General features: G+C 35.8%; 5 protein-coding genes across 7 annotated transcripts; 1 reads left to right on the top strand and 4 right to left on the bottom strand.

Annotated features, from left to right (window-relative positions):
- Positions 1-18,783: 18,783 nt before the first annotated feature.
- LOC104113254 (uncharacterized) lies at positions 18,784-29,841 on the bottom strand. Its single transcript, XM_009623367.4, has 8 exons — positions 29,688-29,841; positions 29,455-29,581; positions 29,284-29,359; positions 27,662-27,734; positions 21,548-21,643; positions 21,167-21,217; positions 19,402-19,788; positions 18,784-19,238 (listed from the first exon to the last, which is right to left on the bottom strand). The coding sequence occupies exons 1-8, from the start codon at positions 29,748-29,750 to the stop codon at positions 18,894-18,896; spliced, it is 1,218 nt and encodes a 405-aa protein (XP_009621662.1). The 5' UTR covers positions 29,751-29,841; the 3' UTR covers positions 18,784-18,893.
- Positions 29,842-38,726: 8,885 nt separating this feature from the next.
- LOC104113255 (dolichol-phosphate mannose synthase subunit 3) lies at positions 38,727-43,318 on the top strand. Of its 3 annotated transcripts, XM_070188211.1 has the most exons (5): positions 38,728-39,059; positions 41,218-41,311; positions 42,352-42,458; positions 42,562-42,669; positions 42,874-43,318. In XM_070188211.1, the coding sequence occupies exons 3-5, from the start codon at positions 42,357-42,359 to the stop codon at positions 42,931-42,933; spliced, it is 270 nt and encodes an 89-aa protein (XP_070044312.1). In that variant the 5' UTR covers positions 38,728-39,059; positions 41,218-41,311; positions 42,352-42,356; the 3' UTR covers positions 42,934-43,318. The 3 variants fall into 3 exon arrangements, with proteins under 3 accessions (XP_009621665.1, XP_070044312.1, XP_009621664.1); XM_009623370.4 differs by lacking the exon at positions 41,218-41,311 and having other exon boundaries at positions 38,727-39,059; positions 42,322-42,458; XM_009623369.4 differs by lacking the exon at positions 41,218-41,311 and having other exon boundaries at positions 38,746-39,059.
- A 2,664-nt stretch (positions 43,319-45,982) lies between these two features.
- LOC104113257 (probable xyloglucan endotransglucosylase/hydrolase protein 28) lies at positions 45,983-48,901 on the bottom strand. Its single transcript, XM_009623371.4, has 4 exons — positions 48,467-48,901; positions 48,282-48,382; positions 47,656-47,864; positions 45,983-46,799 (listed from the first exon to the last, which is right to left on the bottom strand). Exons 1-4 carry the CDS (start codon positions 48,645-48,647, stop codon positions 46,295-46,297), a joined length of 996 nt encoding a protein of 331 aa, XP_009621666.1. The 5' UTR covers positions 48,648-48,901; the 3' UTR covers positions 45,983-46,294.
- A 13,216-nt stretch (positions 48,902-62,117) lies between these two features.
- Positions 62,118-62,840, bottom strand: LOC138901750 (uncharacterized). Its single transcript, XM_070189538.1, has 2 exons — positions 62,508-62,840; positions 62,118-62,189 (listed from the first exon to the last, which is right to left on the bottom strand). The coding sequence occupies exons 1-2, from the start codon at positions 62,838-62,840 to the stop codon at positions 62,118-62,120; spliced, it is 405 nt and encodes a 134-aa protein (XP_070045639.1).
- A 5,853-nt stretch (positions 62,841-68,693) lies between these two features.
- Positions 68,694-71,561, bottom strand: LOC138901749 (uncharacterized; the record flags this gene model as incomplete). Its single annotated transcript, XM_070189537.1, has 5 exons — positions 71,153-71,561; positions 70,588-71,011; positions 70,159-70,527; positions 69,644-69,747; positions 68,694-68,998 (listed from the first exon to the last, which is right to left on the bottom strand). Coding segments are annotated over exons 1-5 (1,611 nt in total), but the record flags the coding sequence as incomplete, so codon positions are not given.
- Between the last annotated feature and the right edge of the window lie 528 nt (positions 71,562-72,089).

Genomic DNA, 72,089 nt, shown 5'->3' with positions numbered 1-72,089 from the left:
CCCTTACATATCGACAACGAATCTGGCAATCAAGATGATAATAACAACGTCACGCACGGGGATGAAAGGCCACCCGCTGACCCAGTTAGGACTCGAGCCGTAGATCCGGTTGACGTTAATTCACATGTGGCCAGCGAAGCGAACCAACATTCTGGTTCCGAACACAGCATCCATGGTGGAACCCGATCTACAGTTAGAAATACCCAAAATATTGGAGACGATGGGATCAGCCTGCGTATGATTTTTGAAATATTTGAAGCTCAACAGGTGACGATAGCTCAGTTGCAGAGCCAAACCCAGGCACCGAGCAGGGCTGAGCCCGGTCCACCCCAAGAAGTCACCCACAGAACCGGGCCAGTTATGGTAAGGTCAAATGAACAAGAATCGGGGACTAATCCCGAAATTATAAAAATGCTCGAGGAACTGACAAAGCGGATAGAGTCAGGGAAAAAGAGGATCGAAGAAAATGACAAGAAATTGGAAACTTATAACTCCAGGGTTGATCAGATCCCGGGGGCACCACCAATATTGAAGGGTTTGGATTCTAAAATGTTTGTACAAAAGCCATTCCCCCCGAGCGCGGCTCCCAAACTGGTCCCCAAGAAGTTTCGCATACCTGATATTCCTAAGTATAATGAAACGACCGACCCTAATGAGCATGTCACCTCTTACACGTATTCCATTAAAGGGAATGATCTAAAGGACGACGAGATCGAATCTATGTTACTAAAGAAATTCGGAGAAACCATGTTAAAGGGAGCAATGATATGGTATCATAATTTACCACCTAACTCTATCAATTCTTTTTCCATGCTTGCAGATTCTTTTGTTAAAGCACACGCCGGAGCCATAAAGGTCAAGACTAGGAAGTCGGAACTTTTCAAGGTAAAGTAGAAAGATAACGAGATGCTCAGAGAGTTTGTATCTCGTTTCCAAATGGAACGAATGGATCTACCACCGGTCACTAACGATTGGGTCGTTCAAGCTTTCACCCAAGGAATAAATGAACAAAGTTTAGTGGCTTCACAATAGTTGAAGCAGAACTTGATTGAGTACCCGGCTGTTACCTGGGCCGATATACGTAATCGATATCAATCAAAGATTAGAGTCAAAGACTACCAGTTGGGGGCTCCTTCTATATCTGTTACCAACAGGGACGTCGATCGAGAACCAAGGTTGAACAGGGATCGATACCAGCCGTATAATAAAGATCGTAGGGGCAAGAGACCTGGGAACAATTCTGTACAATGTGAAAGGATAAATGATCGAGGCTAAGGCTCTCGAGGGATGATGAGCAAGAATGGTTTCGACGGGCATATCGGACCTAAGGAAGCACCACAATTGTCAGAGTATAACTTCAATATTGATGCATCTGCCATCGTATCAGCTATCGGATGCATCAAATATACTAAATGGCCTCGACCTCTGCAGACCAATCCAGCCCAGAGAAATCCCAATCAAGTATGCAAGTATCATGGCGCCCATGGCCACAAAATGGAAGATTACAGGCAGTTGAGAGAAGAAGTAACCCGGTTATTCAATGAAGGGCACCTTCAGGAGTTTTTAAGTGATCGGGACAAGAATCACTTCAAAAATAGAGAGTTCAATAGACAAAACGAGCAGGAAGAACCGCAACACATTATTCACATGATTATCGGAGGGATCGGTGTTCCCCAAGGGCCAGTATTAAAATGCACTAAGGTGTCAATCATAAGGGAGAAGTGATCCCGTGCTCAGGATTACATACCGAAAGGCACCTTATCCTTCAACGACGAAGACACATAAGGTATCATGCAGCCCCATAACGATACACTGGTAATATATGTACTCATGAATAACACTCAAGTTAAGCGTCTGTTAATTGATCTAGGTAGTTCGGCCAACATCATTCGATCAAGGGTCATAGAGCAACTCGGTCTACAGGACCAGGTTGTGCCCGCGGCCCTAGTGCTAAACGGATTCAACATGGCATGTGATACTACTAAGGGCAAAATAACTTTTCCAGTAAACGTGGTCGGGACCATCCAAGAGACGAAGTTCCATGTGATCAAGGGCGGCATGAGGTATAACGCCCTATTCGAGAGACCATGGATCCACAACATGAGAGCACTACCCTCGACCCTTCACCAAGTTCTAAGATTCCCAACACCAAAGGGAATCAAAACAATCTACGGGGAGCAACCCGTCGCGAAGGAAATGTTTGCTGATGACGAAGTGATTCCGATGTCATCACTCTCATCGAGAAAGGGGTCAAATTCGAAGGGAAAATGAGAGACAAAATATCAATCACAAACACCAGCCTCGACCCAACTAGAGAAGAAGGGGACTGACAAAGATGATGATTATGGGGACCATTGATCCTTCATAGTCCCCGATGATTCCGACGCTACCAAATCAACGGTCGAAGAGCTAGAGAAAATCATACTAATCGAACATTTGCCTGAACGAAAGGTATAACCGGGGACGAGGTTAAATCCCGAGCTTAGGAAAAAGCTTATTCAATTTCTCATAGCTAACATGGATTGTTTCGCTTGGTCCCATCCTGACATGACAGGGATCCCACCGGAAATCACCACCCATAAACTAAGCTTGGACCCGAAGTTCCATCCGGTGAAGCAAAAAAGGAGATCCAGTTTGAGATTGAACATGCTTTCGTCAAAGACGAGGTAACCAAGCTTCTTAAAATAGGGTCCATCCGTGAAGTAAAATACCCCGAATGGTTAGCAAATGTAGTAGTAGTCCCTAAAAAAGGAAACAAACTTAGAATGTGTGTAGATTACAAGGATCTAAATAAAGCATGCCCCAAGGATTCTTTTCCTTTGCCTAATATCGATCGCATGATCGATGCCACGGCCGGCCACGAGATCCTCAGTTTTCTCTATGTATATTCCGGGTACAACCAAATATAGATGAACCCGAATGATCAGGAAAAGACCTCGTTCATCACTAAATATGGTACTTACTACTACAATGTAATGCCATTTGGATTTAAAAATGCTGGTGCCACTTATCAACGCCTAGTAAATCGGATGTTCGAAGAACAAATAGGGAAATCTATGGAAGTTTACATTGATGACATACTAGTTAAGTCCCTGCGAGCAGAGGACCATTTAAAGCAATTGCAGGAAACTCTCAGTATATTAAATAAATACAACATGAATCTGAACCCGAAAAAATGCGCATTCGGGGTTGGATCAGGCAAATTTCTCGGGTTCATGGTATCCAATCGAGGAATCGAGATTAATCCCGACAAGATTGAAGCTATAGATGGCATCATGGTGGTAGACAGTGTAAAGTCCGTGCAGAGGTTAACTGGGCGTATGGCCGCCCTAGGGCGATTCATCTCGAGGTCCTCCGATAAAGACCACCGATTTTTCTCATTGCTAAAGAAGAAAAATAATTTCACATGGAACTCAGAATGCCAGCAGGACTTGGAAGAGCTTTAACGGTACTTATCGAGCCTGTCGCTGCTTCACACGCTAAGGGTAGACGAATAGCTTTACTTATATTTGGTAGTATTTGAGGTAGCGGTAAGTGGAGTCCTATTCCGAGAAGAACGAGGTACATAATTTCCCATTTATTATGTCAGTCGGACCTTCGGTGAGGCCAAAACTAGATATCCCCACCTAGAAATTGGGACAGTTGGCCAAATGGGCCATAGAAATCAGCGAGTATGATATCGAATATCGACCCCGAACAGTAATTAAGTCTTAAATTTTGGCAGACTTTGTAATTGACTTCACGTCGGCCCTAGTATCCAAGGTAGAAAGAGAACTACTGATAAATTTGGGTATGTCCTCAAGAATCTGGACCCTCTTCACGGATGGTGCTTCGAACGCGAAAGGGTCCGGGCTCGGCATCGTACTAAAACCACCCACAGGCAACGTGGTTAGACAATCTATTAGAACTGTGAAATTAACTAATAATGAGGCTGAATACGAAGCCATGATTACATGTCTCGAATTAGCCAAAGGCTTGGGAGCGGAGGTGATCGAAGCCAAATGTGACTCCCTTCTCGTGGTGAATCAGGTTAACGGAACCTTCGAAGTTAGGGAAGAACAAATGCAAAGACACCTAGATAAGTTACAAGCAACTTTGCACTGATTTAAGGAGTGGACTTTGCAGCATGTGCCTCGAGATCAGAATAGTGAGGTCGATGCCCTCGCAAACTTAGGGTCATCGATCGAGGACAACGAGCTCGATTCGGGGGTCGTTGTGCAACTCATGAGGTCAGTAGTCGAAGAAGTCCACGCCGATGGTTGCAGTATACGGTCAAAACCGAGCTTGCCCTTCCTATGATTAATCGAGACTGGAACATGATAGATCAAGGTTCCACCTCGTATAATATCAAGCTATGATGTGAAGTTAGAGCTCGTGACCCAGAGACCGACCAAGATCAAGGTCGGCCAAGATCGAGATCGAGCGAAATAGAGATTGGTCGAGATCTATCTTGGTCGAGACCGAGCATAATAGAGACCGGTCGAGATCGGCCAAGATCGAGATCGAGAAAAATAGAGACCGATCAAGATCATGATCAGCCAAGATCGAAATCGAGCCAAGAAACAAAAAAGCCAGTATATCCGCAATTAAAGCGAGAATCTCGGCGGAAATCCCGGCGCATATCAAGGAGAGGCCAATTAATTAATCTATCATGGGATTTCTTCTATATTTAGTATTATATTCAACGTAGGACTTCCCTACTATATAAAAGGGATTTGATCATTTATAGAGGACACATTCAGATGCAATAAAAACAACACATTACCTTCTTTAAAGCTTCATTATTTTGTTACTATGTTCAAACATTAGCAGAATCCTTACTTGTTTTGAGGGTGACCGAACTTGAGGGTCAAGGCTAATTTATTCATTTGGTTTGCATTTATCTCTTTTATAGTTAATTTCAGTACCGATATATATATATATATATATATATATATATATATATATATATATATATATATATATATATATTCTCGGTTTGTACCAAGTTATATCACGTATCCTTAAAGCCGCGTATAAATTCAATTATTATACGTTTTTCGGGTAAAAAAAATTCTACTAGTTTGAATATCACAACTCAGACACCATCTACAAGATCAAAAATTTCTTCACAAAATCAGTACAAGCACACGAATTTTACTGGTCAATGTTTGTGTGCGAGGACACAGAATTCGCTCTGAATGTAGACGAATGTGGCCTTAGAAAAAGTAAATAAGAAAATACACAACTATTGATCATATCTCTTTTAAATAAGGGGTGAAAATCATTTTTCCCTTTCAACTTTACATTAAAATTTAAATACCCTTCAATTTAGAACAATAGACACTATTTTCCCTTTATCTCAATTAAAATTTATAAATACATATTTTGTCTTTTAAATTCGTAATTGTTTTCTCTGTTCACCTTTTTAATATTATGATATTTTTTCTTTTTTTAATCTATATTATGGACTTAACTATATAGTAACGACCCAACCGGTCGTTTTGAGCTCTAGCACGTCGTTCGGCGTTTTGAGGCCATGAGTAGCTTCACTTACGGTATTATGACGTGTGCGCATGGTCGGAATTGAATTTCGGGAAGTTAGGGGTTGATTTGGAAAGAAACCTTTCATTTCAAAAGCTTTCAGTTGGAGGAATTTACTAAAGTGTGATTTTTGAGTAAACGACCTCAGAATCGGGATTTGAAAGTTCCAACAGGTTTGTATGATGATTTTGGACTTGGGCGTATGTTCGGATTGGATTTTGGATGACCCGGGAGCGTTTCGGCGCCTATTATGGAAGTTGGAATTTTGGAAGAATTTCATAAATTTGAGTTGAAGTGCATTTCAATGTTATCAATGTCCGTTTGGGATTCCGAGCCTGGGAATAGCTCCGTATGGTGATTCTGGTATTCGAAGCGCGTCCGGATGTGGATTTGGCGATAGTTGGAATTTGAAGGTTTTTAAGAAGTTTGACCGGGAGTGGACTTTTTGATATCGGGGTCGGATTTCGATTTCGGAAGTTAGAGTAGGTCTGTAATATCGAATGTGACATGTGTGCACGAACCATAGATACATCTATCTGCTATCGAGTCATTCGGCCCGCTCCACAAAAGAGAAAAATACATTTTAAACAACGAATTCAAGATTTATTAAAGAGCAATTATTCAAAGAAATGTCAATTCTCATTAACGATCAAGTAAATAAATTTTAAACAATTAAATTAACAAGTAGTTTGCAAACATCGCAAGTATAACATGATTTGGGTCCTAGACTACCCGGACATTAAGCATTATAGTAGCTACATACAGACTCTCGTTACCTCGTACGTACGTAGCCCCCACAAATAGAAGCACCTTTTAATTCAATTCACCTATGGGGTTAATTCCCTCTTACAAGGTTAGAAAAGAGACTTACCACTCCCCAAAGCCTACTTTCCGGTCCAAGATTATGCTCAACCCTCAATTTGGTGTCGAACAATCCAAAACTAATCAAATAGTATATAAACTAATCAATACATGTTCAAAGGTTCATATTCCAACTATTGAAGTGATTACCCAACCCTAAATGTAAGATTCCTAAAATTCACCCTCGGGCCCACATACCCGGATTCCGAAAATATTTGAAGAAAGTTGTTACCCATAACCTCACGAACTCAAATATATAATTTTTACTACATTTCATAACCAATTTCGTGGTCAAATCCCAAAAATACCAATTTCTAGATTTTTCTTCAGAATCCCAAATTTTTACAACTTTTCATGTCTAAATCCATATAGAAACCTTGTATTTAACTCACAACTAGTAGAAATCACTTACCTCTTGATGATGATGGAATCCCTCTCAAAATGCTCTCAAAAATCACCTAAGTCCAAGTTGGAAATGAGGGAAATGAGCTAAGTCGTGCAAATGTGATGGTCGCATTTGCGACAAACGCATTGCAAATGCAAAGCAAATCCATCCCTGCCAAGGTTTCATCCGCAACCAAGTTCTTCGCAAATGCGAAGGGGACAGTATCGCAAAAGCGACCAATTGTTCGCAAATGCGAACCACTCAGAAAATCCCCACCCTCACAAATGCGAACCCTTTCCTCGCAAATGCGAGTTTGCAAATGCGACCCAAAACATCGCACACAAACAATGGAGCATTCCTAGCGGGTCGAACACCGCGGTAGCAGATAGATGCCTCTATGGTTCGTGTCGTTCGACCCTCGGCAGTGTACAGTTTAAATATTTATGTTGGATCGGATCGTACAACCTCAGCATGATTTGCGCATGATTGAATTGGTTGCTTTGGAATTTATAATAATTGATATTGCTTCATTGGCCTGAGATACAAAATGATAAATGATGAAAAAATAAATTTGGAAATTTCTTATTAACAAAAGAATTATTTACTTATTTCATGATATTGAGCTTACAGTTGTTCTATGTAATCCATGCTTAATTATATCATCGGTATTTTATTTATTGCCCATAGTAAGTGTCGGAGTCGACCCCTCGTCACTGCTTCTTTGAGGTTAGACTGGATACTTACTGTGTACGCGTTGATTTACGTACTCATACTACATTTTGTGCAGGCACATATATGTTTAGTGGCCTTGTGGGCGCAGAGGCGTGGTTAATGCGGGGAATTAGGTGAGTTGCATTCTATGTTACGATCCGCAGCGAGCAGAGTCTCCTTCAGAGTTACTTATATCTTTTCTATCTAATTTGTATTCCAGACAGATGTTGTATTTTATTTTATTTTCCTAGTTGATGCTCATGTACTTGTGACACCGGGTTCTGGGGGTACTTATGAGTGTTCATTAGTGTATTTGGGGAAACTATTATCATTTACTCTGTAATTTTATTTCTTATTATTTAATTGAAGGAAAAATTTTGATTTTAAAATACTAAAATAAGTAATCAAGTTAATCAATTATTGTTGGCTTGCCCGACAACGGTGTTAGGCGCCATCACGACCTTTAATAGATTTTGCATCATGATAACATGGTATCAGAGTACTAGGTTCACTTAGGTCTCACGATTCATGAGCAAGTCTAGTAGAGTCTTGTCTTCGAGAGGCTACAGGGCTGTTAGGAGCACTTCCTTTTCTTGAATCCTCATATTGCAAATTGATTCCTTTGAGGCTTACGCCTTTTTTTTCCTATTCAAGCTTACGCGACGTGAAGCGCTTGTTATAAATTGGGAATCGAGGAATTTAAATGGCATTACAGATGTAGTGCGGGATGTTTCTTCCTGCATATTTGATTGGGCTAATGTCGTCGCCTTGCGGAAGGATGTTCTTTTGTTTCGGCTCAGTATCGGTATTTTTTATGGTTTCGAGACTGTACACGGGTTTCTACGATGTCTATGAGTTGTTATAGCACAGTATTGATGTAATGGTAGGATACTAGTCTACGTGCCGGTGCAGTGAATGATTCGAAATGAGGTTTTTCTCAATGCATGATTCAGAAGTTCAGTGTTTTATTTCCAGCGGGAGGAAAGGCAATCGGACTAAGAATGGTTAGGTTTGGGTTGATGGAGTAACGAGACTTGGTATTTTCGTGCGTGGTGTAATCTTCATCCTTGATGTGGTGTCATCGTCCTTGATTGAATGTGTTAAGCTTGCTGGTGTTATGGCCTTCTTCAAAATCGCCTTTGGGGAAGAGTATTGTGAATGGTGTCGGGGAAGCGGCTGTTAGAGGTCGCAGTGTGTTGTGGTTCAGAATCGAATCGGAGATCCTAATGTTGATGGCTCAAGGAAGTTGATCTTCAAGGAGGTTTAGAGTTGGCGGCGATCTGTTGGTTCAGGTGCTACGTAGATGAATTTTTATTTAAGACAACAACTGGGAAGCGAAGGATGAGGAAGGACATGTGGGAGGTGTCTTACAGTGGTTAAACTTCTAGAAATCCAAGTGTAAGAAAATAGAAGTCGAGTAGTTGCTTAAAGGAGAGGGTCTGGCCCAAAGTGGGAGAGTAGCAGAGTAGCATATGGGTTCTATGGTAGGATAGTTGCACTCCTTGAGGAAAGTTTTGAGTGATTTGGGATTTACGGTGGTCAGTGACTAGGTCTACGGGCTTAATTTGGAATATTGGCTGCTATACGGAGGAAGGTTGGATACGACGGAAAGGAGTTTGTTTGATATGAAGAGGAATGCAACATGACTTCGGGTTGAAATGTATTGTCACCCTTTTAATGATGTCAATGGGGAGTGAACGGACTTGTACAGCTGGTGAATGAGAACGGGCTCAGTATGGTTTACTGATTTCGTAGTAATTTTACCCACTGCAGCGTCGTTGGGTGATGTCGGTATGGAATTTCCACAGGTGGGTTATCTCATGTGAGAAGGTTAGCAGTCGCGTGGTGTTGACGAAGCTTCTATGAAGAATTCTACTGGCTATCCGGTAAGAGGTCGAATATGTAAAGGTGGCTAGTGATTCAGAGTGTTCATGAAATGTTAACAAAAGGATTTCGAGGAATTTGGCGGGTTGATTGTGCAAGATCATGTCAATGGGGGATAAGGAATATTGGTGGGTACTAGAGTTATGGAATGGTAGCTTCAAGCTAAGTGGGCGAGCCCCACCATCTACGAATTGATTGTGTGGTTGTCTACTTCTGAGGTTCCTAGTTATCGGTGTATTGGTGGGGTATTACAACTAAGGAAAGAAAACATCAGTGGTAATTTGAGCAAAGGATTTGAGGAATGTGTGCTATAATTGGCCTTATCGATTCATGTTCAGGCTTTGGGAAGACTCGGAGTTTATGCTTTGTGTAGATGTGAAGTACAAGAAAAATTATCTAGCCGGGTGCTTCTTTGAGAGAGTGTTCATGTGCTAGCAAGGCCTTGGAGTTGGTTATATTCGGGACCAAGCCAGAGTGGGTGACTCTCAACAACAGTCCTAGTGGATATAAAAGTTAAAGTACGGTGCCTCAGGATTTCGAGTCCGTAGTATGGTTAAGTATCGAGCTTTTGCAGTGGATTATAAAAGGGGCTGGGAGTGTTCTACGTTATCTTCGGTCTGCAGTGTAGCATTGAAGGAATGGGGGAAAGTACCTTCGGATTCATAGAGGAATTATAAGAATGGGTGTACCAGTTGAAGATGCGAATACGTGTACAAAGAGGGTATGAGATGGTTCGTGGGTTTTGAGACAACGTGGTCTCGTGAAATAAGGTCACTCAGGATGAGTGCGGATTTGGGTTCGTTATGTTTTGAATGGAGCTATTATTATTCCTAAGGCAAGTCCAGGGTAAATCAGAAGAAGCCGGATCAGTTAGCAACGGTTGAATTGGCATGATGGTGGCAATGATCAGTTCCTTCAGCATGTTAAGTTATACATGTGATTTGTGGCGGTACGTGCGAGGCTTGAAGGCCACCGTAATTGATTTTATTTGGAGGCATTTGAGTATTATGGCATGTTATGTGTAGATAGATCCCGAAAGAGTTATGGTGGTTTAGACCACTACTTGAGGTTTGTATTTTCTACGGTTATGGGAATTCAGTCATGTGTTGCAATAGTTCTCCAGAAATGAGTTAAGTGAGAGGTTCCTATATGATGAAGTGTGTATTCTATTAGTGGTTCAGGAATTATGATGAAATTCTTATACTCTTGTACATTAGCATGATTAGGTGCAGTGAGTAGCATGGGAATTGGAAGTTGAGGATCAAGGTTGCGGTTCGGTGTTGACAAGAATGTCACAAGCTCGGATGAGCAAGAAAAGGGATTCAGATGGTTAGAGTAAGTTGGTATTGACTTTAGCGTCACTTGAGATTGGTGTCCTATGTAAGAGGCTTTGCATACTGATTGCGGATTCTTGATTTGCTTTACAACATTAGTATGGTCGTGGTATGGATGTGTAGACTTGTTATCTAGTGCGGAAGGTCATGGTAGCGTGTCCCACAGAAAGATTATATAAGTGTGACATGCAGTCACTTGCTTGATTGAAGATTGAAACCAAGTATGGAGATTGTGGTACTATCGCTAATTTGAGAATTTATGCATGAAGGGCACTAGGTTCATTTGGTTGTGGACTGTGGAAGTTTGTTTCGGATTTGACGATTGTTCTTGTGTGTCATGGGAAAAGGGGGTTATTGTGGATCCTCTAAAGTTTATTAGCCTAGTGCGGTACGATCAGAATCGGCTTGAGGTCCGTGGATGGATCTAAATGTGAATGTGGGCTCTATATCAGGTCGGATGTGTTCATTTCAGTATAGCGTTGTTTACGGAGGAGTCTTCGGGCCTTGGATGTTATTTCTGTCGTCATCCATTCCGTGTAATCTCTATTATGCCATGTGGGTTGTGAGACGGCTTGATCATTCGCACAGGTGTTGTGGTCCCGTGTAGCTTGTGATGTTATATGAGCAGGATGGCTCTCGAGATGCAGGTCATTTATTGCACCTTAGTCGTGCTTGAGTTTCGTAGCGTATGGCGCTATTTGTCTCCCCAGGGATAGTATTATGCACTTGGTGTGCTCGTGGTTGACATTCGGGTATTTCGCCAGAATAAGCATTCTAGCTCGGTAAGTATCTCCTTATAGATTTTATGTATGGATCGGGTGGCACGCCGTAACGGGTATGTTGTTCGGATCGGGTGGCACGCCGCTACAGATATCATGATTTGGATCTGGTTGCACGCTGCAACAGTATTGTGTGTGGATCGGGTTGCATGCCGCAACAGTGTGATGTTGAGTACAGTTCCCCATATCTATCCTTGTGTGTTTTGTTTCTCATTTTCTGGGGAAGGTTTATAACACCTTTTCGGTCATTTAATTAGTTACGTGGGTTGAGTAGTTCGTTCCAGGGTTCGTTTTTCTTATATATCGCATTCGAGTTTGTAGCTTGTTAGCACATTGTGGCATCATATGAGGCTTTTGCAGTGTCTGAGGTGGCTTATTGCCTGAGAAGGTTGTGCTGGGGTGAGACGAGATTATTGGACCTGGGATCAGTACGATCAGACTATAAAGCATATTAAAGAGTAAATATTATTATTTAGTCCAGAATGAGGTAATGGTTCTTGTCGGGGGGAGAGACTCCATGAATTATGATTCGGCAGGTGGTTATGAGTTTCTACACATCCTTTTTGTTGTGGCAGTCTTGCGAGAGTTGAAACGAGACTTATATGCTTTGTGAGGTATGTTGTTGGCATCAGATTTATGGAATTTTGGCTATCGTTGTCAGAGGATGTTATTATGGTCATGTGAGTTACACGGTGCATGGTATGAATTCAGTAAGGGTATACAATCATGTTTTGGTACAGTGTGTAGTGACTAATACAGTGTTCGTATGTTGGGACAGGCTTGGTAGAGAATTTTAGATGTTGGAATTTGGTTTTAAGACTTTTGACAAAATAAAAGGGGAGAATCTTCAGATTGGATCGAGCTAATGTGCTCGACCAGGTTGTGGTAGCACAGGTAGGTGCCCAAGGGTTTAAACAGTGAGCAGTTCTTAGCACGTTCGAGGACGAACGTATGTTTAAGTGGGAGAGAATGTAATGACCCGACCCGACGTTTTGATCTCTAGCACGTCGTTCGGCGGTTTGAGGCCATGAGTAGCTTCACTTCAGGTATTATGACTTATGCGCTTGGTCGGAATTGAATTTCGGGAAGTTCGGGGTTGATTTGGAAAGAAAACTCTCGTTTTGAAAACTTTAAGTTGGAGGAATTTACTAAGGTGTATTTTTTAGTAAATGACCTCAGAATTGGGATTTGAAGGTTCCAACAGGTTCGTATGATGATTTTGGACTTGGGCGTATGTACGGATTGAGTTTTGGATAATCCGGGAGCGTTTCGGTGCCTATTATGGAAGTTGGCTTGGAAGAACTTCATAAATTTAAATTGAAGTGCATTTCAATTTTATCAATGTCTGTTTGGGATTCCAAGCTTAGGAATAGCTCCATATGGTGATTCTGGTATTGGGAGCGCGTCCGAATATGGATTTGGAGGTCCGTAGGTCATTTTGAGGTCATTTGGCGATAGTTGGAATTTGAAGGTTTTTGACAAGTTTAACCGGGAGTGAACCTTTTGATATCGGGGCCGGATTCTGATTTCGGAAGTTGGAGTAGGTCCATAATGTTAAATGTGACTTGTGTGCAAAATTTGAGGTCAATCGGACGTGATTTGATAGGTTTTGGCATCGAATATAGAAGTTTAAAGTTCTAAAGTTTAGTAAGCTTGAATTGGGGTGCGATTCATGAATTCGACGCTGTTTGATGTTATTTGAGACCTCGAACAAGTTTGTGTTATGTTATGGGACTGGTTTGTGTGTTTGGACGGGGTCTCGGGGGCCTCGGGTGTGTTTTGGGATGGTTTCGGATCAATTTTTGGATGAAAAGTTGTGCTGGTTCTGCTGGTTTTTGGGTATGGGATGCAGGTCTCGCAAATGCGAGGTTTTGGATCGCATTTGCGAACTCGCATTTGTGAGGAAAGGGTTCGCATTTGCGAGGGTGGGGATATTCTGAGTGGTTCGCATTTGCGAACAATTGGTCATTTTAGCGATACTGTCCCATTCGCATTTGCGAAGAACTTGGTCGCAAATGCGACCTTGGCAGGGATGGCTTTACTTCGCATTTGCGATGCGTTTGTCGCAAATGCGACCATCGCATTTGCGAGCCAGATGTCGCAAATGCGACGTCTGCGTCTGGAGCAAGGGCTTTTTATTCCGAGACTTAGCTCATTTCCCACTTGGACTTAGGCGATTTTTGAGAGAATTTTGAGAGGGGTTCCATCATCATCAAGAGGTAAGTGATTTCTACTAGTTGTGAGTTAAATACAAGGTTTATATATGGATTTAGACATAAAAATTTGTAGAAATTTGGAATTTTGAAGAAAAATCTAGAAATTGATATTTTTAGGATTTGACCACGAAATTGATTATGGAATATAGTAAAAATTATATATTTGAGTTCGTGAGGTTATGAGTAACAACTTTCTTCAAAAAAAATTCGGAATCCGTGCACGTGGGCCCGGGGGTGAATTTTAAGAATCTTACATTTAGGGTTGGGTAATCACTTCAATAGTTGGAATATGAACCTTTGAACATGTATTGATTGGTTTATATACTATTTGATTAGTTTTGGACTGTTCTGCACCAAATTGAGGGTTGAGCATAATCTTGGACCGGAAAGTAGGCTTTGAGGCGAGGTAAGTCTCTTTTCTAACCTTGTACGAGGGAATTAACCCCATAGGTGAATTTAATTAAAAGGTGTTTCTATTTGCGGGGGTTACATACGCACGAAGTGACGAGAGTCCGTGCGTAGCTACTATAATGCTTAATGTCCGGGTAGTCTAGGACCCAAATCATGTTATACTTACGATGTTTGCAACCTACTTGTTAATTTAATTATTTAAAACATATTGAAACATGGTAAAGGAATTGAAAAGGGTTAAACTTTATTTACTTGATCGTTAATGAGAATTGGAATTTCTTTGAATAATTGCTCCTTAATAAATCTTGAATTGGTTGTTTAAAATATATTTTTCTCTTTTGTGGAGCGGGTCGAATGCCTCGGTAGTAAATAGATGCATTTATGGTTCGTGTCGTTCGACCATCGGCAGTGCACAGTTTAAATATTTATATTGGATCGGGTCGTACGACCTCAGCATGATTTGCGCATGATTGAATTGGTTGCTTTAAAATTTATAATAATTGATATTGCTTCATTGGCCTGAGATACAAAATGATAAATGATGAAAAAATAACTTTGGAAATTTCTTATTAACAAAAGAATTGTTTACTTATTTCACGATATTGAGCTTACAGCCGTTCTATGTAATCCATGCTTAATTATATCATCGGTATTTTATTTATAGCCCATAGTAAGTGTCGGAGTCGACCCCTCGTCACTACTTCTTCGAGGTTAGACTGGATACTTACTGGGTACGCGTTGATTTACGTATTCATACTACACTTGCTGCACATTTTGTGCAGGCACATATATGTTTAATGGCCTTATGGGCGCAGAGGCATGGTTAATGCGGGGACTTAGGTGAGCTGCATTCTATGTTACAATCCGCAGCGAGCAGAGTCTCCTTCAGAGTTACTTATATTTTTCCTGTCTAATTTGTATTCCGGACAAATACTGTATTTTATTTTATTTTCCTAGTTGATACTCATGCACTTGTGACACCGGGTTCTAGGGGTACTTATGAGTGTTCATTAGTGTATTTGGAGAAAATATTATCATTTACTCTGTAATTTTATTTCTTATTAATTAATTGAAGGAAAATTTTTGATTTCAAAATACTAAAATGAGTAATCAAGTTAATCAATTATTGTTGGCTTGCCCGATAGTGGTTTTAGGCACCATCACGATCTTTAATGGATTTTGGGTCGTGACATATATAACAATTAATAAAACAAAAGAAAATCAACACTTTTCTTTAAAAAGTTCCATCTAATTATTCTTGCAAGATATCTGTTAGGAAACGTATGAACAATCTGACTTACAACCTGTTTGGCCAAGCTTTTCCAAAGGTCAAAACTATTTTTTTCCCAAAAGCACTTTTTCTTAACTTAAGGTGTTTGGCCAAGCTTTTTTAGGGAAAAAAAGTATTTTTGGGAAGAAGCAGAAGCAGTTTCTCAGAAGCAGAAAAATGTAGTTTTTTTCCCAAAAGCAGAAGCAGTTTTAACTTTTCTTCTTACCAAAAATACCCTTAACAAAATATAGTATATATCCAAAATAACCGGTAAATCTAATACTTAGGATATTAATGTATAAGTATTTCTTCTTATTTTTAGGATAGTTTTATAATATATAGTGACTTTAGGGGTGAATACTTTTATATTTGTTGAATAATTTTTAATATATTTGAATAATATTAAAAGATTTAAAGTACTTTTTAATTTTATTTTCATATTTTACTTAAATAAAATAAAAAGATTTAATTATTGCTTGTAATAATAAATTTTTGAGATTATTTATTTACTTATAATATTAATTATTAAGTAAATCTAATCATGTCCTTATTCGTAATTTGATACTTAAAAGCACTTTTTGAAAAGTTTGGTCAAATACAAATTATTGCTCAAAAGTATTTTTCAGAGTGATTAACCAAACACAAATTATTTCTCTCCAAAATTACTTTTTTCAAAAGCACATTAGAAAGCTTGGCCATACAGGCTATAGTCTAATGGGAATCTCTCCTATACGAAAAAGAAAAAAGAAAAAAAGTGAAAAAAAGTATGAACAAACAAAATAATCTTTGAAATAGGTAGGATTTTAAACTGTGAATCTTATGGTCCTTCAGAAGACATTATTAAATTATGAGAAGTTACAATTAATTACGCATTACTTATTAGCTAAGGTAAGTCAAGCTAAAAAAAAAAGAGTTGAGCTCCAATAGGCGTGGGATGCATGGTTAGGTTAAGTGTTAACCAGCTAAATCCAAGAGTTAAAAAAAAAAATGGAACTCTATATATACCAAATATATATGTATAACTGCCTCCCATCTCTTCCCATTTTTCTTATTGGTTATGATTTTACCATTTATTACCCTCATAACAAGCTTTCTTTTTATCGTTCATTCGTTTGTATCTGGAAAAGACCCGTTAAGTATGACTATTACATTAGTAGTTTACTTGATTGACAAACTTTCTTTCTAATACATTTTTGTGCGACACATTTTTTCCTTTTTGAAATATATATTATTAAATTATGTTAAAATTAATATCAATATCAATTAATTTAAACGTAATTGTATATTACCTCAAAAAATTTATCCTAATTGATGATTATTATTATACTAGAAAAGTATAAGTCAGTACATAAATGGAAAAAGGAATAGCAGCTGTCCTCATTTTAATTACCCAAATCGTACAACGATTTCAACTCAATTTTGCTTTGGTTTTATAACATATTGCCTAGAAATTTAATTAAAGGAATAAAGACATAAATGGGGAGGTGCTCTTGAAGGATTTTACCTATTTTTTATCTAACAAATATTAATATTTCTTGGATCCAAAATTTAGAAATAATCTAACTTTGTCAAAATATTAGGGAATAAATGTTTACATGCCTTAACTCTTGTATGCCGGGAACATAATATGACATATATATAGCCTAAAACTTTAATTTCTAAATATGAAGAAAGATTAAATAAATAAAAAGAGGGGGAAGCTGTCCAAAATCTTTGGTGTTAAATTTGTATCATAGAGGATATATATAATTGGAATAAGTGTGTCCATGACTTTGGAATAGTATCTAACCAAACGTCAAGGATTATAAAATTCACAAAATGGCTATTTTTTTATGTAAAATCTACGTGTAGATTACTATAGTGTAAGGTAGATTTAGACTAGTGTACATGGAAGTATATATCTTTTTCAATTATTTGTATTTATTAATAAATCGTTTCATGTATATTAACATTATATTTTCCATAACACATGCACCCTCCATTATTATCTGCATAATTTTGCAACTTGCTTTGGATTTGACGGCAAGCAGGAATATCAACCACATGAACCAGATCGCTAATCTAATTTTTTTTTTATTGATAATGACCCCAAATATATAATTGTGTTTTTTTTTTTTTTTGGGGGGGTGGGGGGGTGGGGGTTTCCAAGTCGCAAAGTTCAAGTTTTGTTTGTTTTTGAGATAATTATTCCCCCTTTCTGCCAAAGAGAAGGGTGAGGATTTCTTTGAGTAAATTAAATCTGTTACATATTCTTAATTGCATTCATATCTTTGTTATTTTGTGTGAAACACTGGTTAAATCGAGACAATATAGTAGATAAACAAATTACATCAGAAAGTCCCCTTAGAAAGGGTTAGTTTCTCATCTTATAATGCCTATTCTCTTCTAGTATAGAAACAAGAAAAAAACAGCTGAATTGTTACTTGACAATTAGCCAGTTACGAGTGATCGCCAATTTTACAATGTGCAACACAAGATGTAGTTATATTGTTGCTTACTTCACCTTTATTTATCTAAATTTTTATTTATAAACTTTAATTTTTTTTAAAAAAAATAGTATGTGAGTCGCTGCGCTATAGTCTATCTCAAGCCCAAATAATGAAAAGGAATTGTGCTAACATCCTGCGTAAAAATAATAGTTACTATTTTAACATGATTTTTATTACTCTATATATTTGAAATATTCCTGTGTATGGTCAACTTTAGTACTTTTTTTGTTCTTATTTCCTAATTAATATCTTTTTTGTATTTCTTGATTAGGTTGTCTTCCTAATAACAGAATGAAAGTGATATGTGGATGTAAAATAATAAAATAATTACAACTTGGAAAGGTTTTGACAATTGCTATTGGTTCTCCGTGCATAATTACTTTTCGAATAATTGGTTTGGCGAGACAGAAGGTCACATCCATAATTAATAATTATCACTATATGAATCAAAATAAATTAGTATTATCCTGACGCTTTATATTTTCATTATGTAATATTTGCGTATGTATTTGAATGTTATATTTGCAATTTTAAGAATCATTTAAATGATGATTATGTTGTTGAAGTAAGTTGAACTGAAAGTTGGAAGAATGAGTATGATTCAAATTCAAAAGCGTATAACACTCAATCAATGATGATTTTTTTGTCATGTCTTGGGGAGGAAAATTATAATCCTTTAAACTAGGTTTCCAACAATATAATTCAAATAATTCATCATTTGATCTTTTCTTGTGGAGCTATAGAGAACAGCACGTTATAGATGACTTTTGTGAAATAATAGTAAGTCATTTTATAGTAAGTCATTTTATAGTACATGATTAACAGCCGGCCAATAGACCTTTCTAAAGGAAAAGTCATTTTAATTTAATTTTATATGCAAAATCCATGACAGTGGTCTAACACATAAAATCCCCAGATGATTGGATGGACGGAATTGCCTTTTAAAGTAAGCCAAGATGTCCATGTCTAAATCAGAGTATCTCTATGAATCTGTAAATGAAGTTATACCAAACAATATGTACAATCAGATTCATTCCTCTAATGGAACACAAAAGATGGACTGATTAGTTCTCCAATGAGGTAAATGCAGAAGCAGTTCCTTCTGTAACTTAAAAACATAACATTCCCATTCAGGAACTGCAGCTGAAAAAGTAAGCCACTCAAATTCATAATCCATTTCTGTTTTTCCAAAGAAACCTTCCGCCAGTTGAAGATCCTTCACAAACACAGATTTAAGATGACCTATTTCTGTTTTTTGATTCGGGGAAATTGGAATTACATTTGGAGTTGGAGTTGGAGTTGGAGTTGGAGTTGGACTTGTTCCTTCGACTTTTGTCTTTAAACTGGACAACTTCCAATGATAGAACTGCACCAACTATCGCACAAAGAAGTTGAATATAAAATAGACCCACCAATTAATCAAATACTACTAGTATATACGCTTTTTGATAAGGAATACTAAGTCTATATGCTTCAAAGATTGACGACTCATTTTCTTCTGTTATAGTATGTGAATCAGTTAGATTAAAGGGAGGTACCTGAAGTGCATGCATTATATTAAGAAATTGGGTCTCCAACAACTCGCTTTCTCGTACTAAAAGTAGTGGCCCTGACAGTAACTCCAGTAAGTTGCAAGATGAATCTGATGCTGATAAATGCCTAGTCTCTTGAAATGGATGGATATCAAATCCAAGAATATGCAATCTGCCGCAGCGAATATCAAATCCGGACAAGAAACTCGAAGCTTCGTCAGGTGGAAACCAGTACATATTGATGGATCCTGGCACGGGCAAATATGAAAGCAACTTTCTATCCACAACACCCAATAAAGCTTGTGAGAGAGATGAGAGGAGTTTAGAATCTTCATCATGAGATGCATCACGGCTGAACCACAGAGTAAGTGTAATTCGCTCCCCTTCAGTAATCTGTATGGAAGAATCAGTGAATTAGAGAAAAGAGCTAATAAGAATAAAACAGGGAAACCTAATCCTACTAACATTTTAGGCTGAAGATAAACATCTCGTATGTTTTTTAGATATCGACAAGAGAGCTAATACGGGACAGGGCATAAGAGGACGGATGTTCTTAAAATTAATGAAAGATTCATTCAGACGATTCAATCTGAGAGAACGTTGATCTAGTTACAATAAATATGGAAAATGAAATGTCCAATTTATCTAAAGAAATGATCAGTGCACACTCTGGAGTTGTTTCCCGACCCAGCTAACTTATTGACCATGTATGACATGATCTCAGATTCTGCAGAGCAAGAGCATCATCTATCTTGGCTCAGTGACATCACAGACTAACCAGGATTTCTTTAAGTTAAATAATTTGTCTATGTAATTTGTTACACACTCCTACAAATACCATGCAGCCACAAGTTAAACCAGTTGCTTCTCTTCTCTGAAGTTGGTTGATACATTGATCCATGTGGAAGTGGTTAAAGAATAAGAATATATCTTTTTCCAGTGCCAAGCTATAAATTTCCCAAGGTAGTAAGGCTTTTCATTAAAAGAAGATGACAAGATACTGCTTGTATCTGGATCTAACTTGCATGTGTAGCATGCCAGTTAAACGTACCATGTATCTTTACAAAATCAGGAAACAATGTATCTTTATCCAGGAAGAGAAAATAACAAACAAATGGACACAGTGAAAGGAAGTGCAAATGCCCATTGAATCTCCTTTCTTGTTTCTAACCCTTGCTTCTTACAAGTCAGTTACAAAATCAGTTAATGCTCAGGACTTCTATAACATTAGAGATTTAAGTTTGTGTTCCTTACAGAGGAAATTGTGGCCTGTGTCAACTATATAACAGACTAGTCTTCCAAATGAATGGAATTTCCGTACTGACTTTAAGCTCCTCCTTCAAAAACAATATTAACTAAATGCCTAAATGGGATGATTGTGACCTCAAACTGGTCAGACAAGGCAAAAGATTAGGCGGCTCATCTACATTGAGATCAAGAGTATGCTAAACTGATGCAGCACATAGCTGGCAGAGTATTCGACTCTTTAGTTTGTGATCAGCCATAATGGCAGGGCAGTAACAAATTGATACAAAGTAATGCTAACTTAAGGTAACAAGACCACGATCCACCCCAGCAAAATAAGGCAGGTGCAACCATTTAGTTAAAGTGGAAGACAGATTTAAGCAGGCCATCCAGATTTGGAGGGTTAAGCAACAGAGCATACAAGATAACAAGCTGAAATCAAGTCCCTGACAAAAATAAAAGGGATTGGAGTAAAGTGAAAGACACACAAAGAGGTTCTTTTTCCATAAAAGAAGAGAGAAGATACCTCATCAACAGAATGTATATTTTGATCATCAGCCGTGTACATGATAACATCCTAATGAGATAGAATTATCATCAGTAAGGAAGAGCAGCCAAAAGGGGAAAAACTAAAATGGACATTACACAATAGAACAGAATCCAGATAATATATAATTCAAATTTGACATATTAATCTTCACTAAAGAGCAAACGCTAGAGGCAGTTAGCAAACTATAACTTGCATGAGAAGCTGACAGAGCAAAAAAAAAAACTTCCTCTTTGAAGATTTACATTAGATTGATACAAAAAACGGATTGACATTGCGAGCAACCACACAAAATTTCGGAAAATATTATTTACGTAACTTAAGTCGTCAAATGCACCACCAAATCCATAGATCACTTACCCCAGCCATAGGCACAATGTCTGCAGGTTCTCCATCCTTGAAGTGAAAGATACCACCCTTGAAATCCACATCATAACTATTTAAATAACACACTGCCTTCAACAAAATAATTAAGAATTGTCAACTGGAGTAAACAAATAAGGACCTCAGGATTTATGACTTAGCCAAGATATAACAGTGTGATGCAACATTGCACTATCATTACTTTAATGTTTTCCAAAGATCAAATATCCAAACACTCACTCATATACCAATATCCACGACAAACTCATTTGATTAATAGTCTCTGTTACCACAATTTGACCTTATCTATGAACCACAAAGAACAAATTATTTTCATCCAGCGCACTAGACCATAAGAAGCTACTATATGGTGCATATTAATTCAATAACTATTGCCATATGTAACTTGATATCATGCACAAATGCATGTCTGATTTCCTGGGTGTTGGATAGGATATGAAAAGGTCAACCTTTTTAACAGGAATTTATGCCGCCACAGGAGCCTATATAAATTCATTTAGAGTATTCTTTTATAATCCCACTCCAAAACTAAGCCACTCCTGATGTCTACAATTTACCTTTTGTAGTTCCGCCACCTCACCTCCTATGTTTCTAGCTCAGTTTTAACATTGAAAATAAGATACATCCATCCAAATTGCACTAATTTTTCAAAGACAAAAGAACTCATGCAAATAGCCATTAAGTTCAGTATTATGAACGTTTGGCAAAAGCAAATACTCAGAGAAAACAATTTCAATTGTCATGGTATATTAAGGAGAATAAAAGATCGAAAGTATATTTTAGTTTATGTAACAAGAAGACACCCATTTCATTTGTCTGAATTGGTAAAGAGTGTTTTCACTTAAAGATTGACAATAGAGAGGTTAAGAGCCCATTTGTCAAGCTGCCAAATCTACTTATTTTGGAAAGTGCTTTTGTTCAAAAGTGCTTTTCAAAAGAGTACTTCTGGAGAGTAGCAGTTTGCGTTTGACCAATTCATTTGAGAAGTGCTTTTTGCAATTTTTGATAAGCAAATTGTGTTTAGCCAGTCTTTTCAAAAGTGTTTTTAAGTGTCAACTTATGAAAAAAGACAATCAAAGTTCAGTTTATACTTAGTATTAATTTAAAGAGAGAAATAAAATTAAATGTTTTTAAAAAAGAATTCAATTAATATTTTTATTTTTATTTAATTATATATATAATATATATTAAAAAATTTAATCAATATAAAATGTTATTATCCAAAAGAATAATATCGGATATCTGGTATTCCTTATTGTTTACATGATAATTTAAATATAACAAAATTAAATCATTCAATATAAATTAAAAAGCTAATCCTTAAATATATAAAAGAAGAGATCAATTTATAGTAGAGAGACTTCAACAACAACAACATACCCAGTATAATCCCACAGGTAGGGTATGGGAAGGGTAGTGTGTACGCAGACCTTACCCATACCTGAAGAGGTAGAGAGGTTGTTTCCAATAGACCCTCGGCTCAAGAAAAGGTGGAAAGGAAGAAAAGGGAAAGGAAGAAGAAGAAAGAGGGAGAAAAAGTAGCATCAAATAGTAACATCAGGGAGCAACAATTTCCCGTAGCAATTTTCAAAAACAGTGGACGTGGTTGCTAAGTACCGGATATAATAGCAAACTAGAAGAAAGTATCTTTCAACCAACAACAAGAATATTACTAGTACTACTGGTAAACCTAGGAGAAACTCACAACTATCTGTCAACCCACCACCTTAATCCTCGACCTCCACACCTTCCTTTCGCAAGTCATGTCCTCGGTTCCGTGAAGCACCGACATGTCCTGCCTAATCACCTCTCCCCAATACTTCTTTGGCCTACCCCTGCCCTTCCTCAAGCCCGCCATGGTCAACCTCTCACACCCCCTAACTGGGGCCTACTCACATTCCAAAATCATTGCGGCCTCGATTCCCGCAACTTGTCTTCCACGGATGCTACTCGCACCTTGTCTCTAATAACTTCATTCCTAGTCTTTTCTTTCCTGGTATTTTCACACATCCATCTCAACATCCTCATTTCAGCTACGCTCATCTTCTGGACGTGGGACTTCTTGACGGGCCAACACCCAACTCCATACAACATAGCCAGTTTAACCACGACCCTGTAGAATTTGCCCTTAAGTCTAGGCGGCACATTCTTATTGCATAAAACCCCAGAAGCTAGCTTCCATCCAACCCGCTCCAATGCGGTGGGTAACATCCTCGTCAATCTCCCCGTTGCCTTGGATTATAGACCCAAAATACTTGAAACTATCCCTTTTGGGGATGACTTGAGTATCAATCTTTACTTCCACTACTTCGCCATGCCTCTCATCACTGAACTTGCACTCCAAGTATTCAGTTTTCGACCTACTCAACTTGAAACCTTTGGACTCCAGCGTCTGTCTCCAAACTTCCAACCTAGCGTTAACACCCCCCTCGCGTCTCGTCAATCAGTACTATGTCATCAGCAAATAACATACACTATGGCACCCTCCCTTGTATGTGTCATGTCAGCACATCAAACGCTAGAGCAAACAAAAATGGGCTAAGGGTTGATCCCTGATGCAACCCCATCTCCACAGGGAAATGTTCTGAGTCTCCTCCCGCAGTCCTCACCTGAGTCTTATCACCTTCGTACATGTCCTTAATCACCCTAATGTACGCTACTGGGATTCCGCTAACCTCCAAACATCTCCATACTCCATAGCACCTCCCTCGGGACTTTGTCATAAGCCTTCTCAAGGTCAATGAACACCATGTGCAAGTCCTTTTTCCTCTCCCTATACTTCTCCACCAATCGTTTCACAAGGTGAATGGCTTCTATAGTTGACCGTCTCAGCATAAATCCGAACTGGTTCTCAGAGGTAGATACACTTGTCCTTACTCTCTTCTCCACCACCCTCTCCCAAACCTTCATAGTGTGACTCGGCAGCTTGATATCCTTGTAGTTGTTGTAGTTCTGGATATCACATTTGTTTTTATATATCTCCCATTTTCTTTTTTTCTTTCCCTCAGGATTTCTTTCGTATTTAAAAAAAATGTATTTATAATGAACCTTTATTTTAAAGGGCAACCCGGTGCACTAAGCTCTCGCTATGCGCGGGGTCCGTGGAAGGGCCCTTTATTTTAAAAAATGAAAATAAAGGTTCATTATAATACATATATATATATATATATAATCCATAAATATAACGGTTCATTATAAATACATATATATATAATCCATAAATATATAAAAGAAAAGATAATGGACAATAAATAAAAAGACCATCCTTCATTAGAGATATATAAATACATTTTTATAAGCCAAAGAATATAAATAATAATTGTACCAATACGGTGCTAGAAAAGCTTTACAACATACATAAATTACATTAGCATCCAAAAAAAGTCTATCCAACTATCTTCACACAGATATTTAACTTATTTTTATGCCATGAATACAACAACATACCCAGTAATATCCCACCCGTGGGGTCTGGGGAGGGTAGTGTTGTAACCACCCGACCGATCGTTTTGAGCATTTGCACTTCGCTCGGTAGTTTACGGGCATGAGTAGCTCTGTATGATGCATTATGACTTATGTGAATCATCGGTTTTGATTTTTCAGGTTATTCGGAATCGAATTGGAAGAATGGATTTCATTGTCGAAGCTTTAAATTGGGAGAGTTGACCAAGTTTGACTTTTTGTGAATTTGAACCCGGAACGGAGTTTTGATGGTTCTGTTAGCTCCGTTGGGTGATTTTGGACTTAGGAGCGAGTCCGGATTGTGATTCAGAGGTCCGTAGTGGAATTTGGCTTGAAATGACGAAAGTTGAAATTTTGGAAAATTTGACCGGGAGTGGACTTTTTGATATCGGGGTCGGAATCCAATTCTGGAAATTGGAATAGGTCCGTAATGTGAAATGTGACGTGTGTGCAAAATTTGAACTCAATTGGACGTAATTCGATAGGTTTCGGCATCGGTTGTGGAAGTTGACGTTTCAAAGTTCATAGATTTCGATTTGAGGTGCGATTCGTCGTTTCGATGTGGTTATGCGTGATTTGAGGCCTCGAGTAGGTCCGTGTTATGTTCTTGGACTTGTTAGTATATTCGGACGGGGTCCCGAGTGGCCCGGATGAGTTTTGGACGAAGTTCGGATCATTTATGAACACTCTAGACTACCTACTCTACTACCCTAATCCTCGACCTCCATACCTTCCTATCAAGGGTCATGAGTGCCATGAGTGCAATAGAAATAAACTGAAATTCGTTACTTCCAAGATGATTGTTTAATGCCTTGACATGCTCGTCTATTTCTTCTCTCCAAATCAGCCCCAAAAGGGCAAAGTAGAAGACAACCTTCCTTAGCCTCTGCCTCCTCTACCTTGCCCAAGTATCAATCACTATTTATTTTACTAACCATACACTGTCAAACAAGGGGAAAATGAAAGCTCACAAGTCTAATGAAAAGTTGCAACAAAGAAGTAAGTGACACATCCAAACAATTGTTTTACCCATAACATAAACTTACAACAATTCATTATCTACTCAGTGAGATTATTGCTGTTAGGATAGCATTCTAGGCTGCACGTCAAGTAAAGAAAGTTAATATATTTCGTGCACACATTTTCAAATGGGCTTCCATGAGTGCTTCGTATCACATCCATTGAAAAGAATGAATGAGAAACACTTCATGTTTGACCTTTTCCAAAGCATCCAATCCTCCCTAGTAACAAAGTAAGAGCAGATGGAAATTGTATGGAAATACTTTATCAGTTCATCCCATTGCTAATCTTGAAGATGCTTTCTAAAACATATATTCTAGGAAATCTTGGAATTGTTCATCATAAATAGATAAGCCACCATGGCATTTCAGTGATTGCAGACATCAGGCGTTACACATCTCTAACTGCTGAATTCTCATAACAGACATCAAAACATATTCAAATAATGGTTATTCCCGACAAGCCAACTAAAGTTGGGAATTCTCTTTCCTTTCAGAATCCCCTTCCACAAGCTCATACTAGTGGGTCTATCACTTTCTTCAAGAACCATCTGCAATCAAGGATCCACTTTGCAACTATAACTTATTTACATCAAGCATCATCCGTGAAGCACTTTTGAGAGCTGAACCTCCACAGAGGAACCACCTTTTTCCGCTCAACAAAATGATATTTTTTTGTCTCCATTTGTTCAATCCCATCGAAATCCCACTATTTGCTCTCACTTATAGACAATTGATGACGGGATGCAAAACAAGGAAGATAGTCCATGGATATACTTGAAAAGGCAGACTGGCTGACCATATTCCCTCCAAGTGAGTATTTGTTTATTTCTACCTGTCAATCTCTTTCAAATTTCAAGATCACAGCTTCCATAATTCAATCTCTCCAAAATTTCCTCAAAGGCATCCTGAAATATTTATTAGGTATTGAACCTACCATGCACCTGAGCTTCTGAACCAAACTACAAACATCATGAACTAGCCCAACTAGAACGAACTCCGACTTTTTCATGTCGATATGCAGTCCATATACTGCTTCAAACCACTCAAACTCTGAGGAGGAAGTGAAACTGTCTGAAACGTAGTACAAGAAAATGAGCGTACATCAGCAATTTTATGAATACGACATCGACACACGGTTTGCGAACCTACAAAAGGTTTCCCGACCTGTTAGCCAACCTATCGACGCAGCTACTCTTTTCTTTTCACTAGTTTACTGAAAGATTCCCATGATGAAATGAGACAGTAACGTGGAGATGATCCTAATCCCCTGCCCAAAAAGGCAGCTGGTGTTCCATTAATCATGAAAATAGAGGTAAACCTAAGTAGAGAATTAACTATATAATTATAACTCTTGTGTATACTGCAGGGCCATTTGATCTCTAGGAAGATACGACACATCTTGACAATGTTACTGTGTTATTATGTCATACCGGATGAACATGGGAAGCAAGCCATACTATGTTATCAACACATTCAACTTTGAGAAACATGAGAAAATTAATAAATGCATGCTGCAAGAAGAAGCAATACATTGTTCATGAAATAAAACTAAAAATATGCAGCAAATAACAACGTGGGAGGATACAACAGCAAGTCAAGAACGCACCGCGAAATCCCGTTGTTTAAGGTAAGGTCTATTATCATCACTGTGCCAACCAATGCTTGCTCCTCTACACCAGCTGTAATTCATATAGAACATTAGCAAATTGCTAGACATATTGCTCCATAGAAGTGAAATATTTCTTGCAGGATGAAAAGAATCACATGAAACAGCAAAGTGCACATGACCATATCATTGTAATCCATAATTTGTGCATAGAGTGTAGATGTGATTGATAAAAAGGCAAAAAAAAGACGCCCTACACTGAATTACACTGACACTGAATACGTAGTGTACTTGAACGCATATCAACAAAAATATAAAGAATAAAATTCAACAGAACAGCTATTTTCAGAAGTATTTGAAATAGATGCAGCTTTAACTAATAAATAGCTCCAAGTCAAGCCAAGGTATGCCCTAAGCGGTCACCCAAGAGTCTAGCCTACTAGTCAATGAAGTGGGTCGAGAACCATGACGTCTCAGGTTCAAACCCCAGCGGGAAAAAAAAACTAGGTTATTTCTTCCCATATGTCCAAGCCTTGGTGGACAGAGTTACCTGCTACCTGTTGCTGGTGGGAGGTGGCAGGTATCCCGTGGAATTAGTCGAGGTGCGTGCAAGCTGGCCCGGATACCACGATTAAAAAAAAAAACCTAAGCAATCTTTAAGTTATAATAGCTCTAATTCACCAAATCTTTGTTGTATTTCACCAAATCTAAAAATCAGTCTCTCCCCTTAACAAAATCCAGTTACTTAATGCCATGTCAACTTGTGAAATACGTCATGTTCACGCATCATTTGTTTTGGCAACATCCGGTTCTAAAAGCCGAAACATTTGAACTATTTGTTTGTGACAATGAAGGCTAAAAACAGTAAGAAGAAAAATTAATAATAGAGTGAGATTGAACTTGCTAAAACCACAAGCTTCTGATCAATTTTATCCAACTTGCATTTGGAAAAATCTATCATCTACTGCTACAAGAGATGTCCTAAGTTCCAGGAAACTTCACTCCATATGTAACTGAAAGCAAAGTCTTGTCCTAGTTGGATGGACTTTAATGGTTTCTATCAACTATTATTAATTCTAGAACTTGAAAAGCATATACAACAATAACAATCCTCTGTATTCATCCCACTCTATCAAAATAGTTGCACTAGACTGTATATGAATCCTCTGTATTCATTCCACTCTATCCAAGTCCATTCACTATTTAGAGGTTGACTATTTTTACAACCTACACTTAGTGGCGGAGCCAAGAATTTATCTAAGGGGATTCAAGAATGTCACACTTGGGATTTGAATTTATGACCTAAAGCAGTTTTTTAACCGCTTCTACTACTTTACTAATATTTCCCCTTATGGCGAGGGGATTCAATAGCTAATATAATAACCAAAAAATAGTTTTTGCCCGATTTCCAGTGTAAATTTTCAGCAAAAGGGATTCAATTGAACCCCTCTCCCACCCTCCACCCCCTCAAGCTAGCTCCGACCCTGCCTACCTAACTATCCTGTTTTATCAAGGCTTGAGGCTGACGTGCTTTGCGAAGCTCAAATAGGCAGAGTTAAATTTTAAAAAGGATGTGATCATAAATAAGTTTATATAGAAGGGAAAGAAGTGGGAGTTTGAACCTGATTAGACCAGTGAATTCAACAAACAACTCATACTGGCACCCAAAATACTCCTCCGCTTTCTCCCTTAGCCTCTCTATAAAAGCAAAATAAAGAATTAAATAAAACTGACAAAAACTAAAACATTAGAAATCACAAGAATAAAAAATTACGTAAGATCAAAAATGAAACCTCGAATGGGAATGATGGGCAAGATGAAATGGGCAGAGTTAGTGGCAATAAGATGAGATAGTGTTGTAGACAACACATTGGGCCTGTACCCTACCGTACAACAGCTCTTGTGTATAAACTCTAACTCCTGCAATTATTTTATTTTTTTTAAAAAGGAAACAAAAATCTTCACGTGAACAATGTAAATCTATCAAAAGAATGATTGTTATAAGTTTGTAAATGTGGAAATGGACCTTGCAAAGATCTAAAGGAAGAAAATTATGGAGAATGAGACGGGGGTGCTCGCTGTCTGCCATTTTTGGAAACTGTAGCTCTATGTTAGCTCCTTGGTATTATTTTGTTAGAATATGTACTTCTATAAGATGAACCGGGCGGCTTCATGTTTGGGCTGGTCGATTTATGTTCGGGCGGTCCTCTGCCCAAACAACTTATCGGCCCTAGTGTTATTTGCACCAGGTGGCCAGTTAAATTACCAGTTATGTCCGGCCATAAATAAGTTATTACAAAAACTAGTTAATTCATAAAATATTATCAATATTAGCCAAATACTACCAATATTAGCCAATTAGCTATTTGTATCCAAGAAGTATCAAACTTTTGCTTTTTTTTAAGTGGGTGTTGTTGGAATAAATTGGCTACATTTTAAGGAGTTTAAATCTCAATTTTGGATTTGATTTAGGGTCTGTTTGGAAAGTCACTCGGTAATTGTAATTGGTGTAATTAATAGGGTAGTAATTACACATGCTAGTAATTACGACGACATGTTTATTTGTCATAACATAATTATAGTGTAATTACAAGCGTACTGTTTGGTTGCACAAGTGTAATTACACAATTAGATTAAATTTTAAATAAAGTAATTATCGAAACTTAAAAGTAAATATAATAAATATATGCAATATAAATTATTTTTATAAGTATAAATGATATTAGATTTAGTATTTAAGATGTATGTTTTTTCTTGAATATACACTAATTAGTAATCATATATTTATAACTAATATTGTAAAAATAATTGATATATATTTTCCAAATTAATAATATTTAGTTTAATTAATTATAAAAACTAAAAACATACGTTTTGTAAGAATATAATGGAATACATGTTTGATAAAATAAATTAATATTTATAAATATAATGACATAACATTATGCAAGTATTTGACAAAACTAATCTATCCGTTCTAACTAAAAAATGAACAACATGCAATATGAAATAACAAGCTAATACTACTAAAACAAGTAAATTGGAAGCATAAATATAACACAATTTCAAAATCCCAAAAAAAAACTTTAACATATGTCAAACTCCAACATTATAAAATTAAGTTTCAATACAGCTTAAGATTAGGAAACATAATAAGTTTATAACTTCACAAAGAAATTCTACTTTAATGACATCAATCATTATATGCCAAGTTTATTAATGACTCATTATTTCTAATATTATGAGGTATAGTTTGAAAAACTAGAATAATAATGCAGTTTGCGTTAAATGAAGAAAATAAAATAAATAAGAAATAAAATATACGAGCAATTACATGGAATCACAAGAAGTAAAGGTAGAGAGATAAAAAAAAATAATGTACAAAGAAAATATATCTTAAAATTTAAAAAAAAATAAACATAAAAATAAAAATAACAAAATAAATTAAAATAATGGAAATAAAAAGTTATAAAGAAAATAAACTAAAATAAAAAGGAAAGAAATTAAGAAGTAACTTTGTAATTACACAGTGTAATCACTAATTACCACAAATTCTCACCTCCCCCTTGAGAATTGGAGGGTGTAATTTCACCTCTCCAATTACACTCAATTCCACGTTGACCAAGCAATTACTTGGCCATACAAACATGCCAAACTGTACCTATCTAATTACACCCAATTTCATGTTGACCAAGCAATTACTTTACCAAATAAATATGACAAACTGTGTAATTACACCTAAATTCAATTCCTAAGTGGCTTTCCAAACATGCTCTTAGTAAAATTTTGAGGTGGTTTGAGTTGAAAAATTGGAGTAGAAGATGAATATAAAAAAAAAGATATGTATATTACATATATATCATATGTGTATCAAATGTGCATACCATGTATGTCCATGTATACCTGTGTGTGAGATATACCACTTCTTTCCCTTCTATACCACTGGTATCAAATGTGCGTACCATGTGTATCAAAATTCGATTTTAACAATAAATTTTGATACCAAACTAGTCCAAGTCACCTCCAATCTTGCTTAAATTTTGTATATCGCCTCATCTATATGTTTTCAACGAATTCCAACCATACCCATTGAAACAAATTCTTTTTGCCTGGTTTTTTTTAATATTGTATATTATTGATAGTGAATTATGACTCCAAACTAGTCTAATCTACCTTCAAACTTCATCAAATTTTGTATATTGTTCATATATATAATTTCAACGAATCGCAACAATGCCCACTGAAAAAAACTTTTTTTGCCTATGTTATTTGAATGTTGTATATCATTGGTACTTTCTTTTGGCTATTTTGGTAGCATGGCTAAAATGACTAGTTATTGGTAAATAATGTCTTTTTTGGTTGTCACGACCCGAAATTTCCACATCAGGGTCGTGATAGCGCCTAATATTTCATTTGCTAGATAAGCCAACGTTAGAGGATCTTTAAGCCATTTTTTAATCAGCTTAATTAAGTAAAACCAATTAAGCCGAAAAGAAACTAAAACGGAATACAAATGACATAAAACCAATAATATCTAAGTACAACCCGGATCTAGAGTCACAAGTTCACGAGTTTCTAGAATCTCTACAAAATGGTGTTTGAAATAAATATAATTGTCTCGAATGAAAAGAACAGTAAATATGGAAAATGGAAGGGGACTTCAAGGTCTGCGGACGCCATCAGATCTACTTCGAATTTCCAAATGCCAATCTGAACTGGTACGCCTCACGGACAACTGGGACCAGTACCAAAATCTGCACAAGAAGTGCAGAGTATAGTATAAGTACAACCGACCCAATTTACTCCGTAAGTGTCGAGCCTAACCTCGACGAGGTAGTGGCGAGGATACGATAGAACACCCACGTAATTAAACATGTACACACAGAAATATATGTACAACATAACAACAAATAAAGAATTAACAAGTACTATTGGGAGGGGACATGCAAAAGGGGTACAAGATACGATAACTACAACATGGAATGATAATAAAAAACAGTCAATAAACCTTCAACCAACAAAATGAACAAACATAATGAGTAAAACTGCACGACATTACCATTCGTGCTTTTACTCTCAGCCTCACCATGAAATAGTAATAATGGCGTGGCATCACCCTTTGTACTTTTACTCTAAATCTCACCATAAAATGATAAATACGGCATGACATCACCCTTCGTACTTTTACTCTCAATTTCATCATGAACAATAGATACGGCACGACATCACCCTTCGTGCATTAACACTCAAATACGGCACGATATCACCCTTCGTGTATTAACACTCTCCCGTACCGTGTAACAATGAACATATAACAACAAGGAGATAGAATAAGCAAGATTAAGTCTTATGTCAACAATGGTTCCACTATACCAATCTCTACTTCAGAAACAATGCTCAATTATCACAGAAAGTCCATAAGTGCGGAAAGAACAATCAATTTAGTAAGTAACTAGTCTAAGCATGGATATTAAGATCAAAGAAAGAAAGAAATTACAAGGAACAAGTACCACTCGCATACTTTAACCCAACAACAACGCATAAGTACTTGTCACCTCACATATACGTTGTACCCCAACATTTGAACAAGTAGCACATAACAAATAAGTCATAATCCCTCAAGTCAAGGTTAACCACGACACTTCCCTCGCTCCCAAAGATCAACTCAAAGCTCAACCACGACTTTGCCTTTCAAAAAAGCCTCCGAACTAACCAAATCTAGCAAATTAACAACCAAACGATTTAAAATAAGCCTTAGGAACTACCCACGAATGAAAAAAGTTCAATTTAGGTCATTATTAAAAAAGGTAAACAAAAGTCAACTCTCGGTCCAAACCCGAAATTCGAACCAAAACCCGATTACTCATTCACCCCCGAGCCCGATTATATAATTTGTGTCGAAATCCCACCTCAATTTGAGGTATAAATTCCAATTTTAAAAAAATCCCCAATTCTTTCCAAACCCCCTATTTTCACCATGAAAATCCTAAATTTTAGGTTGAAATATCATGAAATGAAATGAAAAATTGAAAGAAAGTATGTTAAGATCACTTACCAATGAATTGGGAAAGAAGAATGTGATGACCCAAAATATCATCTTTAAATTTAATAATTAATTTTGTATTCTAAGACTTCGAAAAGCACTATTTATCATTCCTCGACTTGCGTGCACAGTCCGTAAAATTTTAAGAAAAGTTTTCAGGTGAAAAATGGATTAAAATGTGAATTAGAGCTTTAAAACTTAACTAAGTTGACTTTGGTCAATATTTTGAGCAAACGGACTCGGATCAGTGTTTTGACAGTTCCGATAGGTCCGTATAGTGATTTGGGACTTAAGCGTATGCCTGGAATCAAATTTCGAGGTCCCTAGCCCGAGATATGAAATTTTGATGAAAAATTAAAAGTTTAAGTTCAAATAGTGACCGGATGTCAAATTATGTGCAAACGACCCCGGAATAGAATTTTGATAATTCCAACAGCTCTGTATGGTGATTATGGACTTAGGAACGTGATCGAAATTTTATTTAGAAGTCCGTAATAGAATTAAGCTTGAAATGCCAAAAGTTAAATTTTTGGGAAGTTTGACCGGGGGGTTGACTTTTTGATATCGAGGTCGGAATCCGATTCTGGAAATTGGAATAGGTCTGTTATGTCATTTATGACTTGTGTGCAAAATTTGAAATCATTCCGAATTATTTTGATGTGTTTCACCACAAGATATAGAATATGAAAGTTCAAAATTCATAGATTTTGATTTGAGGTGTGATTCGTCGTTTTGATATTGTTTGATGTGGGTTGAAGCCTCGAATAAGTTTGTATTATATTTTGGAATATGTTGGTATAATTGGTTAAGGTCCCGAGGGTCTTGGGTGGATTTCGGAAGGTAAACGGAATGGATTTCGGACAAAGAAGCTGATGGAAATTTCTGTTGCAGAAATTTCTGGTGCGTAGAGCCAAATGTGGAAGCTTATATCTCGCAATCTATAAGAAATCGAAATATTTTCAAAACATAAAAGTTGTAGCCATTTGATTCTGGTTTCCAGAAAGTTAAACCATTAATTATTTGGACATTTGTACAAAAAGTTATGATGGACTGAATGAAGGCTGGTAGAGCAGTTTCGTCAGAAATTGGCAAAATTTCTGATGTGTGGAGCCAACTTTGGAAGCTTATATCTTGAAATCCATAAGGAATCAGAAAATTTTTGAAACATGAAAGTTGTAGCCCTTTGATTTTAGTTTTCAGAAAGTTAAACCATTCATTATTTGGGCATTTGTACATAAAGTTATGATCGATTGAAAGAAAGCTGATAAAGCAGTTTCTGGTGGACTTTTAGTGACGAAAAATGGACTTTTAGTGACGGAAAATGGACTTTTAGTGACGGATTGACAGAAACTTAAGGACAAAAAATGGTCATTTCATTCATTTCGTTTTGGATTTTTGGAGCACGGTTCTTGGGCGATTTTCACGAGAAAACATTAGGGTAAGTGTTCCTTATCCTATATTGATTATATTTCATGATTCCATATTCATTTATATCATGAATTCGTGAATTTATGGAAGAAAAATCAAGATTTTTGCAAAATCTTCCAAAAACGAAAATTTAAGATTTGGAGGTCGAGTTATTATCGGATTTTGATAAAATTGGTATGGGTGGACTCATAATTGAATGGGTTGTCGGATTTTGTAAGTTTCGCCGGATTCCGAGATATGGGCCCCACAGGCAAATTTTGAGCTAATTTCGGATTTTATTGAAAATATAATATTTTCTTATGAAATTGATTACTATAATTTTTGTTGACTGTATCGAATTAATTATGACTAGATACGAGTCGATCGGAGTCGGAAAATCGAGGAAAAAGCATAATACTTGGTTAAATTGGAGCAAGTTGAGGTAAGTAGTGTCTAACCTTATGTGGGGAAAATTTTTCCTAGGATTGATAATTGTAATGTGTGAAAAGTCGTGTACACGAGGTGACGAGTGTGTACACGGGCTAAATTTGAAAGATTATGTTTTAAATTGTGTAGATCATTGTTGCGCATTAATTAAATTATTTTATTTTATTATATTATTCATTATTGATTTAATGTTTATATTTTAAATTTACTTGACCTTTTCCTGCTAACTGTTTTATTTGTTTAGTTGGAACTTGGTTTCTTTTATTCTGTGCATTATTTGAAGGTTGATTTTTTTTAAATTAAATATTATTAATATGAAATATTTGACATTTTAAACTTGATATTGAAGCAACGTATTAAAAAATTTAAAATATTATTTTCATGAATTATTTACTCCTAAATATTTTTATAAGATTTTCGTACTCATTGTGATGGAGCAGTGAGTTCTTTATTATGGAAAAATATTATTGTTGAATTATTTTGACATGAGCCGTGAGCTCTTTATTGTGAAAAAATATTATTTTGACATGAGCCGTGAGCTCTTTATTGTGAAAAAATATTATTGTTAAATTATTTTGACATGAGCCGTGAGCCTTTATTGAGAAAATATTATTGTTCAATTATTTTGACATGAGTCGTGAGCTCTTTATTGTAAAAAATATTATTGTTCAATTATTTTTACATGAGGCGTGAGCTCTTTATTGTGAAAAAATATTGTTGTTGAATTATTTTGGCAAGTTAAATTATTTGAGCACCTGAGGTACAAATTGTGATATTGATACGCATGCGGTGGTATAAGGTCTTGGTATTGAAACGCATGCGGTGAGATAAGGGTGGCTTGATATGCGTGACTAGTAGGGGAACTACTAGAAGTCATGTGATGTGATAAGGATGGCTAAAACGCGGGGTGCTATTTCGAAAAAAATATTTTCTTTCAAATAAATTGTGAAGGCTCCCGCGGTGAGATAAGCAAATGTGATATTGTGAATTTAATTATAATTTGGGACTACGAGACGGTACCTCGGTAGTGCCCTTGTTGATATTGATTTATGGTCGTAGTTGCCTTTGATTTTTAGTGTGATTTTTCTTAAAGTTGAAAATAAATTCTGTTTTGTTTTTCACGACGTATTTATTTGCTATTATTTGGTGTAATTAAATGTGACATACTACCTGATTTATTTCCATTATCATTTTATCTTATTAAATTATTTAAACATTTTTTTCCATGTCATTATCTATTCTCCAGTAGGGCCTAACCTGACATCGTCACTACTCTACCGAGGTTAGGCTTGGCACTTACTGGGTACCGTTGTGGTGTACTCATACTACGCTTCTGCACATCTTTTTGTGCAGATCCAGGTACATCTTACCAGTCTAGACATCAGTGAGTTACCTGCGCACAAAGACTTCGAGGTATATCTGCCAGCGTCCGCAGACTCCGGAGTCCCCTTCTATCTTACTATGTTGTCTTCCTTATTTGCTTTAGACTCTAATGTATAGAGACATAAAGAATAAATTCTTAGAAGCTTGTGACTTATTTCTACCGGGTTTTGGGAGTTGAAATTGTTTGAATTGTAGTTTATTTATTTCAGATATTTATTATTATTCCGCATTGATAGGCTTACCTAGTCTTAGAGACTAGGTGCCATCACGACATCCTACGGAGGAAATTTGGGATCGTGACAAAGAACTATTGGGAAATCGCCTCTAGGGTTTCTAAGTTTGAAATTTTGAAGAATGGGAGAAAATCACGTCTAACTTACACTTTGATCAGGCCCAAATGTTGCAATTGTGACCCGGGGTTCGCAATTGCGAACCCTGCAAATGCGAGTAAACTATCGCAATTGCGAATAATATGTCTGCAAATGCGAATCTAAGGGGATCGCAAATGCGACCCCTTATCTCGCAAATGCGAAAGTCCACCCCCCAGCCCCTGCTCACACATGCGAAGTCTTCTTCGCAAATGCGAGATCTGCAGACAACACCAGAAAATACTCATGCACCAGCTATGATTCTAAGTCCAAATTTACTTCGTAGCCTATCCAAAACTCACATGAGCCCTCGGGGCTCCCAACCAAATATGCATACAAGTCCAAAAATATTATACGAACTTGCTCGCGCGATCAAATCGCCAAAATAACACCTAGAACTACGAATCAAACACCAAATCAAATGAAATTTTCAAGAAAATCTCAGAACTTCTATTTTAACCGTCGGACGACCGAATCACGTCAAACCAACTCCGTTTCTCACCAAATTTGATAGACAAGTCATAAATATAGTAATGAACCTATATCGGGTTCCGAAACCAAAATACAGACTTGGTATCAATAACGTCAAACATTGGTCAATTTTTTAAAAGTCATTAAGCCTTTAAATTTTAAATTTTTGACAAAAAGCGATAACTCGAGTTAGGGACCTTCGAATTCGATTCCGGGCATATGCCTAGGTTCCAAATCACGATATGGACCTACCAGGGTCGTCAAAATACGGATTCGGGTCCGTTTGCTCAAAATGTTGACCGAAATCAACTCAAATAGATTTTAAGGTAAAATTTCATATTTTATCAATTTTTAACATAAAAGCCTTCCGAAAAAATACCTGGATCGCGCACACCAATCGAGGAAGGCTTGAGGAAGCTATTGGAGGCTTCGAAACACAGAATTAAGGTTTAAAACTCTAGATGACCTATCAGGTCATCACATTGGTATATTTATGTAAGATTCCCTTTAAAGTTCACCATTTTTCTCAAACGAGATTACCACTTTGGATACTTTCTCTATCCCAATTTATGATATGGTGTTTGACTAAATACAATTTTTTAAAAATATATATTAGTAATTTATGATCTTAAATAAGTCATAAATATTTATGCGTCTATAAATTATCTCACTAAGGATAAAATAAAATTTTAAAGTTAAAATAAATATAAAAATATATTATTCTTCTTAAAGCAGAATAAAAAAATGGTATCACATAAATTGAGAAGGAGGAAGTAGTAGTTTTAAATTTTAATCTTCTAATCAAATTATTTTTTTCGAACTCCCTACAACTAGCATAGTTTTATAAAATGGCCAACTTCTAGATGTAAGACTATAAAAAAAAGATTATTTGCATCATCCAACTTCTATCTGTTTGGTTCGAAGTGATTCTGATTTTAAGTTTAGGAAAAAAAATGTGAAAAATACCCTTTTACTCTATGGAGTATCTTAATTTTTCTGTTTTCTATATGTTGGTTATATCTTCGTCGCAAATCATTTTATATCTCTCTTTGACTCTAATAGAACTCTAACCTAGTGTATAATAAATCGTAATTTTTAACCATAACCTAAAGTAGAAGAAAAACTTGTATAATCTTTTTCTGGAATTAAGTTGAAACACCCAAATAACCATAACTAAAAACCTGATTCGTACGGATCTTCCTTTTTGTTGAGCGCACCACTGAGAAGAAACAGAATCAGCAGTCGGAAAATCGGAGCAGCGCTTCACATTCAATATCAGGTTTATTTTCGATTGTAATTTCAATTTCTGTTTTTTTTTTCTTTCTTCCGAACAAAAAATCATTTGCTTTGTTATTCCCGTCTTCTAGAACTACTTGGTGAAAAGATGAGATTTTTATCATCTGGGTGTGATCAATTTAGCTGAAATTGAATTGGGATTTCTGTAAAAGTTTATGGGGTTAGAGTTATTTTTGAATTTATGGGCGATTTGGTGGTTTATGTTTGGTTGATCAGAAATTCTAGGAAAACTTTTTCCAAGAAAAACAATTTTCCTACTGTAATGGTATCATCGCCTAGATGAGTTTATATGAAGTAACATGGTCAGTGAGGATTCTATATAGCTGGCCCCAACTTGTTTGGGAAGGAGGCTCAGTTGTAGTAGTAATGGTATTATCCCTACTTTTGACTCTCATGGCGGTGCTAGCTATAGCCATGGAGCAAATTTTGATGTTATATGAGCAACGTAATATATATAATATTTACCTTTGCACCGAAAAGAAAAAAAGAAGAACAACAATTTTATAGGAAACTATTTAAAAATTGTATAATCTCGTGAAATATTTATTGTTTATCTTCTTTACAACAATGCCAATTGGTGATGAGGCCTACACCGTAGCGCTTTGGTGACTGCACTGAAGCACCAAAGAAGTGCAAAAATATGGCACCATAAAGGGTGGTCTTGAATTTTTGTCCTCTCTCTCCCCCCCCCCCCGGTTGCCCCAAGGGCAAACCGTTTATCCACGCTTGCACCATTGGCAAATCTTTAAGGTCAAAATTCAAACCTTTTAAACTTGAAGGTTTTCCCATGTGGCAAGCAGGGTCAAAAGTTCAAGACCACCCACTTCCAAGGCCATTCTTGTAAATCACCACTGAAGCACCGCCTAAGTGAGCCCAAGCATTCAGCCTATTTTGCAGCTAGTTTCAGAGCTTTAGTGCACCTTGGACGAGCCTTTAACAACACCGTTCCTAACTTTGATCTTTAGAATGCGTTTGATTCATGAGTCGTCGCTTTCGGGGGACCCAAAAGTGTAAGTATGGATTCCTTATTGCATTCCTCCAACTTTTTAGTGCAATCTACCCATTTTCTAGACACATCAAGTTACTACTTTTACAGGATCCTTGAAGCTCAAGACCTGACCAAAGTATCTTCACATCGTGTTTTAAGGAAAATTAAGAAACACAACTTGTAAGTGTTAAATGCAAATGGTCCATACTTCATCAACTGCAGTCAACGAGCATGTGAATACATTATATGACCAACTGGGAACTTGTTTTTCATCTATATAAGTATACTAAAATATTTATGTGACAGGCCAAACAATGTCAACGAAGTCCTTTAGGGACAGGCCTAGGGGAGGAAGCCCTAAATTCATATAGTCCTAATGCATACATATCGTAGAGGATTAGTTGTAGCTTCTTCTTATTGGAGATCAAAGTCATAAAGGTTGTTTACATGGATTGGTTGTCGCGCAAATAGCAAGAACCAGCAATTTTTAGCATGTTAGCCGCAGTAAAAATGGGTATTTTTTATTTTGGCATATTATTGGCATACATATTTTTGGAAATGTGTAACATCTTAATACCTTCTGATGGTCACCAGCCATAACTATCTGGAGATATCTTTTAACAGGTAAAATTACTATCGACATGATATGTAGTTCATCATGGTTGAACTGTTCCTTTTGATAGATATACTTAGCCACAAGGCAAGAAAACAGCCTCCATGACATTGAGAAATAGAGTTCCCATAATGCGACTCTCTAGTGTTATTGAAGAAAAAGGAAAAATAAAAAATAAAAAAAATACAACAAACATGAAAACAGCAAAGGCCATTCCTGAATCAAGATGGATAATTTGCCACTAATCCAAACACGAAGAATAGAAAAGGGGTGAAAAACTATCACTTGCTAGGTATATGTACAATAATGAACATAAAAGCTACAAGTACGAACAACTAAAGAAAAATGCTCCTTTGTTGTCCAAGTTCAAGTGCTGTTATTTTGATATGCTGAAGGTTAGATATTTCAATTAGCGATCTATTTGTTCACTGGATGACAGGGTGGGAACCCTCTGTTGCCATATTTGTGTGACGTTCTCTGCAGTAAATATGAATTGTCATCACAGTGAGTAAGTTTACAGTTTAATGTTTCATGGTACAGTTTAGACTATCAACGTTTCATGGTAAATCTCCACAAGCGTCAAAGTTCTGATTATTCTTGGTTGGAGTCACTGGAAACTTTCTGGAAAACAAAAGTATGTCCAAAGGAAGTTCTTTCTATTTACGAGAATTTTTGGAACTCGCATTTTAACTGAATATCTCACTTTACTGACATGTATTTCTTGACAAGGTGGGTTGCTCTGATGGTAAGCACCCTCCACTTCCAACCAAGAGGTTGTGAGTTCTTGGAGGGAAGGATGTCGAGGGTCTATTGGAAACAACCTCTCTACCCCAGGGTAGGGGTAAGGTCTGCGTACACACTACCCTCCTCAGACCCCACTAGTGGGATTATACTGGGTTGTTGTTGTTGTTGTTGTTGTTGTTGTATTTCTTGATTCCTCCGAATCTTTGTTTCTAAGCTGGTTTCTCATATGGAAAGACCTTCTACCTTAATTTGCCGTAAATTGGTTATGTTCCTGATGCCTCTCAGTTGGAGCCACCAATACCTGAATTTTCTCAATAGCTGCCAGGACTAAAAGATAGTCCTGGCTTTCTGCTCTGCTTCAATTGTATTTAATTAGTTAAGTTTTCTAAATCTTATGGGACTACCCGGTGCTCGGTTTCCTCTTGTGGCAATAGTTGTATCTGGAGAACATCTATCAAAATGCATGTTTTGGGGGGTGTACATATCAGGTCATTCGGTCACTGTGTTCCCTTGAATCCTTAATAGGCTTTACATGTGTCGTGGAAACAGCCTCTTGCAGAAATGCAGGGTAAGGCTGCATACAATAGACCCTTGCGGTCCGGCCCTTCCCCGGACCCGACACATAGCGGGAGCTTAGTGCACCGGGCTGTCCTTTTTTTTTTTTTATGTGTCGTGGAATTTTTTTCCTTGCTATCCCACATAACATGTATGCTGTATTACACTCTCGCTGAGAGTCTGATGACCGCATTGATGGCTTTGTCGTCTACGCTTTTGAGCTTGTTTGCTTTAGATTGTTCATTAAAAGTTTATTTGATTGACTTCTTAACATTTTAGTTGTTGGGCTGTTGATCAATAGTTTCCTAGTTTATTATATGTGGTAAAGACTTTTTTCTCTTCTAGTACTCACGTCAAAGCAAAGCAATGCTGCAGATCTAATGAAACAAATCGTGAAGATTTTGACGTTATTGCTTGGAGTAGCTGTCGTTTGGATAGGCTTGTTGCAGACATCAACAATTCCAGAGAGTTACACTTGGCTGGTGAGCTCTTATTGACCATCTTTTTTGTGACCTTTGGCAATGGCAGTTGGTTAAAGTTTCCTATTTTTCAGTGATTCTTAGTTTGTTGCTATTGTTGTCGCAGTTGCCTCTATACCTCATTATGTCGCTTGGTTGCTATGGTCTGTTCATGGTTGGCATTGGTCTAATGAAATTTCCCACATGTCCTCAAGAGGCTCTTTTCTTACAGCAGGTACAGTTGCACTTTTTTTTGTTTAAGAAATATTGCTTACTATTTGGTAGCCAAGATAGTGCTGGGAAAACAAGGGCTTCTGGGTGTTTCATCTTTGTGAATAAAAGAATCAAATAATTGGAAAAGGGTTAGGATGATGGGCTCTTCATGAAACATAACGAAAAGTATATCTCGTCATGTTCATTTGCTGTTTTTATTTTGTAGGATATTCTTGAAGCCAAGGAATTCCTGAAGAAAAAAGGGGTAGACGTTGGTTCTGATTGAATCTTGTTTAAGTCGCAATCACAGTTGTTTACTTGTTTAACATATGGAAAAACACATGCCAGTGCATGAATAGTTGACTTTGGATAGTTGCTGGATTTCAGTAGCAAGATTTCTCAGCCACTAAGGGGTTTTTTGATTTTTTTTTGGCTTCAAAGCTAGTAGTTGAAGTTGGAACCAAGAGAACAAAGAGGCATGGATTTTTCTCGGCTCCGTTTTGGTTGTTTTACCAGTCTTTAATCTTCAATTCTAAGTTGTTCTATGTTATTATTTGGTTAGCCCAGTGTATGCTTCCTTTTTTGAGTGAGAGCCCAGAACTGTGGGAATTCCCAATTTAGTGGAATTAATTAGAAATAACACAATCTCTAACTGTCTTAAATTTCCCAAAGCTTCCCTCTAAATAGACCTTGCTTGTTTTGACTAAGAAGTGTTTCACAAGGTAGTGAAACCATGAAGGTTAATGATGCATTTGATATCAATATCTCCTGAAACAAAAACCAAGTTAATATCATTTTTTGATCAATAAAGTACAAGAGTGGGTTGCTCTAGTGGTGAGTATCCTCCACTTCCAACCAAGAGGTTGTGAGTTCGAGTCACCCCAAGAGCAAGGTGGAGAGTTCTTAGAGGGAGGGAGCCGAGGGTCTATCGGAAACAGCCTCTCTACCGCAGGGTAGGGGTAAGGTTTGCGTACACACTACCCTCCCCAGATCCCACTAATGGGATTATACTGGGTTGTTGTTGATCAATAAAGTACAAGCAAATTAAGCTCCCTCAATGCCATATTTGATGCATGATGCCATGGTTCCATGATTAATTGATGGGCTGGTGTCATTTTAAATTGTAGCAACCCCCCCCCAACAACAGCAACAGATAACAGCTTTTGCTGCCAATCTACAGGTTAATTGCACAAAATGTCCATCTAACTTATAGCATTTATTTTCAGTAAAATCACATAAATGGTTTGATTCTCGTTACATGCAGGAATATTTGAATTTGATGCAATAATGCAATGAATGAAACACCATCTGTTGTGGACGTAGAAGTCTTTTATTTTATGTAAAATTTTGTATTTTGATGGCCCTTTTAGTTACGGCAAAGGGCCATATATACCCTTGTACTTTCGAAAATGGTCTAAGAATACCCTCGTTATACTATTGGGCTCTATATACCCTTCCCGTCATACTTTGGATGGAGTGCCTCGTTATCCAAAATAAGGGTATATTTGTTCCAAAGTATGACGGGAAGGGTATATATAACCCAATAGTATAACTAGGGGTATTCTTAGACCATTTTCGAAAGTATAGGGGTATATTTGGCTCTTTGACAATTAAGATACGTTTCTTGCGCATGTCGAAACCCTTTTTGTCTAAACTAATGTAACAGAATTCTGTGATGTTTGGGTTCATCTTCAAAGAAAGTTGGCTAAGGCATGCCGGTGGAATCTGCATTTAACAGTTTTCTTGAATAATACAAAAGGTAGCAATATTGTCAAAGACTGTTTGTCTAAAGATGAACAAGGAAGGAGGGAAGAAGGTAAATAATTCAATTCTGCAGTTACAAAGGGAAGCAATGTTATTGTTATAGTTTGCACTCTGCGTACAAATGGCTATATAGTACTCCATTTGGTACTGGCTAAACGACAAAAAGAAAGGATTATAGCATTAGGGTAAACAATTACAAGTTTGAGAATTTACTATGAACTAACTTTTGAATATTTAAGAATAAAAAAAATTAATTATGGCTCAAACTTGAAAAAGTTATTAGGATTTACGCCTCAAATGAATGTCTAGAAAGTTGGGACTTAGGCTTAAACGAACACCCTAAAAATTGGAACTTACACTCCTCAAGTACGCCTCAGTGCGTCTTTAATGTAACTCGCCCCTCACCTCTCTCAAAAATACCTTTTAAGACATTAAAAGAATATGTGTATTATCAATCAAAATACATTTTAATACACTGAAGAAAAATGCATTATTAATGCGGGGACTAAACAATTTAAAGACAAAAATAAATAAGTAATTTAGGTATATATAACAATGTTGTGCATTAGTATTGCTCCTCCAGCATCAATATATAGGGATGCTTGTCATCATAGTCCATATCGTAGGCCATAATAGGTACTCAATCAAATACTAATGCGGTTCTAATGATATCAGACATAATAATTCCTTCATTATTAAAACAAAGTGTGCCGTTTAGGTTTTGATCAGATATGATTTAGTTAGACTTCTCTTTAGCCCTTAAGTTGCCAGTTACTCTGTGGGTAGCTGGTTGAATTTATTCACAAAATAATACAATATAAAGTAATGGGTAAGAATCATCCAAACCAGCTGCTATTAAAACAAACTAGGAATGTCTATGTTTGTGAGGCGTTTACCTCTAGGTATTTGACAGATATGATAGGCTACACTTTGGAGGTATTCTTATGGATATCGTGTTTGCTCAAACACCAAAAGACGAAATTTCATTGCTGAAAACAAGTCGGTAAAGAGTGAGGGAAGAAAGAATTGGTGTCAAATAGCTTATATCCTCGATAGTTTTGAAAAATATAGGTGAAAATTGTTTTGGTTTTCCTACTTTGGACCAAACACTAGTACTACAAAATTTCATGGAGTATAACTATATTATAGCCAAATGTGACGGCATCTTATTTCTTTGTTTCTCTATGAGCCATTCCCTGAAAACTACTTGCAAGAAATCATAATCTAAATTTTACCCACTTGTATTGTTCTCACATAAAAACATTGGAGTTCACTCGACAAAACAAATGGCTAAACTTCTTTTTCCCCTCATATTTTTTAATCTCTAAAAGCTGGAGTGTGGAGTTAGGGGATGGATGATAGGAAGGAAAAGCTAACCTTTCAAAGTTCAAATCCTAATATTCTGTTCCTTTAATAAAATTCTGGTCTTTAGATCTTCAGCAGTCACAATCAGACACCCTGGATTCTTGTAGCCAACCATTTGACAAATGGTCCTCGGAACATGACAAGAGGCATAAACTACAAGACATTATTATAAATAGAAACAAACATGCTTAAATAACACACAAATGTTTTAAATAATCTCTGTACCATGCATTTATTAAAAGTGTCACGGAAGTACACAAAATCATCACCAAGTTGAATTTTATAAATAAAGGCCCAAACAACAAAAACATCAACTAGAACATGGCTGGGACCCTAAAGGTATGATATATATATACATACCCCAACAATATTGATCATGACCCATATATAGAAATTCCTTTTATCTCCCTTCTCCTTTTGTATCCTCTATTCACAGGTGAAAATAACAAAACCTCAAATCAAACTGGAGACAACAGTGATCATCATGTGACAGTGTAGAGAATCTTGTGGCTTTCCTTTTACAGAAAGGATATATCACCCTCAGCTCTTGATCTGCTCCGGCGGTGTTGTTTCCCGTGATGGTGGCGGGATCCGCCAAATGTAACCGGGTCGAAGGCTCGGAGTCGTTCAGCTTCCTTAGGATCGATCACACATTCCGGTGGAGGGACCTTGTACCGAGTCTTGTCATAGCAGTATGAATACTGCATTTGCTTCTTTCTAAACTTCTCCATTTTTCTTCTTTGATCAGGGGTAATACCGGTAGGGATTGATGCAGTTTTTGGTGCAGTGTCACATTTGGATGATAGTTCAATCGGATCAACTGCGCATCCGTGGAGGACGAAATCAGAGAACTTGGCAATATACGGGGCGTATTTGTAATTGACTTTGTATTTTCCACCATTGGTAGCCCAACCAGAACCATCCCATATTGTAGCATACAAAGACATTGGCTTAGATGGGAAGTCCCCACCCATAGCTTCTGTCCTCTTGATCTCTCTTATGGGGACATTATCTACATAAAAGCTGCAACAAGATGCACAAACACACAAAAACAAACTTAACAGAATCAGGGCCTGGTTTACCAAACACCACAAGCACATGACAGTATACAAATCCTAATTGTTTACAGTAATATAAAAAACAAGCAAGCCTGCCCTACTCTCCCATGAAACCCACAGCCATGCCAACAAAAGGGTATGTTGAGAATGTTCCTATCATTCTTGTACATTCACATAAATATATCAATTGGTATAAACTTTCCAGTCACTCACTAGTGCAGATGCTAATGTTCTTCTCAAATAGTAGTTCTTAAGCTCAAATATGAAACATAAATAAATCAAAAAGGTCTGTTGTGATAGTTGCATTCATTGGATAATTAGTTCAGAAACAGAAGCATGCGTATCGCAAGTCCAAACATCAACAGAACAGATTTAGCAAGAACCCTCCATCAAAAATTATTAACACCTGCGCACGCCAAATTCTTCTCTTACAGCACTTTAATAGTTCATCACATGAAATTACTTTTGTTTCCTATGGTTAGTTTTGAGGAGTACAAGTAGGTCACTGTAATCATATATATCAATGTTTAGAACCAAGATAAGAGCAAACTATAAGGTAATTGCACAACATTAGTATCATCAAAATAGAAAAAAACAAAAATTGTTACCAAATATAAAGAGAAAGCAAGCACATATAAATGGACCTTTCTGATAAAGGAAACCATGTATCCATCATATCAAACAGAGATCAAAACATAAACACCAAAAGCAGTAAAAACAGCTCAGAGGACAAAAGACTGTTCAGTATTGCTAGCTGGACTTGAAAGTAACTCATGGTATACGAAGCAAAAAGCTATTTCATAGAGATGTTGCTTGCTTACATGATGAAATTCTCAGTCCAAAGGATACTGTAGTGATGGAAATCTTCAGAAGGGTCAAACCAGAGTCCATATCTTTCTTCTCTGCCAACACTAGTGCTACCATTCCCATAAATATTGGTCTGAATTCTCCAGTCTTTACCTCTAATATTTCCCAAGAACTCAAAGTCAATTTCATCATGGTTCTTCTCAAACATGTCCACATTAGACATCTGTGTCATCAACCCAATTAGCAAAAAAAATATTAAAAGGATGGAATTTCAAGGGTTAAAAAAATCCAATTTTTATTTGGAGAAATCCCAGAAAATAATTTAACACAATTCCAGAATTACAAATTTCCATTGGGTGGTGAAAAACCCATTCTTTAAAGGTAAAAAAAGATTTTAAAAATAACTGAGGAGTGAGGACAAAGGGAGAAATTTACAGAATTAATTAACATATAAAAAAATCATCAACAGTCCATATGGGTGCGAAAAAAATTCAGAACTTTCACCCACAAGAAGCAAAAACTGCTAGTACTAATTTAGAAAATGAAAAATACACAAAAATAAATAAATTAAAAATCCAGATGAAAAAACATCAGGATTTAATGTTTATTAAAATAAAGAATAAAATTAATAATAACTTACATAAAATGCAACAACCACACCAGCAGTGTAATCAGCAGGCAGCTTAATAGAAGCACTGAAGAATCCATGAAGATATAGGTCTTGAGACACAAATCCAGCCCCTGTAACTTATCCAAAAAATAAATTCTCGTTAATAATAATAAAATCCATAAAAAATAGTACTATAAATAAGGGGAAAAAGGAACCTGTTCTTTCATCTAGAGAAATATGAGCAGATTTTCCATCTTTAAGGATCATAAGGTTATCATCACCAAAGAGATGGGAGTACCCTTCATCAAACGCTAAAATTGGCAAATTTCTTGAAGACCCATAAACCAATTCAATAACAGAGAAAAATATGAAAGTAACAATATGATAGTTCACCATTTTTGCCCCTTTATTGAGGGGTTTAGTATTCTTTGATCAGTTAGGAACACTCAAAAGAGTTGTGTTTGTGGAGTATTTGTATGGAGTGGTAATGCATAAGCAAATGAGACAACTGAGAAATGTAAGAAAGGTCTCAGTCTCCACAGCAAAGAGAGACAGGCAGAGAAGGGGTTATGAGAAGGAAGACAAAAGGGGAAGGCTATTTTTATGGGGTGGTGAGACTTTAGGTATGAGCTGTTCTCAACATTTTACACAAAATATCAGTTGGAAGTTTTAAAAATAAATAGAAAATAGTCCCTTTTATTGGATTTTGCCCGTATGAAAAATTATTTTTATGTTATAAAATAAAGACTATAAAAGAAATAAACTGAAGACTAAGTATAGAGTGAGATTGTTATTTTATTCAACTTTCAAAGTTATGTTTATAATGAACTGAAAACTCCTCTGTTTATAGAAGAAAGGAAGCAGCTGCGAGGCTGAAGCAGTTGCAAGGCTTTTCTTTAGCTGCTTGTAAGCTATCTGCATGAGCTGCTTGCAACCTGCCTGTTTAATAAGAAAATGCTGCAAATTATTTCATTGAATTGCTTGCAACCTGCCTGCATGAGCTGCTTGTAAGCTGTATGCATAAGCTGCTTGTAGATAAATTTCAATAGAGTACTAAATGGATAATCTTCTTCAAGAAGATTATCTATAGCGGAGTAATGAATGGACATCCACAATATAATATTTTTATAACATTTCCCCTTGGATGTTCATTAAAAGATAATGTACCTCGTTAAAACCTTACTAAGAAAAATCCAGTGGGAAAAAATCTAGTGAAGGAAAAAGAGTACACATATTTAGTAATACGCATTTCTAGCTGCCTCATTAAAAACCTTACAAGAAAAACCCCATGGGAAAAAATTTTAGTAAGAAAAAAAAGCGTAAAGTGCGTATTTCACTCCCCCTGATGAAAACCTTATTTCAAATATTTGAGTCTCCGCATTCCAATCTTGTATACCATCTTCTCAAAAGTTGAAGTTGGCAAAGACTTAGTGAACAAATCTACCGGATTGTCACTTGAACGGATTTGTTGCACATTAATATCACTATTTCTCTGAAGATCATATGTGTAGAATAATTTTGGTGAAATGTGCTTCGCTCTATCTCCTTTTGTAAATCCTCTCTTTCATTGGGTTATGCATGCAACATTGTCTTCGTATAAAATTGTGGATCTTTTATCACATTCCAAACCACATTTTTCTCGAATGAAATGAATCACTGATCTCAACCATACGCATTCCCTACTTTCTTCATGAATAGCTATTATCTCAGCATGATTTGAAGAAGTAGCAATAATAGATTGCTTTGTGGAGCGTCATGATATGACAGTACATCCACATGTAAACACATACCCGGTTTGAGATCGAGCTTTATGAGGATCAGATAAATAACCTGTATCTGCATAACCAACAAGATCTGCACTATCTTTGTTAGCATAAAACAAACAAATATAAAGAGTTTCCTTTAAATATTGCAATATATGCTTAATCGCATTCCAATGTCTCCGTGTAGGAGAAGAGCTATATCTTGCTAGTAAATTAACAGAAAATACTATGGCAGGCCTTGTAGTATTAGCAAGATACTTAAGTACATCAATTGCACTGAGATATGGTGTTTTAGGACCAAGGAGTTCCTCATCCTCTTCTGGAGGTTGGAACGGGTCCTTATTCACTTCAAGTGATCGAACAATCATTGGTGTACTCAATGGGTGCGCTTTGTCCATGTAAAAGCATTTTAAGACCCGTTATGTATAGGCAGATTGATGGATAAAGATCCCGTCTGCTAGATGTTGAATTTGTAGACCAAGACAAAGTTTTGTCTTTCCGAGATCTTTCATCTCAAATTCTTTCTTAAGATATTCAATTGCCTTTTAGAGCTCTTCTGGAGTTCCAACAAGATTTATGTCATCAACATAAACAACAAGTATAACAAATTCTGATGCAATTTTCTTTATAAAAACATATGGACAAATAACATCATTTATGTAACCTTCTTTCAACAAATATTCACTAAGGTGATTATACCACATGCGCCCAGATTGCTTTAAACCGTACAAAGATCTTTGTAATCTGATTGAATACATTTCCCGAGATTTTAAATTTGCTTCAGACATTTTAAATTCTTCAGGGTTCTTCATATAGAATTAATCAAATGAGTCATATAGGTTATGACTTACATTTAAATGGCATGACATTTTCAGGTGTCTGGACTACAAGTCCGATCCTCATAATCTTTTACAATATTGTGCACTATATTGTATCAAATATATCGTCGACGATCATTTCGTATCAGTTCACAAGTGACATAACTTGTTGAGATCTCATCACTTTTTAATTTTATTTTTAGGTACCTGAACTTCTTCTGGAGTTTCATGAAATGTTATGTCGTGGGCTCTTCCAGAGCTTATTTCCTCCTTATTATGATCATTTTGATCATTTGCTCCTATTCTTTTCAAGGATTGTTACCTTTGGAACCGATTGGTCTACCGCGCTTCATGTGTACAGTAAACTCTATCCTTCAGGGACTTTAATTTTAATAAGAACATTTGCAGCTGAAAAATGATATTTAATTTTGGATCAGCAAATGCTTCTGGCATTTGACTTGAATTATCTTCTAAGCGAGGATCATATTAATGATAATTCGATTCATATAGCATATTTTCCAGCCGTTTTATTCCATCCCCCAAATGTTAGAAAAACTAACTCATATCCCCAATCTTCTTTGGGAAACATATCTTTGTGCATTGTAGTAGAGAAATTAATCATATACCACACATCAAAAGTTATTAGATAGTAAAAATATTTGATTTTTTATCCTAAACCAATTGTGAGGGGAGGACTTATCATATTTTATTGGTTTGATGCATACAAGTGCCGCTGTATGCAATTTAGAAAATCTTACACCAACACATGAGGCTTTGTTCTCATAAAAAATAGTTTAGCCATTAATAGGAGGTATTCAATGCTAAACTACCTTGGATATAAACCAACATCATCAACATGAACTATCTTGATTTCATAATCTGAAAATTATGCTCTTAATTGAGAAAGACAATTTCAAATGCCAAACTGCAGGTTGACAATAAACATACATGTAACCATCTTATATATGCATTTATAAGTGGTTCACATGATAGGTGAATTGGCCCATATTCACCTTTTATATATTTCAGAATTCGGAGATTTTAGTCCCAACTTTAGCTGGTATAATCAAGTTACTATGAGAACAAGCAACACAAGAGAATTCTTGATAAATCTTCTAGTTCTTCAGTATATACTTATCTGAATTCTCAAATAGTTCATTTAAAAATGGCAAATAAAAACTTCAAGTTTATCATGACATGTGCTATCTCTAAGTAAACTTCTGGTTTACTATGGCATAAACTTTTGCATCAGTAAACTTCTGATTTAGTGTGGCTACTTTTGTATTAGTAAATTTTTGATTTACTGTGACTACTTTTGCATTAGTAAACTTTTGGTATATTGTGATACATGATGTAGTGCAAATTTGAAGAATAAGGCAGGTATCTTCTCACATACATATTTACCCCATATGATTGTGGAAACATAAAGATTTTCAATCTTTCAATCATTTCTAGTCTCAGTATGATAGTCATATGTATTAATAAACTTCGGTTTATCATAACATATGTTTTGACCACAATAATGACAAATAATCTCTTCGGGAGCCTTCAATTTATTATCCACAATCAAATATTATTCAGACACTACTTGTGTCATGTGTCTTCTAGACAAACAATTAGCTCTTCAGGAGCTTTTGTTGTACTACCAAATATTGCTCAGACACTTCTAGTGTCACGAGAGAAAATCATAATCAAATGAACAATATAAAGCTAATTCTAAATTTATAAATGACGAAAATTAAGAATTTTAATATTTCTACCACTAACTTTGTGATAAATATCTCCTTCAAGGAGAAATATCATTAACATCTGAATATTTTATATCAATACGGCAACCACATAGTCATTGCATCTTTTAAGGAAAGATACATGAGTTGTTATTTCTTTCGGGGGACTCAATAACTAACCATAATATATTAATGTGGTTGTAGTAGAAAGCATTCTACAAGAATACTTTTGCCTTAGAATGATACTTAATAAAATTATCCAAGATGTTTTACGTACAACAAGTACGTGTGGCAATAATTTTTATGCTACAAAAATAATATTTATATCTTCTATTATTCTACCTCTTCAGGATGTGAGTTGTGATATTTCTTCATTCACTCCAGGGAATGAAAATGTGCTTCAAAAATAACTTTGAATAGATCATTATTTTGTTTAAGCACATAAAGATTCAAAATATTTTCCTACTTCAGGAGGAAATTTCAATTGTGTTACTTCTTGAGGAGCAAATTTAAAATACGAAATATTGAGTATATATTCTCTCAATCATATTAACTCTTCTGGAGGTGAATTGTAATATATTTACAACAAGAGCGCGTTCATATTTACGAATTTATTAATATTATCACATTCACTTCAGGGAATAGATTAATATTTATCAAAAATTCTCATCCTTCAGGAAATCGAACATAATTATCTGAACGCGCATTAATCACATCAAATTGTGATGCTTCAACCTCTTTTAAATTTTTTACTACTTCAGGAGCAAATCGAGGCGTGCATGTAATATAAAGAATATTTCTCTAGCTTATCTTTAATTGTAATCATAGAAAGCCTAAATTATCACTTCTAATGGTCATAGGTATATACCACTTCTGGTGGTTAACAAAATTTAGTTACAATGAGATATATGAAATATAACCACTTCTGGTGGTTGTATATTTCTTGCAAACTCTGCTGCAGTTTAAGTGGATCTAACAATGTTATCCACTTTGTAATCCTTTATTAAGATAATAAGGATGAAAACAAATACCAAAATAGGTACTGTATACGTAACATATAACCAAGCAAGCGATGATAACGATATTAAAATATAAGCTAAAGGCTCAAATTAAATTACGCAAATTTGGCCACTCCATTTGTAAGTGATATCTACATCACTACTGCCAAGAAGAAAAACTCACCACCTCAAGGATATAATCTGCCTTATGATGCTTGGAATGAACAAGATCTGACCACGGATATAAGATTATCGCCTTACATCGGAGATGGACACTGTAATAGAAATTAAATTCAATGTAAGTGCTCAAAATGGCAGAGTCTCGTGCTGATAACGTGTTATAAAATAAAGACTATAAAAGAAATAAACTGAAAACAAGTATAGAGGGAGATTGATATTTTATTTAACTTTCAAAGTTATGTTCATAATGAACTGAAAACTCCTCTATTTATAGAAGAAAGGAAGCAGCTGTGAGGCTTTTCAGGAAGCAGTTGCAAGGCTTTTCTTTAGCTGCTTGTAAGCTATCTGCATGAGTTGCTTGCAACCTGCCTGTTTAATAGGAAACTGCTGCAAATCATTTCATTGAATTGCTTGCAACCTGCCTACATGAGCTGCTTGTAAGTTGTATGCATGAACTGCTTGTAGATAAACTTCAACAGAGTACTAAATAGATAATCTTTTTCAGAAAAATTATCTATAGCGAAGTAATAAATAGACATCCACAATATATATTTTCATAACAGTTTATTATTTGTTTTTGTTAGCCATGCGCTTATTTGTGAAAATGAAAGAAGTTGGGATTTGGGAAACGAAAAAGGCAAAGAGAGTGGAAAAAGGAAAATCAATTCATGCTTTTTTGGCGTTTACAACTAAGATAACAACTAACAAGTGCATGAAATTAATTTCGTGAATTGTTTTTTGATAAAAAGTTGTGTGTTTATCTATGCAAAAAATACTGGGGGTAACATTTTTGATAAAATATTGTTTGTTTTTATTCATTCCATAACATTGGCAATGATTTTTTCCTAACAAATAAGCGTATTAAATAAGAAGGAAAATTTTAGTCGTAAAATTAAAAGCTGCGTTAAAAATGATGAAAACAAAAACATGAGAACATAGCACATAAATTTAGTTTGGAAGACGTAAAATTAGTAAAATGAAATGTATGTGTATTTTCCTTTTACTCTTGCATTTAACATCTACCTCAACCCCTCCCACCAGAAAAAAGAAAAAGAAAACTGAAAAATAAAGTTTGGGGAAATAAGGGGAAAAGAAAAGAAAAGAAAAGAAACAAAAAAAGGTAAACTTGGATTCTGCAAATTAATTATTAGACTAGCTTAACTTGGGATATATAATTAAATATAGAAATAATATTTAATTAGAATCACATGTTGTTTGCTGACACATAAGATGTTCGTACCTCTACTAAAAGTGATGTTAGGAGAATGTCTTGTAGCCTAATAAAGAGAGGAGAGTGGCATTTGACTAACCACTTGCAACAATTAAAGCTTTTTCATACTTTGAAGAAGAAACCAAACAACTAACTTAGATTAGTCATAAACCTCATTAACTCGTAACTCGTAACTCGTAACTTTTCTGGTGCCCAATCAATTTGTGCCTAGTTCATTTGGTGGCTTATCTCTCTTAATCATCACATTCAACAGATAATAAAGAAGTGGCTCCAATTAAGCATATAAATACTTTTGCTTAGCAACAAAGTTAGCACCTAAGCTCATAGATAGGGGACATCCTTTGATAATAAAGTTGGCATTTTGTTTTAGAGTTTGAAAATTCATTTTTTTAGATTTTCGAAAAACAAAAAGGTATTTGTTTGAAGTTTGAACTGTTTTTGCAACAACAAAAGAATGTAGCTTTTCTAAAACATTTTCAAACATCATGTTTTAAATCTCTTAAAAACGGCTGGAAGCAGGAGAATTGGAAAACTAAAGCTGGGGCTTCATGCCCAATTTTAGAACAATTTTGTTTTTTTCTTCTTCTATTTTTTGAGCTGTAAATCTTTTTAGTTGGTAATAAAATCTTTTAATTACAAAAAAAAAAAGTAGCCCTAGTTAAACAAGGAAATAGTTTGGTTTGGCAAATAATAAGGACCGGAGGGAGTATCTCCTAAGCTGGAGAATTTAAATTCTCTCTCCTGTTGGTTTGAATTATTTTACAAGTTTCAATTATAATTACAAATTACAATTCAGAAATTCATAAGTACTATTAAAAAATTATTCAAATATTCCAAACTTATAATATGTGAAAGATAGAAGGAAATATTTAGCGAAGTGAAATTATGTATTCACGAGTTCATGGACAGAGATAATTTTGTTTAATGATTGTTCTATTTACATTGACACCGTAATTTTCAATAGTAATATTTCTCGAAAAGGTAACAAGAGCCCGTTTGGCTCAAAAATTGCTTATTTTTAAAAGTACAAAGTAGATATTTGTATTGCCAATTCATTGAAAAGTACTTTTTGCAAGCAAATTGTGATTGACCAATCATTCCAAAAAATAGTTTTGAGCATCAAATTATAAAAAAGGATAGTAAATGTTTAGTTTGCAATTATTATTATTTAAAAGAGATAAATGAATTTAAATATTTATTATAATAAAAATATAATTTAAAGATTTTAATTAATATAAATTATAGTTATTCCAAAGCGATAATATTGGGGCATCTAGTATTATTTATTATTTACATGATTTAAATATATCAAAATATATCACTCAATATAAATTAAAAATCTACTCTTATAAATCACTATATAAAAGAAGAGATCTATATATAGTAGAGAGAATATTCGAGAAAGAAATAGGAGAAAGAGAATAAAAATATGATAGGATTAAAAAAAAAATGAAATGTATGGTAAAAAGAGAAAAAGAAAATAAAAATATCAAATTAATGAGGGATAATTTGAAAAATACAAATTTAATGTAAAGATATTTTTGTCTTGAATAAATTAATTTCTACTTCTGCTTATTGGAAGAAGCTAGAATTTATACCTTCTCCCCAAAAATAAAAAAACTTTTTCTACTGTTGTTCAAAAATGCTTTTTTATTTTGGCTAAACAACTCTTTTTTTTTTTTTCAAAATTCCTAGAAGCTTGGCCAAAGATACTCTAAAACTTTCTTACATACGTCATATCACACTAGTAGAAACAAAAACAATTAATGCTTCTATCTCTCAACTACAAATGGTTGAAAATTTACAAAATTGAGTTAAAGCAAAACTTAAATTTCAGGCACTTTATCATTCTGATTACTGATTAATTGCATAAGAAGGTAATCCCAACATCATGCTACTTGCTCCTAACAAAATTTACAGGAACTGTAACCACTTTTTGAACTTCTTTTATTGTAAATTGTAATTATATCAATTTCCAGAAAGTATTCCAAACATGATAATACTATCGCATTTATGGCTATTTCTGTACACAAACATGCATTATGGCACTAATGGGCCACTTGATTCATAGACAAGTTTAGGAAGATTGTAAATGCAAGGAAAAACTCCGATTTTTGCCACCTTTGTTTCGATAAATTAAATTCCATTTTTGATACCTCTTGACGTTTGTACATCAAATTTAACATACTTTTAAGTTTTAACTTAAAATAAGGAAATAAAGCATCAGAATTACTTTTCTTTGCATAAAAGTACGGGTATTCTCGTTGTTTAACATTTGAAAGTTCTCAATATTCCAAAATTTGTTGGTGAGGCACTGAAAATGCAAAACTCCATTAGTTGTAAGTTAAATATGCTTTAAAGTTTAAAATATACATTTTGCTAGTGACCGAAAGTTTTATTATCCTATCTTGTAATATAATTAAATGAAATGGAGTAATGAGATAACAATTAATAGAGTAATAAGATCACGTGTTAGAGTTATGCGAACCCAGAATCTCTCGATATAAAACGTTTACTCCCTTATATTGATCCCTCTCTCAAAATACAAATCAAAGGTTGGACCGATCTTCTAATTTCCATGATTACACGAGATATCCTAGCATTAGAATATAGATCAGGAGGCTCCTTAGCCAAAATAGAAGTGTTAAAAGTCAAAGTGATTAACCTTAATTAGCATCCATTAGCAAGTATAAAATAAAGATCACAATGTTACCTTTTGTCTATTAACAAGAAAAATGTTGGAGGTGATTCAATAATTGAGCCCTTTCTTTTTTTCCTTTTTGACCTTTACTCTCAAAAACATTTAAATTTCTCCACTTTGTCCCACGAAGAAGTCTTTGTCTTAAATGAATGACAAAGTGCTAAAATTACCACAAACGCAAAGGTACCCTTTTAAAAATGCTCACGCAAAGGATAAGACTTAAGAGGTGGGTCCAGCATAAGATTAATTTTTTAATTTAATATGCCTGAATCATCATTGCCTTTAAAAACAATGATAGACAGTGTTTTTTGGACTAGAAAGTGGTTCTCCTTTCTTTTCCTCAACTTATAATTTTTTATCAAATGTGGTTATTGTCTTTTCCAAACTTACAATTCAACAATATTATTATTGTTATTGGAAATCTTTAATAGTAGATGCAAAATCACAAAGAAGTTTTCTGATTAGCTTTTACTGATTTAATTTAATTCTACCATGTATTTATCTACTTTAATATAAACCCTCTGCTATCCTTATTTTACTTTAATATATAGGAGTATAAAATAATGAAGAAAGTGAATGAGAAAAGTGGACAGCTTTGTCTGCAGTGCTCACCAGGTAACCGCCCCACGCGCCGACCTTTTCGGTTTATTTGAAGACTTTCCATAAGTATCCTCAAAATGTAGTAAACTTCGAATTTACCCCTAGATACAATTTGTGGCATGAGATGCTGAGAATACCAAAAGTCTCAGATTATTTTAGTAGACAACAAAATTATAAAAATACGTTGGGTATGTTATATGAATTTTACTTATGAGATGAGGTATTTCTGTGTCTGATAATTACATCGATCCTACATGTGTGAGTTCACGCACTTAGCCACTTTGTGATAAATGTCAAATGTACCATATGGAAATATACAAACTCAAATATATCAAAAGACTCATATTATGATTTTTTTAGATTTGCTCCACTAAATAATAATACTTCATCCGTTTTAATTTCTTTGAACTTGTTTGACTGAGCACAGAATTTAAAAAAAAATAAAAACCTTTGGAATTTGTAGTCCTAAACAAGTCAAAAGGGGGCCTGGGTATTTGTGTGGTTATAAAAGCTTCTCATTAAGAGTAGAATTGTAAGTTTAAGCAAAATTGTTTTCAAATTTAGAAAGGGGTCATTCTTTTTTGAACGAACTAAAAATAAAATAGGTTAACATAAACAGGAACGGATGAAGTATATATTTATCGAAATATTTCTTCTATTCTAAATAAGTATCCGTATAAACGAATACCTTATATCTGGTCAAACACGAAATGATACACAAGATAAATAGATGTAGTATCTAATAACGTTCAGCTGAATTCATAATTTCGAGTCAAACTATAAATATATGTATAAAAATTATAAATATAAACTTATAATTTTAAAATTTTAATAAATTAAATACTAAAATCTTATAAGTTTGAACCCATAAAATTTAAATTTCGTCACAAAATTCAATGGAACAACCAAAGGGCATTTAATGGAATATAAGGAAAGAATGGGACCTTTCACGCGTGGGGTGGCGCTAGTTTAGCATTACCCCTCACTCCTCAGTAGAGCAATTGGCCGGCGGGGCTATTGACATATGGCGTACAACTTTATCGGTATTAGATTTGACGTTAGCTTATGAATGTCCACGTCAGCACCACTAGCCGTTGCAACTTGGCCCCACTCAAAATCTGTGCCCAGGAGCTAAAATCATGGGACCTTTAGACCGAAGTTAACGGCGTCAATTTTGGGGTCAATTCGGTTAAAGGTGTAAGCTTTAACACGACCCGTTTGTCAATAAATTTTACTAAAATAAACTTGAGTTTTATTTGTCAAATACATATTTGACCTAAGATTTTATCTATATTTTGGCCAAATTCCAAAACCAGTTCAATGAGCTGGTTTTGGGCTAAAATATCACTATTATATTTTTTAAAAATTGTCCTAATCTTTTGTATTTTATAAACGAGCCCACAATTTATTATTTTATAACGATGTTGTTTCGTCTTCTCGGCCATCTGATAGTGTATTATGTAGTTTATTATAAAAATGATAATTTTGTATCAAATTTATTTATGTTCAGGACTATGGTTTGCGATAATATAATGAATGTTATTAATAATGGTACTGTTGGATATTTGTGATAGTTTTAAAACTTGTGAGTATAAGTCATGTTTCATATTTTTCCAAACCAAACTTCACCCAAAACAGATGTCCAAACATATTTTTATCTTAAAATCAAACTTTATCCAAATTAAATTTTTCAGAATAAATTTAGGAATTTATAGCCAAATGCTAGCTAAACTGGACTTACTAATCAATCGTAACTCCCGTCGACGACCGTGTCACGCTTCGCCCCTTTATCACCTTTGCTAAACCCGAAAGTTTAGCCTTCACAAAATGCACACTAACTTATGCAACCACTATTCCTAATTAGAAATAATATAAAATTTACTACTAATAATTTTATAACCGAAAGTATCTAGAATACTTTTAAAAAGTATCGGACTGGAAAATTAATTAATCTTTAATACTAATAGTATCATCTAACATGAGACATGAGACATGAGACATGAGACATGAGACATAATTGTTGCTCCCTACATTCCACTTTATTTTGATAATATTTTTTATTAGTTCGTTCAAAAAATAAATAATATATTTTAATATATTTTTAATATTTTTTTTACATTTACATAAATATTGTGACAATGTTTAAGATCACAAGTAAATGAAACTGAAAGTACTTAATTACAAATTCTTATTTAATGTACTAGCAGAAAAGAAAAGGAATAAAGTGTCTATAGTACATGCAACAACAACAACCCAGTAGAATTTCGCTAATGGAGTATGGGGAGGGTAGTGTGTATGCAGACCTTACCCCTACCCCAAAGGAGTAGAGAGGCTGTTTTCAAAAGACCCTCGGCTCAAGAAAATAAAAAGACAAAACGACAAGAGGAGACAACATTAGTATCACCACAACAATCATAGAAAAAATAGGAACACCATGAAATACAGAAGAAAGATACAGAGCAAAAACGATAACTAGTAAATAGGACATGCACTAAAAACGAAGTAGTAAAACACAACATTGTCACTAGCTACCCTAGACAAAAATCTTACGTGGCCAGTCCCACAATGGTACGAAGTAAGTCAAGACTCAACTACATCCTAACCTACAACTCTAATACTCGACCTCCACATCTTCCTATCAAGTATCATGTCCTCGAAAATCTAGAGCCTCGCCATATCCTGTCTGATCACCTCTCCCCAATACTTCTTAGGCCGTCATCTACCTCTTCTCGTGCCCTCCACAACCAGCTGCTCACACCTCCGTACCGGAGCATCTGGGCTTCTCCTTTGAACATGTCCGAACCATCTAAGCCTCGCTTCCCACATCTTGTCGTCAATGGGAGCCACGTGCACCTTCTCCCGAATAACATCATTCCTAATCTTATCTATCTTAGTGTGCCCGCACATCCACCTCAACATCCTCATTTCTGCTACTTTCATCTTATGGATATGTGAGTTCTTAACAGGCCAACACTCAGCCCCATACAACATGGCTGGTCTAACCACCACTTTATAGAACTTACCTTTGAGTATTTGTGGCACTCTCTTGTCACATAGGACTCCAAATGCTAACCTCCACTTCATCCATCCTACCCCAATACGGTGTGTGACATCCTCGTCGATCTCCCCTCCCCCCTGGATAACCGAACCAAGGTACTTGAAGTTGCCTCTACTCGGGATGACCTGTGATTCAAGCCTCACATCCACGCCCGCTTCCCTTGGCTCAGCGCTGAATTTACACTCCAGGAATTCCGTCTTCGTCCTGCTCAACTTGAAACCCTTAGACTTACGAGCCTGTCTCCAAACCTCTAGCCTCTCGTTAATACCGGCTCGCGACTCATCAATCAGAACTATGTCATCGACAAATAGCATGTACCATGGCACCTCCCCTTGAATATGGTATGTTAACGCGTCGATCACGAGGGCGAATAAGAACGGACTGAGCACAGAACCTTGGTGTAACCCCATTATAACCGGAAACTGCTCAGAGTCGCCTCCTACTATCCTAATCTGAGTCTTAGCCCCATCATACATGTCCTTAATCGCCATAATGTAGGGAACCGATACACCTTTTGCTTCCAGGCATCTCTAGAGAACTTCTCTAGGAATCTTGTCATACGCTTTCTATAGGTCAATAAAGACCATGTGCAGATCCTTCTTCCTCTCTCTCTGTACCGTTCTACCAACCTCCTAACAAGGTGTATAGCTTCTGTAGTCGAACGACCCGGCATGAACCCGAACTGGTTGTCGGATACAGACACTGTCATCCTTACTCTCACTTCAACCACCCTCTCCCACACTTTTATGGTATGACTCAGTAATTTGATACCCTTATAATTATTACAACTCTAGATATCACCTTTGTTCTTATACAATGGGACCACCGTACTCCATCTCCACTCATCCGGCATTCTCTTCGCCTTAAAAATAACATTAAACAACCTAGTCAACTACTCCAAACCTGCTCTCCCCACACACTTCTAAAATTCCATCGGAATCTCGTCTGGCCCGGTCGCTCTGCCCCTACTCATCTTACGCATATCTCCCACGACTTCATCAACCTCGATACGCCTGCAGCACCCAAAGTCACGGTGACTCTCGGAATGCTCCAATTCGCCTAGCACAATATCCTGATCCCTTTCTTCATTCAGAAGTTTATGAAAGTATGTCTGCCATCTCCTCTTAATCTGGGCATCTTCCATTAATACTCTACCATCTTCGTCCTTGATGCATCTCACTTGGTCCAAATCCCGAGCCTTCCTCTCTCTCAACTTGGCCAGCCGGAATAACTTCTTCCTCCCGCCTTTTTTCCCCAGTTCCTCGTACATACGACCATATGTAGCAGTCTTAGCCTCATTCCTAGCTATCTTATACCTCTCCATGCATGCTCGCCTCTCCTCCTCATCTATGATCTCCACTAACTTCAGGTACGCCACCTTCTTAGCTTTCACTTTACCTTGAACCACTTCATTCCACCACCAGTCTCCTTTGTGCTCACCAGAGACGCCCGTCGAGACTCCTAACAACTCTCTCGTAACCTTCCTAATACAGTCTGCTGTCGCTGACCACATAGTGCTCGCGTCACTGCTGCTCCTCCAAGCTCCTATAGCCGATAACCGCCATCCCAACTCTTGGGCTTTATCCTTAGTTAAGGCTCCCTACCTGATTCTTGGACTTCCTCGAGTAGACCTTTTCCTCCTCTTTAATATAATACCAACGTCCATCACCAAGAGCCTATGTTGCGTCGCGAGTATCTCACCTGGAATCACCTTGCAATCCTTGCACATTCCTCTGTCACCTCTCCTGAGGAGAAGATAGTCAATCTGAGTCTTCGCCACCGCATTTTGAAAAGTAACCAAATGCCTCTCCCTCTTTGGAAAGTTAGAGTTCACAATCACCAACCCAAAAGCCTTAGTGAAGTTCAACAACGATGTACCTCCTCCGTTCCTCTCCCTAAAACCGAAGCCTCCATGCACCTCGCCATAACCACCTGCAGTGTCTATAGTACATGGTTGTATCAAAACTAGGGGTGTTCCTCGGTCGCTACGGTACGATATTTGGACATTTCGGTTCAGTATTCGGTTTCTTACAATGCTATACCAATACCGTACCTAACTAAATTCGGTATGGTTCGGTTTTTCTCTTTTCGGTTTCGATTTATTCGGTTCGATAACTTCGGTTTATTCGGTTTGAATACTAACAAGTGCATAGAGTCATAGACTATAATATTCTTAATTAATGTACTCAAAAGTACAAAACAGAAAACGTTTATTGACAAAAGTTTTGTCCAAAATTAAGAAATATCAACCTAGAGAGAGAAAACTGCACATACATGAATAAATTTGATCATTATAAATGTCTTCTTACTTGCTTAGAGTTAATTGATGAATTTAGAGAATAAAGGAAAGTAAAATTTCGATTTTTTATATTTACGTTATAATTAATAATATGTGTTTTGTGTAATATAATATATATTTCGGTACAGTATCGGTATTTCATTTAAAAATACCAAATACCATAGCTAATACCATATTTAAAAAAAACTTAAATCAAATACCATACCGAATACCAAAATATCGAATATCAAATACCAAATTTTTTGATTTCGGTACGGTAATTCGGTATTTACCAAATTATGCACGGCCCTAATCAAAACACGTATTGTAAGTTGATGATAGCTTTTGAATTTGATCTTACAATATTTTTGCATGTTCAAGTTTTGAAAGCAAAATGCCTGAGGCTATTTTTCAAATTTAGAACTTGATCTTAAAATATTCAACTAAAAAATTCTCAACTTACATAAACTTTAAACTATCTAGATATAATTTCTGTTAAAGAAACAAAGACTAAAATTTCAAAACAAGATTTGGTGACATGTTGTTGGCTTCTATTTCTTGTATTCTTTCGTAATTGTTCAAGAATTGGAGAATAGTTGCATGGGAAAGGACTCAAAAAGTTTTAGGGTACACTTAAATCGCAGCCAAAGGGAACAAGAGGATCTATATTGAGATCCCAAATGAATTGTGAATGCTGCTCATGTTTACTTAATTCTCGTTTTGATACTGTACACGTGAGAGCTTATATGCCCAATGTCAGAAAATGCTTTTAACATTCTTTTATTTTTGGATAAATTAAAACTCAACTGATTAAAATAAGAAGAATCCCTAGAAGTAGAAAGTCTAGCTAATGTTAGTCTTTGATGTATTGGGATATCCCCAGGTTAGGATATAACCCCAATACAATGCTAATTTTACCCTCTTTTTTCTAAAATAATCTTAGGAGTCGTTTGGTTGTGGTATTTAGAAAAATTAATCCCAAGCATACAATCCAACATAAGATAATACATTGCTTGATATTTGATGCATAAGAATTAAGATAATTGTCGAATAGCTAATGCAATAATTGGTTGTGGTATTTAAAGATAAAAATTACCCTTTTAAAATATGTATTTCATGTATAACAATCACTTCATTCATTATTAAGAGGAACGTGATTGGAATCAGACTAATACGTCTTATAGTGGTTCCGAAATCTATGAATGGAATCTTGATGGATTGACTGATAGGCAATTAACTATTCTTGTGCATAGAATGCTTATGTATGCAACTATCTGTAAAAGTGTTAAAAATACAGATAGAAATATTTGCAGAATGATTGTTGCAGGTTTTACTGGCCAACTTCGTGGCTGGTGGGACAATTATCTAACTATCGATGAAAGGGCAATGGTTATTAACGCCAAAGCCATTGACGAAGGAATTGATAACTTAGGCATGGCCCTTGTGGCAGATAGAGAAGATGTCGTTTATACCCTTATTCTTACTATATTACTATATTACCATTTAACAGGATCAAGTGTCGGGCGGTAATCCGCCATGACTCCTCAATTAAATTAAAACAGAAATCACCGTATGACCGGGAACTGGCTTCGTTTCACACCTCATCGACACTACAACGGTCGTAAGGTATCAACCAGTTAAAGATTTCTATTTTAACTTATTTGAGAATTCTTAATCAAGCTAATTCAGTACCCTTATATTTAAAGACTGGCGGTAATCCGCACAATCAGTAAGGATAAGAATAGAAATATACTTAAATTTTATATATAGTTTAATGACTGTATGGAAGGTTAATAAAAACCTTTACTCAAGCAAGGGGCCTGTCATGATATAATACATACTTTTATTGAGCCCATGTGTCTAGCGGTTCTAACCGTGAAAGAAGATGCCCTTTTAACTCATTTATCGGGCTGAGGTTCACGGCTGGCTAGACGAAGCCACTAAGGCAAAGCCAATAAGAGTAGTGTTATATCAGACTGTACCGACCATCTTGACACCAAGTCAAAACTCTATATATAAAACTTATTTATATTTTTATAGATACCGTCGCTTTCATGGTGTATATAAGAGAGAAGTTAGATATTCTACATAGATATGAAGTCTCTTAGCCGGACATAGTCACGGCCAGAGAGGAGAGACTAATATAAAAACTAAAATTAAAAAGACAGAAGTATGTACCTTGTGGCCAAGAAGCAAGGCCCTGAAGATGAAGAACTGAAAACTTTTATTTACTTGTTCTTCTATTACAATCTACAAACTTCAATCTAAATTCTTAACTTTACACTTAGAGAGAGAGAGAGAGAGAGTTCTAGAGAGAGGGAGTCTTCACGTCCTTCTCTGAAGAATGAAATGAATTCTATTTATAGAAAAAGAAAAGGAATCTATGAACAGTAAAAGTGGGTCCCCGTGGGTCCCTGTAACAGTGTTTCTACTGTTGATACAGTGTTTCTACTGTTAAAACAGTGTATTTACTGTTGATGAACAGTGTATCTACTGTTTGAGTGGGTCCGGCGGCTTCACTGTGCTGTGGGTCCGGCGGCTTCACTGTTGAGAGGGGTCCAGCTGTTTCACTGTGCTGGCTTCTTTTCCGCTTTTTTCAATTTGCGGATGAATTCTTCTGTATTTTGTAAATCTTCTTCAGATAGTATCCTTTCTGCTTCAATGGGCTGAGAATCTTCAGCAATATCATCGTTGCTTGTTTCACTTTGCATTGACGTATCTGACTTTTCATATTGATTAATGGAAGACAGTAAATTCCTTTTAACCTCTTCCAAGTAACTGTTAATCATCTCTGTTTTATCTCCTTCTTGAAAGGAGATCCTTCTGGCAATATGCCTCATCGAACTGTCATCAATTACCTCTTTTTGAGGTTTACTGGAATATTCTTGGATCTTCATCTCGATTGTGTCCAAGAGCTCTTGACCATATAAGGCTTTTGTTTTGGGATCCTTCTTCATTAGTTTGTCCCAAAAATTGTTGTAAAAAGTCCTATATAGGCAGGGGACTTGTTCTTCAGTGAATCCGACTTCCGGATTCCATTTGTGTATCCATGGGATAGAAAATTCCAGAAAGAAATATATTTGATTAATTTTTTCTGGGTAGCAGATATGATCTGCGTGATATAGATCATTAATAAAAGGAGAAATCTTTACCCATTCTTTGTATAACATAAGAAATGGATCTGGTAAAATCTTTATCGTTGGACCGTGGTATGACCACCAGTTTAGAAACCAATTAGGAATAGTTGTTGCAAATATCTTTGCACATATTTTTACAAACCAAGTATGTTTATGTTTGTCATTGTTGTAATATAATGCCTTATCAAAAGCTTGGATATAATCCCAATAAGTAAAATTCATTTTTACCTTGTTAAGGCTTATCTGCCTTTCTTTCATTGTGGATATACCCCATTCTTCAACAGATATAATCTGTTTAATTATGATTTTTGAGAAATTATAAACGTTCTCGTCTGTACTATATCCAGAAAAGTGCTGAAAATCTGCACTTCCCGTACTAGTTAGTATCGTTTCATAGTAAGAACGGGTTTTGTATGACTCACCCGGGTAATATAACCCATTTATCAAATATCTTTGGAATATCTTCCATGGTTCTTCTTTTCTCTGAATGTCAGAGTTTTCTAAGAGAAATATTATTTCTCTTTTTGGCACCTTTTCGTATGACTTGATATCATCATTGTCATCTCTAGCAATAGAAGCAAAGGTATCACTTTGCTTAACAGAAGTTTCTTTCTGTTTTTGAGCAGTTAAATATGCCTGCAAATGTGCGTATAACGGACTATCTTCTGGAATATCTTCCAGGTGGACGGATGGTCCAATAGATGATTTTTCTCTGAGAGATATCCTCTCATTGACTAAACTTCTTCTTCCCATTTGTATAACTGGGGAGTTTGATGAGGATCCGTATGACGATCCTGAAGGTGATGACCTTCCTTTGGACTGTGGGGATGATCTTCCCCAGCCTCTACCTCTTCCCCTACCCCAGGGGGATTCCATCCTGTATATATTCACGAGATAAGAAATCTGGCAGAGAATTATCAATTCCCTTTTTATATTGTATTTCAAAATCAAAAGGGGCTAATTGAGCCTGCCATCTTGCAAATATTATTTTTGAGGCATCATGTTTAAAATCTTTGTTAAACATATATTTAACAGACTGTGCATCAGTTTTAATCAAGAATTTTTGATTGTATAAATCGTCTTGAAATTTTAAAACACATTTTACTATGGTTAACATTTCGTGTGCCACAGTAGCGTATTTTCTCTGGGCTTCAGACCATTTGCCAGAGTAAAATCTAATCAGATATTCATGTTTGTCATTGGGATTTATTTGTTTTAAAATCCCTCCGTATCCAATATTGGATGCATCAGTTTCTATAATCTTTTGCCATGCAGGATTGGCTAAGGTTAAGCAAGGTAAAGATTTAACACGTTGCTTAATAGTTTTTACTAATGCAGTGTGACTATCAGTCCAAGGATTTTTATAATTCTTTTTTAGCCTTTCATATAAGGGGGCTAAATCACGTGAAAGATCTTTGTAAAAAGGTGAAATATAATTTAAGCTTCCCAGAAATCTCTGTAATTGAGTTCTATCAGTAATAACATCGGGAAACTTAGAAGCGAAATCAATTGATCGTTGAATAGGAGTGATTTTTCCTTGACTAATATAATGTCCTAGGAATCGAATATTAGTTTGAAATAAACTCATTTTTTGTTTTGAGATTACCAAACCATTTTGTATAACAATTCTTTTAAAAATATCTAAATGCTTAATATGCATTTCGAGTGTTTTAGAAAATATTAAAATGTCATCGATATATACAATGACGAAGTCTAGATAAGGGTTGAAAATATCATTCATAATTTTTTGAAATTCTGAAGGGGCATTTTTTAAACCGAAAGGCATAACATTCCATTCATATTGCCCAAATGGAACATTAAAGGCAGTTCTATAAGTGTGCTCTTTAAATATTTGAATCTGCCAATAACCAGATTTTAAATCAAATTTTGAAAATATATTGGCATCATATAATCTGGACAATAAATCTCTTTTGTTGGGAATAGGATACCTAACCCATTTCAAATATTTATTCAAAGGTTTATAATTTATGACTAATCTAGGAACACCACGTTCCTTTTCAGCTGCTTTATTAACATAGAAAGCTGTACATGACCAAGGAGATTTTGAGGGTTTTATCAAACCCTTTGATAGCAAACTATCAATCTCTTTTTTGCAAAATTCTACTAATTCTGCATTCATCTGACAAGGTCGAGATTTAGTAGGAATATCATCCTCAGTGAAATTATCTTCGTATGGAAGAGTGACAATGTGCTTTTTTCGATTCCAAAAAGCACTAGGATGTTCAGCACAAATATCAATAGCAATCTGCTCGGAAATCAATTTGATTTTTTCTTGTACTTTAGTAGAATTTAAAGTATCGAATATATTCATACTAAATAATTCTAATTGCAAAGAATCAACATGTTTTTGCTTCATATTAATTAAAGCATTAATATCTCTAGTTACTGGATCTGTAACAAAAGTATAACTAATTTCTTTATCCTTATAAGTAGCAGTAAAACCTTTCGAGTCTATGCTAGTAAAAGGATAAACAGCGTTGATAAACGGTGTTCCAAGTATGATTGGAGGGTATAACTGGTTTTTTACTAAGAAAAAGAAGTGAGGAATACAGACTTTATTCTGACAAATACCCGTATTTGGAAGTTTATACTTTATATCTAAAGCATGTCCGGATGCAGATCTAACCATATGAGTAGTTTTTTGAAAATATTTCGTAGGTACTAAACCTTCTTGAATGCAGCTAACATCTGCTCCACTATCAATCATGGCAATGTTTGTTATAGAGAAATCATTATCAATGAGAATAGTACATTTAATATACCATTTATGAGCAGTAATAATTTGCATCATTCCTAAAAACATATCATGTTTAGGATTAAAACTAATAGGTTTTTCTTCAATATCATTTTCAAGAATACCTTTGTCTCTATCATTAGATTTCTCATTTGGAGAATTGTTTTTCTCAATCTGAGTAATCCTGTGATCACAAATCATTTGATTTTGTTTAAGAGATTTAATCTCTCGTTTCAAGTTTTCAACTTCAATTTTTAAATCATCGAAAGAAGAATCTCTTGCTGGAGTTGAATTTTTGTTCAAAAGACGGTTATTAACTTCTAGTAAAGAATAAGGTGGAGAATATTCAAACTCTTTTTCAAAAGGTTTTTCAATACCTGATTTTGAATTAGAACTTGAACTAGCAGCCAAATTAATAATTTTTTCGCGAAGTTTATCATCAGTAACTTCTTTTAAAAGTTCTATCACATTATCAGATGTAATAGTTTTCATGTTTATATTTTCAAATTGTGATTGTAATTTATAAAATTCATCATCACAAGTACATGTATCACTTTTACAAGCTGTACAAGTATTATCAATGTTTTTATCACTATCAGATAAATCAAGCAAGTCAATTTCAGCTTCGGAATCTGATTCAGAATAATAATCGGATTCTGATCCAGAAGTGTATAACAAACCATAAACCTTATCACGAAGTTCCTCGTCTAGTCCTAAGGTTTTCAGCTTTTGAAGCTTACAATTCGGGGCTATATGGCCAAATTTACCACACTTATAGCACTTAATGTCAGCAAGGTCACGCTTAGATCTATTTTTGGTAAATCTAGTAGACTTGCGATGTGCTCTCTTGGCTTCTCGTTCTTCTTTGGATCTATATCTAGATTTATTTCTCCTATAAGGACTGTCTTGGTTGGGGTATCTATGATACTTATGTTTCTTCTTCCTATGAGTAGAAGTCTCTGGTAAACCGAACTGGGTGCAAAAGTCCCCTAACTGGTTTCTTTCTTTGAGCTTATCCATCTTAAGCTGTCTAGACAATCTTAATTCATTGCACAGGTTTAATCCTTCCTGTGTGCAAATTCCTATTAACTTACCATAGGTATAATTTACGTATGGGATTTCACCATAATTGCCTCTTAAAATCTTTCTAACTCTTTCGGCAAATAAAGAGGGAAGGCCATCTATGAACTTAGCTTTCCAATGTTCAAGCTTATTTTCTGGTAGTTCCATCACTCTACTCATAAAGGTGTCTTTATACCACCTAAATTCACTTAAAGTCTTACATCTAAGGCTATTAAGAAGAGTACGAACAGTCTCATTCTGGTTGGTAAATCTACCATTGAAGTGTTCTAATATAGTAAGAATAAGGGTATAAACGGCATCTTCTCTATCTGCCACAAGGGCCATGCCTAAGTTATCAATTCCTTCGTCAATGGCTTTGGCGTTAATAACCATTGCCCTTTCATCGATAGTTAGATAATTGTCCCACCAGCCACGAAGTTGGCCAGTAAAACCTGCAACAATCATTCTGCAAATATTTCTATCTGTATTTTTAACACTTTTACAGATAGTTGCATACATAAGCATTCTATGCACAAGAATAGTTAATTGCCTATCAGTCAATCCATCAAGATTCCATTCATAGATTTCGGAACCACTATAAGACGTATTAGTCTGATTCCAATCACGTTCCTCTATTAAAACATCTTGAGGAGTAGGACGATTGTAATAATAAGTCTGCATTCTAGGTTTATCAGCATATTTGCTATTTGCAAACTTACTATTCTTTTTGGGGTAACTACGAAGTTTATTAAACTCAGACAAAACATCCTTTTTATAGTCAAAAGTAGAATCTAATTTATCAGCAAAATCATTTGATAAATCAATGGGTTTGATATTCAAACCGGATAACTTTTTATCAAGAAGTTCTTCTAAGTCACCAAAAGATTTAAAGTTAAAATCCTGGATATGAGGGGGTCTTTGAATATGAGTAACCACAATTTGAGGTTCTGATTTGCTTCCTGAAGAAGAGGCAATATCAGTTAAAGTCCTTTTAGTACTCATATCTCTTATTAAGACAGTTAAATCTTCAAGTTTTTTGTTAAGAAAAGTAATATTTTCACCCAAAACTTTAACATATAAACTTAAATAATTATTTTGAGAAATTAATTTATTAATTTCTGCGATGCTGACTGCAGCAACATCATCATCAATAAATTTTTGAAATGCATTAAAAGTAATACTTGTATTGTTATTTAAAACAAAAGGCGCTTGAGGAGGGTAAATGGCTTTAGTAATATTGCCATTCCCATCTTTATAAGATCTTTCTAAAACTTTTATAAAAAGTGGTAAATATGTGGTTATAAACCAAGGAACAAAATACATAATTTGATTATGTAAAGCACAAGTTTCATAAAACTCTTGAGAAATATTGTTTAAATCTTCTTTACTATAAGTATCAAAAAACCAAGTTTTAAACTGGTTCCATTTTTCAGTGAAAAATTCTTTTTGAATATAACATCTAGCTTGTGACCCTGGACTAAAATCAATTTGGTGTGGAATCATTAAGTATCATTGGGGTCAAAGTCCATT

The sequence above is a fragment of the Nicotiana tomentosiformis genome, chromosome 11 (assembly GCF_000390325.3).
Source record: "Nicotiana tomentosiformis chromosome 11, ASM39032v3, whole genome shotgun sequence".
In the NCBI taxonomy this organism is placed as follows: Eukaryota; Viridiplantae; Streptophyta; class Magnoliopsida; order Solanales; family Solanaceae; genus Nicotiana; species Nicotiana tomentosiformis.
The sequence above is the reverse complement of the archived record's forward strand: the minus strand, read 5'-3'. Positions and strand labels throughout refer to the sequence as shown.

Excerpts from the sequence above, each read along its gene's own strand:
- LOC104113254 (XM_009623367.4), bottom strand. The coding sequence starts at position 29,750 with ATGGCAGACAGCGAGCACCCCCGTCTCATTCTCCATAATTTTCTTCCT. Across the intron at positions 29,582-29,687 it reads TTCCTTTAGATCTTTGCAAG|GAGTTAGAGTTTATACACAA; the intron begins GTCCATTTCCAC and ends AAATAATTGCAG. Across the intron at positions 19,239-19,401 it reads ATATAATGCATGCACTTCAG|TTGGTGCAGTTCTATCATTG; the intron begins GTACCTCCCTTT and ends TTTGTGCGATAG.
- LOC104113255 (XM_009623370.4), top strand. The coding sequence starts at position 42,357 with ATGAAACAAATCGTGAAGATTTTGACGTTATTGCTTGGAGTAGCTGTC. Across the intron at positions 42,459-42,561 it reads CAGAGAGTTACACTTGGCTG|TTGCCTCTATACCTCATTAT; the intron begins GTGAGCTCTTAT and ends TTGTTGTCGCAG. Across the intron at positions 42,670-42,873 it reads AGGCTCTTTTCTTACAGCAG|GATATTCTTGAAGCCAAGGA; the intron begins GTACAGTTGCAC and ends TTTATTTTGTAG.
- LOC104113257 (XM_009623371.4), bottom strand. The coding sequence starts at position 48,647 with ATGGTGAACTATCATATTGTTACTTTCATATTTTTCTCTGTTATTGAA. Across the intron at positions 48,383-48,466 it reads TTCTCTAGATGAAAGAACAG|GGGCTGGATTTGTGTCTCAA; the intron begins GTTCCTTTTTCC and ends GATAAGTTACAG. Across the intron at positions 46,800-47,655 it reads TGGACTGAGAATTTCATCAT|CTTTTATGTAGATAATGTCC; the intron begins GTAAGCAAGCAA and ends ATCTTGTTGCAG.
- LOC138901750 (XM_070189538.1), bottom strand. The coding sequence starts at position 62,840 with ATGTGGTCAGCGACAGCAGACTGTATTAGGAAGGTTACGAGAGAGTTG. Across the intron at positions 62,190-62,507 it reads AGGCTCGGGATTTGGACCAA|GCGAAGAGAATGCCGGATGA; the intron begins GTGAGATGCATC and ends GTTATTTTTAAG.